The 72,089-nt window shown below is 37.9% G+C and overlaps 1 protein-coding gene and 1 long non-coding RNA gene across 2 annotated transcripts; both read right to left on the reverse strand.

Annotated features, from left to right (window-relative positions):
• Positions 1–10,002: 10,002 nt before the first annotated feature.
• LOC149193931 (uncharacterized) lies at positions 10,003–10,528 on the reverse strand. The gene is made up of 3 exons (XR_016255008.1): positions 10,482–10,528; positions 10,285–10,371; positions 10,003–10,119 (listed from the first exon to the last, which is right to left on the reverse strand). It is a non-coding gene; the product is annotated as an uncharacterized LOC149193931 (long non-coding RNA).
• A 16,588-nt stretch (positions 10,529–27,116) lies between these two features.
• LOC149193932 (uncharacterized) lies at positions 27,117–43,343 on the reverse strand. The gene is made up of 5 exons (XM_089407482.1): positions 43,171–43,343; positions 42,699–42,852; positions 31,667–33,289; positions 28,369–31,499; positions 27,117–28,011 (listed from the first exon to the last, which is right to left on the reverse strand). Exons 1-5 carry the CDS (start codon positions 43,341–43,343, stop codon positions 27,117–27,119), a joined length of 5,976 nt encoding a protein of 1,991 aa, XP_089263608.1.
• Between the last annotated feature and the right edge of the window lie 28,746 nt (positions 43,344–72,089).

Genomic DNA, 72,089 nt, shown 5'->3' on the forward strand with positions numbered 1-72,089 from the left:
TCGGAAAACATTGTTTTAAATACAAATTTAAATGATTAAAAATAAATAAAATGTTTTAAAAATTATTATTATAGAAATTATAACACATGAAAAACAAGTGTTACATAGTCGCTAGTGTAGCTAGTTCTGCCTTTTAGTTTAAATATAGCTAAATTGAAATAAAAAAACAATAAAGACAAATAATTTCTATTGTATTTTCTCTTTCTTTCATAAGTGGTGATAACACTTAGCTCATGCATATGGAAAAATACTTTTAATGCTAGTGGAAATACACATCCCATCATCAATCTCGAAATGAATGTAAAATTGAGATATAACTGGAGCTTCAACATAATGAATACTCTCTACAATTGCTATATATATGTAAGCCATGTACCAAGGGCTTGAATTGATATAATAATTTGAAAGTATATTTCATATTCTCTTTATTGTATCAATTAGTTAATCGATTTTAGATACCATTATCTTTTATAGAAGTGGTTATAGTTAGGGATCTTCCATTTATCATAAGGAACTTACTTGCTTTAAAGCATGCTATTATATAATCTCTTTATCTAGAACTTCTCATTTCACAAAACATTTTATTTTATTTTATACACACACACACACACACACACACACACATATATAGCATGCTTACCTCGTAAGATTAATCGATACATTTCCATGAACACTTTAAACGAACCTTCCCCTTATTGTTAAATATTAAAAAGTTAATTAACATTTTGTAAGTTCAAATTTATATTTATTTTTAATCTTATTTTAATTTATCTTTATTTTTTTAAATCATGTTTATCCTTATTTGATATTAAAACAATATGATAATGACAAATGAGATCTGAAAATAAAAAATAAAAATTAATAGGGTATTTCATTTTTTACAATTTTATTTTCATGTTTAAAAATTATCATAAATATTCCAACATTAATATAATTTTGTTAATTCTTCAAAATGTATTAAAAATATTTTACTTTTGTTGATTGTCTAAAAAGTATTCAAAAAATTCCATTAACATCATAGTTTTGTTGAGTTAAAAAATTAAGAATGTGAGTAGCATGACACATATTTTAAAATGTAGATTTAATTTTAATTCTAGGTTGGATATTATAAGAGAGAATATTTTTGATCTTCTATCTTTTTAGATTCATAAAAGTGACAAACATATTTATATGTTTTGGGAATTAATTCATATTTTAACATGTTTAATTTCTTTTTTTTTTCCCTCTTCACACTAATTAAGACAAGGAGATACTTTTGATTTTAGAAATTCTGATTAATCTCATCATTATAATATCTTAGTGTTAATTCATATTTTAACATGTTTAATTTCCTTTTTTTCCTCTTCACACTAATTAAGACAAGGAATGACTTTTGATTTTAGAAATTCGAGTTCATCTCATCATTATAATATCTTAGTTTTATTCTTCCTCATATTTCTTTATCACCGCAAAACTTTTCATTAAATATTATGTCATTTTAGCTTGAGCAAAATGACACTTTGAATAAAGTGAAAAATAATTTTAAGAAACCTCTTACTTTCATAATACTTATCCATATATATAATATACATAATCATATCCATAATTTTAATAACAAAAAAAAACTTGTTTAGTTTTATAATAAAATAAGATTTATTAAATATTAATATTTTAAATATTAATTTTTATATTAATTAAAAAGTAATTATTATATTTTTTCCAACCCATGGCTTAAATATAATTTACAAAAAATTAAATAAACTTTCTATAAAAATATTTTATTAATTAAAAATAAATAATTTACAAAATTTCTAAATAAACTTTTTATAAAAAAATTATAACTTTTATACCTTCACTTTATTATTTAAAAATAAATTTAAAGTAGGAACTATATCTCAACTAATAACAACATCTTTTAATTGTAATTCTTATATTTTAGTTTTTGGAAAGAATTAATATTTAACGTAATTAATCATTATTTATAAGTGAGTTAGGGCATAGTTTCAGTCTTATCAAATATTATGAATTCTAAATAATTGAATTTATTTGTAACGATGATGTAATGATGCTAAGATTAAGGTTATTTGGAACAAAATTTCCATTATAACCTTGGACATTGATATTGTTTGTTTTTATGGCCAAGATAAGAGATATTTTTGGAACAAAACTCGCATTATAACCTTGGGATATTGATACTATTTGTTTTAAGGAGAATCCTACCTCGATAACAAACCCACAACTAATGATCCTCTAAACTTTAGGTTTTGTTTTTTGTTTTTTCTTTTGGTTGAAGTAGTTCTATTAAATGCAAGGAGAAAATAACAATAACGCGGAGATAATTTTCATTATTTTATTAATGGTTTTTTTTTAGTACATTAAAGTTGTAACTAAAATTAGATGTTGGGGAAAACACAAAATTAAATTAGCTATCACCATTTAACATTAATAACCAAGTGTGATTGTTGTAAAATTTCCTCTCCATCTATCCATAATCTTCCCTTCACATGCATGGATGGTGTTGGTGATGAAAACCTTAAATTCCATGAAACATTTATCAATTGCAATCTTTCTTTTATTGTCCTTTACTTTAATAATGTATATAGTACGGATTAATAATAGAAATAACATATTTAACAAATAACATATATTTTAATTTAACTATATTTGAACTAAGTTAGCATTTTTAGAAGGCACCTTTACTTTTTGATGAAAAAAATATAAATTTTCCATAAAATTTTATACAGACAATAGATTAATATGAACAAATATGATATTAAAGCTTACAAAAAAATCATTCATAAATAGAGTTCGTATTATCTCTGGGTAGCTATAGATAATGCAATCATGAAATATCTCATTATTTTAATTGTACTTTTTATTAATAGAAAGTGATATGTTTTTATTGTTTTTTACTCTAATTTAACTATATTTAAACTAAGTAAAGATAGCTACTTTGCAGTCTTTGTTCAAATGTGAGAACTACTTCATACTTTTGGAAACTTAATAATTAAACTATGCCAAAGCTAGCTTATTTTGAATTATAAGTTTTAAAGTTTTAATGGTCGAATATTAAAAAAACCATTATGTTGTGTGATTGTGAAAATAAAGAATCAGTTACATATTATTATTTTGCGATTGGAATATTTGCAAATTAACAATGTTTAATATTCCGAAATGGTCCAATATAATTGGTTTGATGGGAATCAATGAAAGTTGATGATTACATTGCAGTGCACTGTTATTATTATAAATCATTTAGTTCAATTTTCGTGAGATTGGAAACTATTAAATACAATGTGGAAACTATTCAGAGTTGCACGTTCTCCATAGGAATTTTAAAGAGTTTCAACACTCACAACTCTTCTTGCTGTGACTATTGCATGGTTGTTATCAATATGGGTGCGCAAACCATCAATTTTTGTTCTTTCTAGCTCAGATATGATATTCCTTCCAACTCTGTAGATACCAAAATACCACCATCTACAAATTATGAGTATGTTTCTATAAGTTTCATTGATATCTTCATTATTCACTTCTTCCATCACAAAAGTGCAGAAGCAACTCTGCAAGCCAATCTGGAAATGATCTATATGAGCTTTGGCATGAGATATATGTTACGTTTCTATTTGGTAAGTAGGTTTCACTTCTCATAACTATTGGCATCTATTTAAAAATCCTACTTAGCCTTACCTGCTAAATGTGTTACTTGCTTCCTTTTCAATTGCTGTGTCTCTGTTTTGTCTCTATCACCTCTGCAATACCTGTCAAGTCTTTCACCCATGACCATTCTTTTGAAATTGCTTGGTAATCAAAATATTTGTCCCTGGCATTTTCTTCTGATGCGCTTTGTCATTTTCATTACCCAGCCACCTCTTCTCTTTAACTATTTAGGCACTGTGATTTTTATTTTTTATTTTTTTCTTGTTATCTATCATTTCTGGATATTCTCCTTACTAGCTTGTACACCTCATGACATTTCATAACTAAGTATTCCTTTAATTTCTTTAACAAAATTACCTACCATTCAAAGAAATAGTTATTGAGTTCATCGGTTGAGTTGTTGTTGATTTACTCTCCTATGTACTCTGTTGCCCCAACAATGTAAAATCAACACTGCTAGCACCATTATAATATCAATTCCACCATGCATATATATTGTTTCTCTATTATATACAAGAAAGCGAGTCGAAATATCTACACCTTTGTCACCATGTCCTCTTGAATAAGACGTTACAATATTTATGAAGCCTAGATTTTTATAATTGATCAAAAATTGTGTGTATATACATGACTAAATTTTATTTGTCTATCTAACGTATTTGAGAGAAAAAAAAGAGAATTCCAATACTTATTTAGAACTTAGAGTGATCACGTTTTGTGGAATGACGCAAGTCAAGACGAAAGCATTTATTCTATTTTGGATGGCAAAAGTTGACATTGGTTGTTCTGGCATAATGAGGATAGTGAAAATTAAATACCATATACTTCTCTGTTAATATTTTATCACCTTTGGTACCTATCATATATTTCATTCCTATCGCTCAGGTCTTCTATATAATGTTTTGTAACACCAGACTGTGCATAAAGTGTTGTAATAAGTGGCACGTTGGGTGTCTTTTATTAACATTTACAACCTCTCAGGACCCATTGATTGATAATCGTTCTGTTAGCATTCCTCTGCCTTCTAATGCAACCTATGAAATATTTGTATGAAATACTTCTGACTTGTAATGCATATCATAAATGATGCAACATATAGTTCTAACTTTTGTAACTGTGAAAATGACTTTGCTGAATTGGCTTCAATTAATCTACTCCGTGAATATCTTTGGCATATTCTATCATAATCTATTTCTGGTGGCATATACCATTAGTAACAAATCCTATGTAACGTTTGTTATCACAAAATCACACACTGAAGGCTGCCTATCAGTAAGATAATGTGTAACTATTTCAAACCTAGCTTTGGACTAAGGCTTAGCCTCCTTAGTCTGAGAGGGCTCTCTCACAGATTATGAATGTTGATTACTAACAAAGAAAGATGGCTAACTCTTTAACAAACACATGAAAATAAGATGGCTGGACAAATATCAGATTGATTCCCATTGGGCTTATGGAGTCTCACACATCTCAGCAAACCAAAATACCACTTTTCATGGAAGTCAGGGCTCTTTACATCTATTGTTCAAACATAACTAACATAAAACACAGTCTGCCATAACATACAGGAAGTCAGAGCATGTGGACATGAGTTCTGAGTGATTACGCAATAACAGAACTGTAAGAGAACACTAAAATAACAAGCCACCATACATTTGAACAATGAGATCTATTGAGAATCCTGAGGCAAAAACAACAGTCATTTGTATTCCTGAAACATGCTTTACATAAACCAAAATAGACTTGTTCTCTATCAAAGTATCCAACCTCTATTACATCCAAGTTTGATCCCTATATAGGAATACATGCTTAACCACCTCGAGCTTCCTCCTCCAGCATGAGGGGAGCATCGAAGGTTGCTAATAACTATCCTTATCTATTGTATAATTAATGCATTAACTACATAATTGCTGAACTGTAATTACAAATGGTCTTAATTTATTCAAAACTCAAAATCTGTCCCCCTCGTAGCATGATGCTTTTCTGACTCTTGACACATGTCCTCTTTCTGTTTTGGTTGAGGTATCTTGAAGGAGAATACACTGAACGAGCTGGCTTTGGATTCCAATTGCGTAGATGGCTCATTTAATTAACCAAGAGAAGTGCTCTGTTTTTACGGTCTCTGTCTCCCATTATTCTTCATCACTTTAAGAACATGTCCCCTGCTCTTTAATTCTTCCCAAACAACGCATATCACCATACTCTTCAATGAGCTGGAAGCCTTCTGAGCTGAACAGGTGTACAAACCAAATCACCGAAGACTATAACCAAAACCCTAACAATTCGGTCATAAAGTGCCTTTAACAAAGCTTTAGCTAAAAACAAAATATTTCACCTTTTCTCCAAAATGCACACCTGTCATTCTCTGAATAGCTAGGATAGCCTCATGTGGTCTCCCTTATGTTCCCTAAGCGTTTCCTTCAACAATTTGCTGATCTTACCATTAAGTCGTTGTTTTTCTTATAAAACAACACCTACAGCAGTTTCGTAGCGCGCTACGAAACTGCTGTTTTTGCCTGAAAAATAGGTCTTGGGACAGAGATCATAACTTCTTACAGAAAACCTATTTAAAAAAACTGAAGGAGGCTTTTGTAAACCAATCCATGCTGAACAAAAACCTCCTTTGGTTTTTTGAAACACTACACCAGCTGCCCAGAATCGATCCTTGAAGACGATGTATAAAACAGGAAATTAAAAACTGCATCTACAGCAGTTTCGTAGCGCAACGTTCAGTCACTCGTTTCTCCCAGCTCATAATCAATTTGAAAAAACTGAAAGAGGTTTTTCTAGTTCAGTATGTCAGGAATAAAAACCTCTTTCAATTTTCGAAAATATTCTTTCAGCTGCGCTAAATACCTTCTGGAAGTTGACTGCTTAAAACAGAGAAATATACCTGTAACAAACATCACCTACAGCAATTTTGACATCCCGTCCTTCCAGCCACCACACAGGCATCCATAAAATGATGAAGGTGTCTCTACAAAATGAATTTTAAAGAATTGATAGGAACATCCTGTACCATATCCTCAATAAATGTTGCTTTCATTCCAAGTCCTCTAGAATTGCTGGAAGTGAACCATTATCCATAATATCCTGAATGCTCTGTTCTGCTTCTTTGAAATGCTTCTCCTTTTAAGAGGTCAATCCAGTTTCTTGAGCGTGGCCATGGAGCACCAAAAAACTTCCAACCATCCATTCACCGATTTATCTCAAATACTTTGGAACATAGTCATTGCCTGGCTGTTTGGGTTGTTTGCATCAGGAAAAACATGATCATAAGATAAACCATTCAACATGTTATTTACAAAACCTTCTTCCTGAATGATTGGATTTCAAAACACCTATAAAGGAAGAACTAGCAATTGCATTTGACAATCCAGAATGCCACATGTTGTCACTAACTGATTTCCGATTAGGGCACTAACTGATTTCCTGTTAGGGGATGCTTGCAGAAGAAGAACAAGGGATGCAACCACCAGCACCCTTACTGGAGGAAAATGGCTATTGAGAAGCAATAAAAAGTGACAAGCAATTTCCTCCCTTGTCTTTTATGGCAAATCAAAATTATTACGTGAAGGAAGTGCCAGCAGCAAAAGCATTCCATGTGCCATCAGGTTATATCGCCAATTCACACTATGCACGTCACTGATGAAGAATCTTATTTGAGTGATCAAATTCATGCAATCAGGATTGCCAGATGCCTCCCCAGGAAATCGATATTTGATACTCGGTATTCCAGTATAATGTATGTTAAACACAAGAAAGAGCTCATTAATGGCTTCTTGAGCTCTCAATGATCCCTGATGGGAACTTCCAAGTATTGCTAAGACAAAAGATGAAAATGCATCCCAATCCTTCATTATGTGCCTCATTACCACAACAGTATCTATCAAACCTTCTCTGCCAAATGTCGATGTATTCTGGATTTTCATCAAAGATACTACCATGTATAGCTCCTTCTTGGATACCAGAACTTTGGCCAATATAGTGGGATTATAGGAAAAACCTTGAGAATGAAACACAACAGTATTATTTGTATATTGATGATAAGATCCAGCACTGTGACATGTTGAGTCAGATATTCCACAGAATCCATAGAAGACAGCTGTGAAATATTGGCTATGGATTTGAACAATTCCCCAATTTCGTAGCGCAGCCAGTGCAACATAGGAATTATGCGGACATTTGGCTTTGAGATTTTGTCAGTGATAACAACGTTCATGCCAAAGAGATGAAAATCCATTTCAACACCCACTGATCCACAATAAAATGGAGTTTCATGGGAGGCTTCCTCCAAAGGATAGAGATAAAATGTCTACTCCATTCAACACCACTGTGTCCATTCCTGCCATGATGTCTGAGTGGGAGCACCCTTGATACCAGTATACCTTATACACTACTATAATGTTCACAGTGTAGCCCATGGACTCATATATGAGGCATTTCCCTCTTTTCAAGTGCCAGAAATGGGCACCCATGCATCTCTCCATGGATTTTATTGTGGCCACCTGATTGCTTCTCATTTTAACTCTGAATCCAATGAAAGCAATATTTCCTATGTAGAGTATACTCATTTCTTCCAATTCTTCATCATTTAATACTCATGCTTTCATAACTGCAACCTGAATGAATTACCCATACCAAGTTACAGGATTCATAGAATCATGGGTTCAAACGTTTGATGAGTTCATGTGAACTATGAATGACTGGAGCTTTCTGACTGCTTCTTTGGATAAATTGCATCATAAAAAAGGAGAAGGGTTGAAACCCATTTTGTGCTAACTTTTCCAACCTTGTAATCAGATCTTAGTAAAGCCTTTGTCCATATTCAATAGGCAAAGTAAGAGGTCCATATGTAGTAGTAAGCTCCGAAATACCAAAAATAGATCTCTGAAAGGCTATATTTCTAGAGTAAGAACCTTCCTCTAGCCTTGACCTCATTGATTATCAAATCATCATGCCTATGAATCATGCTTCGTTATTATATGAATTATTTATGTGCATATTTGTTGAAATCTATAACATTCATAATTTTTCTTTAACAAATGGAAATTCTGGAAAAACTTATTCTAAAATACACCACTAAAAATTAACAGATATATAGTTGAAATCTACAAAATTATTAATTTCCTTTTTTAAAACTAAAATTATGAAGACCTATCACACCTATTAACATAACCAAAAACTATCTACGTGAGCAGAGGGATGATTGAAATGGGTGCTCAGAAATGCGGTCACATATGGAGATAATGACGTCTTGGAGCGGTTTACTGCATTAATAATTAATAACATTAGATTTTGTTAATTATGCTTTGATAAGGATGCCAGGAGACTGAGCACTGAATCGTTGAGGAATATATTATCCTGTTTTTATTCCTTTGTATATATTTGTGTGCATTATTTCGCCTTTAAAGTCACGGATTCACTGTTTCTTGGATTGATGCGATAGCAGCTAAGATAAAGTTGGACAGATAACGACAAACGTAGCTAGTGAAGGGCAGTACTTCAGAGGAATATCATGCAAATATATTTAAAATCTTTATGATGTTGGCATTTTAAAGACATACTTAGCACCTGGAAACAATTTTTGGAAAAAAAAATGATGTATTAAAAAGTCTAAAAAATACAGAGATTACATATATTGAAACTGTCCTTGTAGCCCCTTTATAGATAAAACAATGGCTAAAGTTATATTATTGTAGCCTAAGTCATTTAAACTTGCTGGAATGTTTAGCCTTCAAAGTAGCAAACCTAGTGGGTTTAGTGAGAGCAATGCTAGTTGAGCATATATGCTCTATGTATTGTTTGCGTGACTTGAACCCACGTGCTTTCAAGTCCTTTGGCGTGATTTTGGTCCTTTTAACCATAGCATCAACATTTATCTTTTTTGTTTTCTGTGGAAATTAAAACATTATCAATAAATATCAAAATCCACATAGATATAATGAAAATATGCTGACCATGTAACGAATATGAAAAGACATTTCATTGACTAGCTATCAATAAATATCAAAATCTATATAGATATAATGAGAATATGGTGAACATGTAAGGAATATGAAAAGAAAATGCATTAACTAGTCATAAAAAAATATGTCAATGTTATTATGAGCTAAGATATGTAGTATATAACTTACCTCTCCTAATTTATCTTGAAGTCTAGGTGAATGCCGCAATGGTTGAGGAGAATGTGATTTTTGTTGAGTATCATGTCCACCATCATACATGTGCAAAGGTGTTTTAGGAGATGCATATTCATTACTCTGAACATTAGATTATACATAGATATAAGTATGTGAATCAAAAAGAATTAAATGTAAAAATATGATAAAATTATAAGAGTATAAATAAATATAGTCCTACCTTGCATTGTGACATTGGACATGAAGATGGTTGTAGCATTTGAACCATTTCATTTCCATTCTTCTTAAGGCTTCTACAAGGGGTTTTCATTGATTGTGATGGTTCCAAAGGGAACACCTGCACCATAAATAAGAAATAACACACACGCACATAATAAAAAAAAATCAAAGATAAGGATATATAATACAGAACATCCATTTCTCATCCCATCATTATGGTAAAACATAACAATTTATATATTAATATTTTCGGTGGAATAAGTTATATGGATTAAAAACTTACTGGCCCAGTAACCCCTTGAAAACCTTGAAATCTAGGTGAGCGTCGCAATGGTTGGTGGCTTGAATTTGGGGAATTTTGTTGATTAGGCTATGCATATCAATAACAATGAGAAATTAGTATACAATTATAATAAATATAAATATTATTTAATGTTAAAATGTCTAAAAAATTAATATATGCAAAAAAATGGATTCAACTGTGTTGTCATTGTCCTGATTGGTTTCATCAAAGTTTAATATATGGCCGTGCCCATCTGATCCTTCTTCCCCCACATCATCGGGAACCTCAGTGCTTGCTTTCTCTTTTATAGCAATATCTATGCGCTTCATTGTCTGCATGCGTCTACGAGGTAGACTCTGATCCCAACGTTGAATTTTTTCACAAATCCTTTGCTTTGAAGTGTCATTAAGCTGATCAAATGTAGCAACTGACTGTGAAAACAAGTTTCAATGAATTTAGTCCACAACAATAAATTAATATTAATAGAAAACATATACAGATAAATACTAATAAATACTTACAGCTGAAAGAATTTCTTCATTGACAATATTAATAAAAAATCATATACAAATAAATACTAATAAATACTTACAGCTGAAAGAATTTCTTCATTGACAAATCTTTTATATGCTTGTTGTCGTGCACGACATAGCCTTGCATCTAAGTCATATTGTATTTTGGCATTTTGCCTTTTAATTGCACTTGTTGATTTGACCGCCCATGTAGCATTTGCATCTCTTGCTCGACCTCTTTGACGTGGAGGAATTGGTGGGAGATTGTGGGTGGTAGCGCGATGATGATTAAGGCCAGATAGCTTAGATCGACTCAAATTCCCCGCACAGCCACCAACAAGACAAGTGAACACTTGCTTGGTGCCTTTGATAGTTACCTCCCATTCATGTCTAATTTCCTCCATTTTCTTACTTCCTTATAAATGAATATGTAAACAACAATGTTGTTAAAAACATCATAAAAACACATTAAAATAAAAATCAATATTCATATCTATTTTTTTGTGGTCACTGTTGCACATCCGGCAAGGACAAAGTCTGTAAGTGCTTTCATCAACTGATTTTAGTCTGATTTTAGTTTAACGATTATGTTTTTTTCTTTGGAATTTCTTGAAAGAAAAAAATTGCAGGGATTTTAGTAAATCTAAATAAAAATTATGTGTACTGCAAATTTTTGACAGTGTTAAATTTATTTCTATTATAAAAATATAATTCAAACACTGTATTTACAAAAATAAAATTTTTGAACTTTTTACCCAAATCCAAACCACTTTTAATCATTTAAACAATTTCTCATTAAACAACGCAATACAAATAAATCAAACTATTTTTAACTTTCACCATTTTTATTTATCTAAAACTAAAATGCATCGATTTTTTTTTTTTTTTATTCTTAATGAATTTGTACCTTTTCTTAGTTTACACTAACCCGTAAACTAACCTCGACTTAGTTGTGGTGTGCATATCCTCAAAGAACTTGAAAATTTTAATGCTATCGAATCGCACTGATGTATTCTTTTAATGCAACGAGGTCCTTATTGTATAGTCTATTTGGGTCTAGACTTATTTATGAGTCTATCGAGTTATTAATTCTGAGTATAATGCTAAGCAGATAGAAATGCTTTTTTTTTGGGTGTGTTTTGTTCTTAGGTAAAGGTAAAATACTTTTGAGGGGTTAAATCTATTTTAAAATAAGGTTTGAAAGCATTTTAATAATATATTCAATATTAGTTTATTATGTCACTTGTGAGAATTGAATCTAATTAGGAAAGATAACAATCATTCCTCATGACCACCTAAAATATACCCAATTAATTTACTATGTATTTTTATTGAAAATTCATGAAAGATTCTAAACTTGCTCTGTTTTTGTGTATATTTGAATTCTTTCTGCACGCATCTGTTATCTCTTGATTTGTGATGTTCTTTTATAAACTAGCTAGGTCCATGAAATAGTTGTCATTAGGCACACTAAATCTCATTTTAGAGTAAGACTAGTAAACTAGGGCGTTCATAAAGGTTTGTTTTTGTATCCAGCTGTCAGCACTAGGGTATGGATCAACAAAATCCAGGAGAAAAGAAGAAGGCTTGCTAATTCATGAAGTATTTTTTTTGTTTTTGGGATTGGTGAAGGAAAAATTGGTAAATTACAGCATTCATAAATTTTTATCCATCCAATTGGCAGCACTAGTGTATGGATCAACAAAATCCAGGAGTTAAACTCGAAGGCTTGCTAATTTGTTCAAGAATGATTTTTCACTATTTTGAGACTGGTGATGATTGTGGGTTGTTGGAGCCTATAATTTAAAAGGGTAACATTCAGTTGCTGGTTCTACATTGCAAATGCTCATGTAAGAGACGACTGATGTTTATTGAAGGAATCCAATATCGGTCTACCTTTTCATGGAAATTTAATGGAATGTTTACCATCCTATGCTCTGTTTACTGTCTAGCTTTTGCATGCACGTAGGTAGCTTCAAGCAGTGCCTTCTGGTCAGCAGAAAGGTTTGAGCAATCAAGTTTCATGGCTTCCCAAGGGTTTGAATTCATGACTCAATGATATAGAAGACTGTTGGATTACATTGGGAGTAAAGATCAGTGGATCAACAGAGATAGTTACTTGAGATGGTTCTTCATTATATACCAACCTATTATAAGTATATATGATACTGTTTAGCTAGGATGGAAGTTGGAGCAGATTGAAGGGTTGCAGTGCTAATTAAGCATTTCCCGCCTCTGCGCTTCACATTAACGACACCACCTTTCCAACATCTTCTCTTGTTTGCTGCTTGAATGTCGTTGGTGAATGACTCGGTTGTCTCTACTCTTGCGTGGGAAGACAATATTGGTCAAACCTAAGTCACTCAGAATGGGTAACCAAGAAGACAAGAGAATCAACAAGTAATACACAATGGTAGATAAACCTAAATTGGTGAGAATGGGCAACCAAGAAGACAAGAGAATCAACCAGATACAATGTTGGTTAAATCTAAGTCAGTGAGAATGGGCAACCAAGAAGACGAGAATCAACAAGATAAATGGTGTTGGAGAATGTAATTTTTTTTTGGAAAAAAGAGATCAATTGCCCTTAAGAAAAGGCTGGCACATGAAAGTTCGCAGTCTTTCAAAATAACTTTACAATTAAGTTATGTCAAATAGTAGTTATGTTATTGAAAATTATATAGAGATCACAGAAGATATTTTCCATATTGAAAGTTTAAAGCAAATCCAACTGGTTTTTGTCAAAAGATATAACATGACTTATAGATGGATCAAGCACGGCAGACAAAGACCTATATGAATCAGACCGAGGATGAACTTGATCCAAATTGCATTTGTAAGTTTCAATGGTGACCGACGGAAAACAAATTTACACATCTTGCCACCTGTCCTGTAAGTTGGGTGTATGTTGCAGTCTCAAACCATGTTATGTCTTGAAAATTTTACAGAGAACACATAAGATATTATTCATATCCTAAATCAAACTTGTTTACCTGGCTTTCAGATCGATTTAAAAAGATATTACTTGACTTCTAGATAAGATCATTAACTTCCTTTTTAATGAAATTTGGAGGGAAATAGATGTTAAAATTCACCAAGAATTCGCAGGCTTCAGGGGCACTAACCTTGCCAACCGCAAATCTCGATAACCAATGGCCAGCTCCTCCAGGTATTGAACATCTCCTCTGTTCTGTTCGCCGAATGGTTTTGTAGATAATGTTCTGTTCGCCGCGGAGTAGGAATGGTTTTGCAGATGAGCTGGCCGGGACTTTGAAGGCCGGAGGAGGTTGGTCCCGTTCGTGCGTGAGGTAAATGAGCTCTCCTGTCGGGCATTAATATGATCTGAGTGGAGGCCACGCGCTCCCGTCCGGCATCAATACGTCATCAATACGATCTGAGGGGAGGCTGCGGGTGGCTGCGAGCAGGGTCGCCGGAGGTTTCGATGGGCAGCCGGAGAGGGATGCCGGAGACAGATGATGTATGGTCGGATGATGTATGGTCGATGGTGGTCATCGTGCTCTGTGGGGCTGTCAGAGGGGTACCTCCATAGCATTAACTTTGCTATGGAGGTGGAAATAGGAATTGCCGTTTAATCGGGCGCCGGATGATTTCTAGAGCATAGGTATCTGTGAACCCTTAAACGAGAATAGCGCTGCGCCGTATTTTGTATAGCTCGGAAAAACATTATCCACCTCGTTATGGGGTATTTAGTACATTTTGGAACAGTACACGTGTCATACGCTGCACCTCCATCAGTGGGTCTGAACATCACATGGTATGACAATGATTTACAACGTGAAGTCTTTATTGTTCATCCATGCATTCAACTATCACTGTTTGTAGTACTGATGGGAACACGAACCCACAGTCGCTTCCACTAAGCTGCATATCAATATTCACATTGGCTAATGTACACATATCCATATACTCTCTCTCACCTTCTATGCATACATACAACAAATCTTTGCATTTAATGCCTTATGGCAGGCTCGTTACCTCTTGCCCTCTCATACATTTCATCACTTTGGGTTCAATTCTCACTTCCACAAAAGTATCTCACTCGTATAGTAACATGGAAATGATATTCTTGTTTTACAAGAGGTTCTCTTCGATGGAAGAACCACTGAAGGGCACTTAGTCTTCTTTTTGGGCATAAGCCGGTTCTTGTGTCAAATAAATGAACCTTCGAATTTCTTTAAAAGGTATGGGTGTTCTTTTTTCCACCTTAATAAACATTTTATTTGGTATATTTTAGGTAACAAAAATGCATATTCATAGATAAAATACTTTCGAGTGGGCATCTTTCTCTTGTACAAAGGTGAGTTCGAATGTGAAATATTAAAGCTACGTTAAACATAAATAGATAGTCTTAGGTAACAATGAAGGTGGTAATATTTGGATGCACATAATGTATAGGATCGTATAAATAATATTAATAAGGGGGTTAGGAATTGAGAAATGTGGGTGTAAGTTAATAATGATCTTTTATGATAAGTTAGTAGTAATGTAAATTTAGAAAATTAATAATTTATTAATTTGGAAGGATGATTACGAGAATTTAAGCAATAAAATTGCAGATGGTGTAAGAAGATGAAATGTAGGAAAATGAATTATTTTTTTAAATATATGATTTTTATTTATAGAAATTATGTCTCTATGTGTGAATTTTGAGTTTTTTTAACATTGGTATGTTATCACTCAAAATATAATGCATATGTTTCCAGAAGTGAAACTTTTGAGTACCTAAATGATGAAATTTTGCTGTAAAAATTTGTAGAGTTGTAGAGAACAAATTGTTCTTGTGCACAACTATTTTTTCAAAATTTATAAGCTTAATTTTATCTCTTTTTAAAATTATGAAAATCGTTATATCCTTGCAATTACAAGACCTTCAGTTAGTGCAACCTAAAAGGGTCTTAACATTATCTCTCTCCCTCTCTCTCTCTCTCACACACACACACACACGCACACACACACATGCACTCACACACACACGCACACACACACACGCACACACATGCACACACGCACACACACACACACACGCACACACACACACACACACGCACACACACGCAGATACACACACGCGTGCACACACACGCACACACACGCACGCACACACACACACACACACACACACACACACACACACACACACACACACACACACACACACACACACACACACACACACTATTTTAAAGAATGTAGATCTCATGTCCTCTAGTGCACCATACTTTTGTTTTTCAAATGGTTAGGGCTAAAAAACGTTATAGTGAAAATAAACCAAGGATGCGTTTAAGATTTTGATATATGTCAAGAAAAAATGTATTTAAAAATAGTAAACATCATTAATTCCTTTAAATTATATATAGATTGTATATGTGTTTTTATTTTCATTAACAATGACTCTATCTCTATATGTGTGTGTGTGTGTTTTCTCAAAAAAATGATGTTTTTTCATGTATTTATAGCCCAACCCAAACCCCCAGGTTTGTGATTCTGAACTTATATTTGAAGCAACCAACTCTTCATGCACATAAGCTTCCTACAAAGAAAAAAGTTTCAATTCAAGAAACCACATGTGCATTCTTAGCGCTAAAAATGCATACATGTTTCTAGTAGTAGGCATGTGTGTGCATTCCTACCACTAGGAATGCTAACATATTCTTGCACCTAGGAAATTTAACACATGGAAAATCATTGAGGTGGGGTTGTGAGGGAGGGGAGAGAGGGAGGGATAGAGGGGCAGTGTGAGAGAGAGTTTGAAGGTGGTTATTTTGAAGGAGGGAGAGAGAGAGACAAACATGAAAGAGGGAGAGAGAGAGACAAACATGAAAGAGGGAGAGAGAATGTGTGTGTGTGTGTGTTTGAGTGAACAAGAGTGGGGGGAGATAGGGAAAGGGAGAGAGAGGAGGAAGGAGAGAGAGGAAGAGTGAGAGATAGCAAAATGATGGGGGTGTGGGAGTAGGGGGTGGCTCGAAAAGAGAATGAGATAGGGGGAGTGAGTGAGGGGGGAGAGAGAGGAGGGAGGAGAGAGATGAAGAGTGAGAGATAGCAAAATGATGGGGGTCGGGTGGGGGTGTGGGAGTAGGGGGTGGCTGGAAAAGAGAATGAGAGAGGGGGAGTGAGTGAGGGGGGGAGAGAGAGAGGTGAGAGAGAAAAGGATAAAGGGAGCGAGATAGAGACATAGATAATGGGTAGAGAGAGTGAGTTGGAGGGAGTTTGTTGTGAAGGAGGAGTTGATTGAGGGAGATAGAGACAGATTTGGAGGGGGGAGAGAATCAAAAAGAGAAGCAAAGAGGGAGGGAGATAGAGATAGGGATGGGAGTGGGAGGTAAAGGGAGAGAGAGAGAGAGAGAGAGAGAGAGAGGGGGGGGGGAGAAGAGATAGGTAGAGAGAGAGAGAGGTGTAGAGAATGAGAGAGAAAGGGAGAGAGGAGAGAGGTATACAGGAGAGAGAGAGGGGGGATGAAATGTAGATACAAAGAGGGCGAGAGGGAGGGAGATAGAGATAGATCTCGAGGGGGAAGATAGAGGAAATAAGAGAGATACTAAGAGAGGTATAGTGAGGGAGTGAGGAAGAGAGAGAGAGAGAGAGAGAGAGAGAGAGAGAGAGAGAGAGAGAGAGAGAGAGAGAGAGAGAGAGAGAGAGAGAGAGAGAGAGAGACATAGACAAAATAAGAGAGGTGAGGTGGGGGTGTAGAGAGAGGAAAAGGGAAAGAGGAGAGAGACAGAAGGAGAGTAGCGAAGTGGGCGTGGTAAGAGAGGAAAAGGAAGGGAGAGAGAGACAAATATATATTGAAAGAGAGAGAGGGGGTGAGATAAATAAACAAACAAGGAGAGAGGGAGAGGGATATAAATAGAGATGGAGAGGGGATTGAGAGGGATAGAGAGGGAAGAAGAGATGGAATAAGAGAGGGAGACATAGAGAAAATTGAGATGGGGAAGGGACAAAGAGGGAGAGAGAGGGAAGAAGAGAGGGATACATAGAGAAAATTATAGATAAGGATATAGAGAGATGGAGGAAGGAGAGAAAGAAGGATGGGAGGAAGATAGAGACAAATTTTCAAGGGCGAGATAGAGGGAAGGGGAGAGAGTAGGAAGATGAGAGAGATAGATAAGGAAGATGAGAGATATAGATAGAGAGAGGTGGAGAAAGTGAGAGAGAATGAGATGGGGAGGGAGATAAAGAAAAAGTTAGAGGGAGGAGAAAAAGGGTAAGAGTGGTGTGGGGGAGAGAGAGAGATGGGGAGGGGGGGAGAGTAACGAAGAGAGAGAGAACGAGAGAGGGGGAGAGTGAGGAAGAGAGAGAGAGAATGAGAGAGGGAGAGAGGGAAGAAGAGAGAGATAGAGTGTGAATAAGAGAAATATATGTATAGAGAGAGGTGGAGAGACACAAAGATAATGATTAGGGAGAGATAGAGAGAGAGTGTGAGGAAGTGAAGAAGAGAGAGGGAGTGAGGGAGAGAGGAGAAAGGGAGGAGAGATAGAAGGAGTGGGAGAGAGGGAGATGAGAGGAGAGAGAAAGAGGAAGTGTGAGGGTATAGAGATAAATAGATATGGAGAGAGAGAAAGGGGGCTGATACAAAGAAAAGAGGGAGTGAGGGAGGGAGAAAACAATAGAGCTGGAGGGGGGAGAGAGAGGCAAAGAGATATAGGGAGAGGTGGTGAGAGAGAGTGTGTGATGGGGGAGAGAGGGAGAGAGAGAGCGAGAAGGAGAGAGGGAGGGAGATAGAGATAGAGATGGATGGGGAAGAGAGAGGAAGAGAGTGAGGAAATAAGAGAGAGCGAGAAGGAGAGAGGGAGGGAGATAGAGATAGAGATGGATGGGGAAGAGAGAGGAAGAGAGTGAGGAAATAAGAGAGATCGAGATATAAACAAATATAGATAGGGAGATAGAGAGAAATAATTAGGAGGGAGAAAGAAAGAGAGAGGAGAGAGAGAATGAGGGGAGGAAGATATATATGGATTTGGATTTGGAGAGGGGAGATAGAGTGAGAGAGAGTGGGGAGAAAAGATATATAGAGAGGGTAGAAGAGATAGATAAAGTGAGAGAGAGAGGTGGAGATAGAGAGTGGGAGATAAGGAGACATGGAAATAGAGATATAGTTGGAGGGAGGAGAGAGAGGAAGAGAGAAGGGGTGAGAGAATGAGAGAGAGAAGCACTAAGGAAGAGAGGGAGATAAATATATAGCTGAAGGCAGGAGAGAGAGGGAGATAGAGGGGGTGAGAGAATAATAGAGAGAGATAGACGACATAGAGAGAGAGAGAGAGAGAGAGAGAGAGAATTGGAGGGGGGAAGGGAGGGAGAAAGGAGGAGGAGATATATAGAGAGAGGATGGAGGAGATTGGGTGGTGATAAAGAGGGAGCAATGATGGGAGAGAAGGCGGTAGAGAGAAGCTGGAACAATAATGTTACAAAAGTGAAAATGCATTTTAGAATGCCCGCACAATCCTGCCAACATCAACCAAATGTGAAAGGGTGAAATAGGAAGGTAACTGAAACATTAATGATTATGGGAATTAGTCTTAAGAATATGTGCATGTTCCTGATAATACATATGATATTTTTTAGGAACATATGAATATTTTTTCCAGTAATTTTCTAGCCAACACTAATGCTTTCCACTTGCTTGACATCTAAACAAAATCTAGAAAACAAGCAAAAAATAGTAGCACAAGAAAAACTTGGTATGGGTTTTTGTTTAATTAGAATGAGTTTTTGTCCACTTCTGTTATTTGGAATCAAGTTTTTATCTTATTGTGTAACTAGAAGACTAAATTTTTGTAATTGGAACACAATTTGAGTAATTTGAAGACAATTTTTGTCTTGCTCAGTAAGGGAATTTTTATCTTCTATAAAATTGGAAGATTTTTTTGTCCTTTTCTATAATATTAAAATAAATTATTTGAATTCTTGTGTATTTGGAGGACAATTTTGTAATTGGAAGACAATTTATATCTTCATTTGTGATTTGACAACAATTTTTGTCTCGTTGTAATTGCAATCCATTTAAACTTGGGAAACCATTATATACAAAAAATTAAATTCATGAAGGAAAAAAAACCCATAGGAAAGATAATGAAGAAAGAGAAAATGCTATGGTAGGTATGGAAAAATGTAGACTTTTAGGAAAGGAAAATCCAACTTTTATCACAATAGATGAACCTTCAATGAATATTCCATTAGAATTTTTTTTTTTTTTTTTTTTTTTTTTTTCTGGATGATCAGATGATGATGTGTTTTCTTGGAGATGATTAGAATATGGATGAAATTAGAGAGGTGTCTAGTGCACAAATTCTTAATGAAGGTGTTCATTTGGTGCATCCTCTTGTTTGACAATGTGAAATCTAAAAAACTACCCCTGAGCACATCCAATCCCATTCCAGTAATGTAACTCCAAAATAAAGAGGTCAAGAGTGCTAGAATGGAGGTCCATCGCCCCTACATAGATTGAACATAATGTGATGAAGAAATAAAAAAATTCCTTTAGGTGGATGAAAGTGGTTTACCATCACTTGAATGTAATCTACTTGACCTCTCTTGACCTCTTATTCATTATCAATCCTATAAAAATATCAAAAAATACTTTCAACCAAAGTCTATTGTAGCCAAATTTCAATTATTTTTATCTTTGTTAAAATCTAGGATTTTAACTATTGTTAGAAGAATTATAGGCATTAAAATGGTTAAAACAATATAAACAAGTAATCATATCATTAGAAACCTTACAGAGGTTTTTCAAAAAATTGTGAAGATAACTTGATCCCAAGATGATAATGAAATTGACCATGTCTTGTCACAATCAATTGTTAACAACCTCACAATAAAATGTCATTTTCTAAATCACACATCCCAACTAATTAAATGAAATTTCAAAACCCTTCAAAAGTATTCTATTATATGAGATAACACCGAGACAGGTGGCAAAATAGAATTATGGTTCTTCACTAGTAGGATACCTCATTTCAATATGAATTTAATTTGAGAAGTTAAGGGACTGGTGCAAATTTTTTGGCATGAGAACACTAGAACTTCTTCTAACCAAAAAGATGTAATAAAATCACAAAGGTGTTCTAAGCACCATGAACTCCACATTAAGCACTTTCTTTAAATGACATAGACATAATTGTATGGCATATTCAAGAATGCACATTTTGTACTTAACATGGGCCAAACATCATTTGATAAATGTAAGCCTTGGTATGTTAGAATAAACAAAACTCATAATGCATCTTGTTGCCAATACCACATTGAATTCTCTTACTATTATGACATATATCTATATATTTTTTCTATATTGCATAACACCCTTGTGAAAATGCTCATCTATATTGTTGTCATCATCATATAGAGACTTTATCCATACATCCTATAAGCAATATTAGTTGGTTGTACATTTTATCAAAATTCTTGCTTAGATGGGACCTTCCCCAGGTGTAGTGGAATGGAATTACTAAGAAAGTGCATTTATGTGAGTGATGTTCATGAATTGGAGAGGGAGGAGGTGAACTTGCAAAGCTTCAAATATGCTACACATGATGCTAAGGGAGGGATCAAATGAAAAAATATGCATTTGGTCACTTGCGAAGTTAGTTGGTAATTAGTACTTAAATAATATCTTTTCCTTCACATTGCAATTTGATGCTAGGATTTTAACATTGTAGCAATTTTTATTTATAACAATGTATTTACATATGTCTTAATTGATGTTCTAATATGTACAAGTATGTGAGTTTGTTAACGAATTCCTTGAAAATAACCAATAATATGTGCATCATGGCCTTTTGGCTCTATGGCAAGATAAGCATTTTCGATATCGTAGATAAATGTTTCCCTTTGGTACTATGTAATCCGTAGTGGATTTTGTAGATAACTACACCCTTCAACCACAAAATGAGATTCAAATCAATATTATCCCTCATAGTAGGTTAGCATAATGGTTCTTATCACATATAGGCATGTACCATAGTAGTGAACATAATAGGGTTATATTGAAGATGTTTCATTTCGACATAAATGATGATAGGTTCCGTGACTTAGCTTATGTACGACATTACTTTCAAATTTTCTACAATCACTTGAAGAAGAATAATATTAGGATGGATCAACAATGGATTTGGTTGGATGGTTGCAATAACCATTTCTAAATCACATGTGTATTCCAATGGTTGTGTATTTCACAAAAAAAATACAAGGTACCACATATTTGGAACTATTTTTAGACAAGGCATGGAAAGGGGAGCATTATGGAGTAGGCACATGCATCAAAACTACTTTGTGTAGGTGTCAACCAATTTAATTATGCCTTAAGTTTTGTTACATTAAACTATCAATCCGATTAAGTAAACTTGTGAAGTATATGATGCAATATATGCCAGGAGTTTAGCTTTCAATTCTAATGGAAATAAATTGTAATGAAAGAAATTTCTACTCTATCAAAGACAACAAAATGAAATATTATTCTAGAAAAGCATTAGAAACATAATCTAGGAAAGAAATAGAAATCTTAATCTAGGAAAAAGATGGAAATCTTAATCTAGGAAAGTAACAAAAATTTAATCTAGGAAAGCAATAAAAATATTAATATAAGAATACAATAGAAATCTTATTCTAGGAAAGTAATGGAAATTTAATCTACGAAAGCAGGTAAATCTAATCTACTCAATATGATCATTTTTCATATAAAGTAGAGTTGTTACTACAATCATTAATATCTAGTCACTTATAGAGTTTTAGTCACTTGTTGCATTGTTCACACTTTCAAGAAATTAAAATGACAAGAATTTAGAGGCATTGAAAAGTAAATAAATCGAACCTTAAGCTAAGTGTTCACTGCAATGTAAATTATTTCTTAACTAAAAATATTAGATAATTGTTAGAGAATTGTGATGAATCTAACAACTAGATTGATTTAGGTTGAGAATGATTGATTTCTTCTTCAATTTAATGGAGAATTCAAATTATTTCTTTTATTGTTACATTTGCTGGCCGCAACAGAAAATCAAAGAAAATCCATTTGAAATATCCAAGCATATCTCCAAATTTGAGCACCATTTTGAAGAACTTCTTGAAATTCACCTAAATGGGATCATTATGCGCAAAACCCATGTTTTAGTTTCTTGATATCAGTCTTAGTTTACCCATAAACTTTCATAAGTTGACTGGTTGAAAATTGCTGCTAATCTATACCACCATCCTTAATCAAGTGTTGAATGGATACACTTACAACACTAAGAAAAGTGCTACTACTGATATGCAAAATAAACTAATTTAAAATAAAAGTATACTAATATAAGCTACATAAATTATAAATTACATCTTATAATAAAACAAAAAATATAAACCTATAACTAAATAACACAAGAACTTATGAAATGTGTTTTATTCCATCATAGCTTGGATGTATGCTCCAATAGTTCCTCCCTTCGAATAGAGAAGGCACTTTTATTTATACAAAAACTAAGATAATTAATTAATAAATGTAGATCCACAAATCTTCCTTAGATCCACAAATTCCTCATGCAGTTACCACCATATGCTAATATCTAGCAAGTAATATCTCTACATATCCTCTCACAAATCTCTAAAATATTTGATAAGAAATAATATAAAAAATTTCATGATTATTCACCATCAAATGTACTTGAATTATTATCTCAAATCCTCCCCAGTCTTCAAGGGTTGAAGATGAAATTCGAATCTGAGGCTAAGTTGTCAAATATGACTTTGTTGGAGTCTTCAAATATGCCTATAAACATCACAAAGCTCATCCAAATTTTAGATATAAGTGAAAACATGTTATTTTTCTAATATTTAATCATAAATTTACTCAAAACACTAAAATACGTGCTTTGGAAACTAATAAGTCTAAATCCATATATAATCATAAAAATGGTCTTAATGTAATGTTACAAGATAATGGAATGTGGTTAAAAGTGAATGAAAAAAGTGTGAAAAATAGAGTAGGAAAGAAATAAATTTCACTACTATTTCCCTCATTCAAGATGCAAAATCCATTATTGAATGATGTTCTTCAATTATGGGGGAAAGAATGTAAGAATACCAATCAACCAAGAAATCACATGTACATAGATTTTTTTGGGAGGTGGTCAATGTAGATTAATCACATTTATATGAATGAAAAATAATGGAGGGAAGTCATGAATTTCATTTAGTTCAAACACCAAACATACTATACTTGAAATGTGGACAAGAAAACTCTCTTGCTTCTGTTGCATGTGGTAGTAGCGGATGAGACATTTGTGAATCCACAGGCTTAGTTGATAGTTGGGACTATGTATCACTCTCCATTAGTCAACATATAACTTTAGAATTATCATAGTTGGAGGAGGAACAATCAAGTATTTCAATAGATTCTCATCACAACTTATATAACCTACTTTAGTGATTATTTTATTATTTTTTATTAACTAGCATAATGATAGTATCCTTTCTTTATTTAGTGGACTCAAATGTTGGAAATCCATTTTTTTCATCGCACATATATGCAATGGTTGCCCCAAAAGGTAATGAATGGGCCAATGATTATTGGTGTTAACATTGTATAGAAGGAAATCCAGCCCTTAATGTCTCATTAATGGACTTCAAAGGCATTGCCTTTTTGATTGGTTTGATGTTTATCAAAGGATAATATATAACACATAGTGTTCAAAGAACATGGAACAAAAAATGGTTTGTATTTGAATATTATAAACGACGTCATTTTTCATGACACCATACAAACTTAGTTGTTGGTACAAACATCCAACTACAAACAATGCCGACCAAGAGCTCATCAAAGGTATGCTATTTCCTACTTGACCATGAACATAAGAAGTTAATGCATACCATTAGTATTTGAATTGATCACGATGGTTTACTTGAATGACCTTAGATAAGTAATCAAGCATGTGGGATGCCTTTTTTTTGTATTATTTGATATTTCGTATGTTTTTTTATTTAATTTACTTATAAACAACTCTTATTCGTTATTAATTAATGATCCAAACTCCATTTTACCTTGTTTTTCCCAAGTTAACCAATGAATCATAGACACATGAATGCTCATTTATAATAACAACAATTATTTTAGAGACCAACCCAATGATTCTTGGAAAAACGTGCCTTGGATGTCTCTAATAAGTGTATGTATCTAATTCTCTCTATCTTCTTCACTTGCATGCCTAGATTGTGAGAAGAGGAAAAAACCCTAACATTTTCTTGGACTCCTCATACTTTATTTTTTCCTCACGTATCTCTATTTTTCTCCTTAATTCCTACAATTCTATATATATGTTCATTCATGCACTTCTACATGCTACCTTTCTAGTCATGAACCATTCCACAAGGAATTTTGACATTAAATCTTCTAATACGACATTACTTGAATACTATAATCCTTGTTGCACATCCATTTTTCTATTATGTGCTCTTTAAAACACTTAAACATCTTATGCACACCCTTTTCTAGATGGCTACAATGTATTCTTCATTTATTATCAACTTTTCCTTATACAAATGATTAAAATTATACATAAATTTTTATTTGCATATGCCTTCTCATATGAACATTTGTTTCTCTTAGCTTAGTGAAACCATGGTTTTCCACACTTACCCTTTGCCATAAACCAAGATTTCCACACTTAGCTATAGCCTTAGCCATCAACTAGATTTTCCACAGTTAGCATTACCTACCAACTCTACAACATGGTCTCTCTTTTTAATTTTTTAAGTTAATGTTATTCTTCCTTCTTATTCTTAGCCTTAGCCACGTAGTTTAGTACAAGTTGGCACAAGTGAGACTTTCCAAGTTATTTATAGGGAATCCACCAAAATAATAAACCTTATCCATAAACAAGGGTTTTCAAATTCCGCAAAACTAGATTTTTCAAATTATACATTACTAGTGTTCTAAATTTTCACAAAAGAAGGGTTTTCAAATTCCACTGCAATATACATCAATGGAAATTTCCAATTGGTGATTCTAGGATATACATGTCTATCACAAATCCTAGCATCATATTATTAAATTTTAGGCTCATTGAACTCTAGGTTTCGTTCACTTCTTAGGACAAAATGAGGTTTTCCACACTTTTTTTTTTCTCAGCAACACTAACTACTTTATATTAATATGTACAGGTAAATCTTACATTCAAGAGGACTGGCTGCCCAGGGCCAACTGTGGCTCCTTGGGCAGCTCTAACAGACTCAAAATTCTCTTGCACAGGGTTATATTTCCAGTCTTGACCAGTACACCTGACACAGTAATGATCCCATATGATGCTAGAAAAGCCCACGCAGGGGCATCCTTCAAAAGACACATGACCCAGAAGTCTATATAAGCCGCGTACATGACCCAGAACAGAAAGACTACATTAGCCGTGAACATGACCCTTAACAGAAAAAAGAAACAAGCAACGACATAAGACATAAGACAGAAGACATAAGACATAAGACAAGAGGTGTGAACCAGATACCGACCGCGACCCCATACCCGTCCTGAAAATGCGAGGGAGTGCCGCTGGGGGTTACTCCTCTGGTTCTTCTTCCAGGATTCTGCACCAGCCTTGTCCCTCTGGGATTCCATCCCACATTGCCATGGGATTTTGCGCGGGGGCTGGCAATTCTGGTTCGCGAGTTCGGGTAGGAGCTTGCTGAGGCCCCTGCGCTGAATTGCCCTCCGCATTCGATGGCTCCCCCATTGGGCGCTTCCCTCTGTCAACCTCTTGACTTTCCTCAGCAGGGAACCGTTGCAATCCTTCCTCACTCTCCTCAGGAATTTTGGTAAATAGTACTGAGATGTGGGCATTAATGCCGGCGTTGTCCCTGGAGCTGCCCAAGGTGAAGATAACTGAGCCGAACGCAGGGAGCCTAGGCGCACCATCACTGGAGCCGCCGGCCTCCATAAACTGACTAGCTTGAACAGGGGAAGCTCCCACTCTTCGATGACAATAACAGCAGCAGCAGTGATGGTGAACATCCGCTGCAGGTGAACGGGAGGAATTACCACGCCCTGAGCTCCTTCCTCTTCTGCAAGGCATCCTCTCTCGCACCATGCTGTCCGCGGCGTCCTTAACTTTCTCCAGAGCAGATGAGGGCCTGCTTTCTCCGCGTTCCTTCCCAAGTAATTGTCCCTTCCAAATTGGCTCGAGACAGAGCTCAATTGAACACAGGCAAGAACCGGGAATAACCAGCAAGGGGCAAGCCTCGCCCAAGCTCTCAACAACAATATCGCAGCTTTGCTCAGGGATCTGGGCAGTTTCCACATCGCACTGAGCTCCGCACGCCAACATCCCCACCTTCTTAAACCCATCAACATTCCTTTGAAACTCGCCCGCATTGAATGCGTTCTGCGGACTCTCCATCGCTCCCAGCGCCTTCATTAAGGCTGCTACTATGCGTTTCCCGGCTTGGAGTGTTGGCGGCGAGAGGCATTAAAGACCTCCAGTCTTCACGTGGCAGCCCGTGCTGGGCATGTGGCTCTCCCTGAGCTGGCGAGATGACACCCGCATCCGGGGCGACAGCCTCTTCTTGGATCAAGCTTTCACATTCCTGGAGCTGTTGCCTGTTGGGAATGATGTTTGTGCTTCCAAAAACCAGGGGTAGATCAGTCTCTACTCCAATGTTGGCCAGGAGGTCCGCGATTTTGTTGCCTTCCCTTTTAGTGTGTATGAATGAGATGGCTCTAGTATTACTGAGCTTTTGTGCTATGTCATTTAACCTTGCTTCTAGCCTCCAACTGGGTGCTACTTTCCTTGCTTGCGAGCCATTCTGAATACGGGTGGCCATGTTGATAAGTATCTGGGAGTCACCTTCTACGATCAGGGGTTGGAGGTTGAGATTCCAGGCCTGCTGAAGGCCCTGCCAAAGCCCTTCCAACTCTGCTGAGTTATTGGTATCCCACCCTATGTTCCCAAAGTAGATTTGCATAGGAGTGCCTTCATGATTCCTGAATATGCCTCCGAATCCAGCAGCTCCTGGATTGCCTTTGGAAGCCCCATCGAAATTCAGCTTGTATGAGTTTTTGGGGGGTGCTTTCCAATGGCAGATGTTCTTGCTGTTGCTGTTAGGAGTACTGATCTTCAGAGAGTCTTGAGGTATCTGCAACTGCCAATTTCCTAGAATGTTATGCTCATTGTCCATGGATGGGAGATCTTCTTTAGTCCATACCTGGAGCGCCATCGTCTCTTGAATGTTCCTCTGAATCCTGCTCCAGATTACATCTATAGGAGATCTTTTGTTTTTGAAGATGCGTTGATTTCTTTCCTTCCAAATATTCCAAAGGACGATCCCCGGAATGATGCTCCACAATTGGTTGAGAATCTTGCTTTTGTAGGGATGCTTTGGCCATTGTCTTATGGAGTTGATGATGTCTTCCTCCTCTTTACATCTTCTTTGACATCTGAAACTGACCTTGTCCCAGAGTAGCTTGGCTAGGAGACAGGTGTCCAAGAGATGTTGGAGAGTTTCCTCACTTTGAAAGCAGTTATGACAGATCGAGGGGCCATGGAAATTCCGCTTCCTAAGCTTATCCCAAGTGAGAATCTTTTTATGTCCTGTCAACCAGAGAAAGTAGGAGATTTTTGGCCAGGGTCCGAGCTCCCATATTTTACTCCATATAGGGTCTGGAGGAGCGGAAAAGTTGCATAGTAGCTTGTAGGCTTCTGAGGTGGTGTAGGATCCCTTGGGCAGGTATCCCCATCTGAGAATATCCTCTCCGTTGTCCTGTCTAATACTTCTTTTCCGTAGCTCGGTCCTCAGCTCCGCTTCCATCCTGGCATCTGTACTGTTGAGAATTTGGTTGCTTGGTTTCCATTTTCTGAAGCCATGTTCTATTGCCGGCAACCAGAAATGGTGAACTTTTTCCTGCTGCTGCTCCTGCCTATCTGGAATCAGAGAAGGGTGAAGAATATTTATGAGTTTAGGCATTTGATTCCAGGCATCCGTCCAAAATCTTGCAGTGCATCCATTCCTGATTTCCCAGAAGCTGTGCTGTTGTATTATCTGATGGTGCTGCTTGGCTGCATTCCATATTATAGATCCTTTTTCAGTGGGAGTGAATCTTATGAGATCTTCTTGAGGTCTATTTCCTGCATATTTGGCTGTCCATATTTTCCCCCATGGCTTATCTGGATTGGTAATCCACTGCCACCAGATCTTGGCATTCATGATGGAGTTGCTGTGCTCCGGGTCCCTTAACCCAATGCCACCCTTGTCTTTGGGCATGCAAACATTGGACCATTTCACCAAGGCCCATTTGCGGTTGGTGGCAGAGCTGCTCCACAAAAAATTTCGCTGAAGGTTTCTAATACTTTTTAAAACCCATTTTGGAGCAGCTAATATAGAGAACAAGTACAGAGGCATTGCCTGCAAAACCGATTTGATGAGGACAATTCGACTTGCTAGATTTAGAGATCTATATGTCCAGAGGTTGAGACGGTTTTCAAGTTTCTCCAGAAGGATGCGCCATGCAGGATGCTTGATAGCTGAAGCCGTGAGAGGGGCGCCCAGGTACTTGGAAGGAAGGGACGCCGAGGGGAAGCCCAGGATACGAGAGACAACAGTTTTGACAGAGGGCGGAGTATGGAAAAAGAAAATCTGTGATTTAGAGCAGTTGATATGCGTGCCAGAGGCATTGGAAAAATCCTGGAGGAGGGATTTCAGACGACGGGCTTCTTGAGCAGAGGGGTAGCCGAAAAGCATAGTGTCATCAACAAATTGCTGATGGGAGATGGCAGGGGAGTTATGCACCGAGATGCCTTTGATCTGATGAGAATGGAGGGCTTGTTTAATGTGCCTCCCTAGCCCTTCAGCCATAAGGACGAAAAGAAAGGGGGAGAGGGGATCCCCTTGCCGGATACCCCTGGAGGGATTAAAGGGACGGGAGGGAATGCCATTAACAAGGATTGAGAAATGGGTGGAAGTAATCAGGCTCATGATCCAACGAATCCATGAAGAACAGAAACCAAAAGCTTTTAACATATGATGAATGTAATTCCAGCTTAGTTTGTCAAATGCCTTAGAGAGATCTAATTTGAGAAGCATACCTGCTTGCTTTGAGTTCTTGAGAGAATGAATGATTTCGTGAGAGAGTAGGATGCCATCCATTATGTGCCGACCTTCCACGTACCCTGACTGCTCCTTTGAGATGAGTGCAGGAAGGAGAGGTTTGAGACGATTTGCTATGACTTTTGAAATCACTTTATAGATGACATTGCATAATGCAATAGGCCTGAACTTATCAGGGGTGATGGAATCCTCCTCTTTGGGGATGAGAGTGATGAAGGTGGAGTTGAGAGAGGGAAAAAGCCAACGCGTTGCTATGGATTCTTCAACAATCTGCGAGACTTCCTCCTTTAACATGTCCCAGAAAGCGTGAAAGAAAGTGGTTGTAAATCCGTCTGGTCCCGGGGCTTTGCCTTCTTTGAGCTGTGTCATAGCTTCATCCACTTCCTGGGTACTAATAGGGCGCATTAGGAGTTCATTTTGTTCCTCTGTAATGATCTTTGGAATGTTGCTGGTGATTTTGCTAATGGCTTGTCGCCTATCTTCTCTCTGCTCTTGATGGACCTGTTGGAAGTGATTGAGGAGTTCTTCTTCAATTTCCTCATGAGTTTCTACCTTTTCCCCTGATTGGTTTTGGATGAAGGGTATATTGTTATGAATTCTTCGTTGAACTGTAGTTCTATGGAAGAATTTGATGTTACGCTCACCCTCTTTCAGCCATCTGACCCTTGACTTTTGCTTCCAATAGATTTCTTCCTGCTGCCTTCTATCCTCCAGTTGATTATGGATGAGACGTTCCTGCTCCAGCGTGGCTTCCGTGTGCCCCTCCGTAATGATCTTCTGGTGAAGAGTCTCCAGGTCCTGAGTAAGCTTTTGCTTCTCCTCGAAGATATTTCCAAATGTTTCCCTGTTCCATCTTTTCAGATGGCTCTTAAGAAATCTTAATTTTTGCTGGAATTGATACATTTTCGCTCCTTCTGGGGGGATGAACGAGGCCCAGGTTGTCTTGACAAACTCCTTGAAAGTGGGATGCGTGAGCCAAAATCCTTCAAATCGGAAGGGTCTTTTGGTTAAGTTGCCTGGTCTTTGCCATTGAAGAGCTATTGGCCAGTGGTCCGATCCAGTATGAGCAAGAATGGCTGCTGAGATGTCTCCTCCTAAGTGGACCGCATTGTCTGAGAGGAGGAAGCGATCCAGTTTGGAGGCGATTTGGTACTTGCCTGCCCTGCGATTGTTCCATGTAAAGGTGCCATTGCAGAACGACATGTCTATAAGAGATGTCGATTGGATGAAATCCTTGAAGCGATTGACTTCAGGCTCCATTCTCCTCCTTCCTCCTAGCTTCTCTTCAGTTTTGGTTATCATGTTGAAGTCTCCTGCAACGATCCAGAGTGGGAACCTTCTGCTGTTGCTTAGAGCTTCAATCGTGTCAAGGAGCGCCACCTTACTTCCTGTGTCTTGTGGGAAGTAAACATTTGATAGGTTGCCACGAATATTGGTCCCTAGAATGTGGAAGGTCGCCTGTATCAGATGGTGCGCTGCATGAAAGTCTGTTAGGAAGACCGCTTGGGTATTCCATGCTATAGCCAGCCCTCCCGAGGCTCCAGAGGCATCTACCGCTACTGAACGACATCCGGGCCAGGCTTTCGAAAGAATGCTGCCTAGCGTAGAACTGTTACACTTAGTCTCCTGGAGAAAGCACATTTGTGGCTTTTCCTTTTTTATCATGTTTTTTAACATCCTGAGTTTTCCGGGGCTGTTTAGCCCTCTTATATTCCAAGATACCAGCTTCATGTTTAACCGTTGACAGAGGGCTTGTAGTACTTTGTCAACTTAGCATATCTGCCTGAGTCTACCAGGATTTTCCCAATCTCTATCGTTCTTTGCAGATCTGTCTTTCTTCCTCTTTTTTTCGAATCCTTTGGGCGCAAAGTTCCATCCCATTGGCTGCCTGGTTGTATCCCAAGTTGGTTCTGATGGTAGGCTCGGGAAATGACCACCTCGAGTTTATTGAGTTGGAGCTCTGGGATTGTATCGTAAGCTTTCTTTTTGCAAGCCAACTCCAATTCTAAGAGATCTAAGCCATGCAGATCTATACTCTCTGGCTCTTCATCCATTATTTTCACTTGATCATTGTCTTCGATGCTGTTCTCTGGATTCTGGGGAAGGTCAGCTTTACCATCTACTTCCATTTCTTTGAGATTCTCAGCAGTTTTGCTCTGATCCCTTTGAAGGATAGAAGGGCTGATGACAGGGGCGGCAGATTTGGGAGGGGGATTTGAAGAAGGGGGCGGAGAAGAGGAAGAGGGGTGATCAGGGATGGCGTCGTTAATGGAAGGGGGATCCTCCGAGGATTGGCCAAGAATATCGAAGCTGTTCTTGGTTACTGGACCATGAGATTTGTTGGGCTGGGATCTGAACCCATTATGGGGCTTTTTGTGAGAGCGCTTCCTGCTTGGGACTTTAGTGAAGCCATCCTGGGCAGGGGAATCAGAGGAGTCAGGTAAACTGTTTTGGATATTTTGAGGGCAATCCCTAAAGAGATGACCTAGGGTATGACATTTTCTACAACGAAAAGGAACATGTTCATAGTCGAGAGGCTGAATCCATTCTTCATCACGGTGGGCAAGAGTTACTGACTCTGGAAGAGCTTCATTGAGGCGAATGAATACACATATTCGAGCATAGGAGATGTACTTACGAGATAAGGTTTCTTCTGCCGCTCTGATGTATTCTCCCACCCCATTACCGATCCTTTTGAGTAGATCCTCCTCCCAGTACTCATCCGGGAGAGAATACAACCTGATCCATACTGGTGCCCATGTTAAATCCTCCTTGTCCGGGTTAAACTTGGGGATCCAATCTCGCAGGTATAATCCAGCCGAATTAAAAAAGTAGGGCCCTCCTACTAGTATTCTGTATTTGTCCTCCAAACAGTAGAAGATTGCTGTGAAGAAGCCTTTCGGCCCTAGCTGCAGCGTGACATCCCCTTTTGGTTTCCATTTTGCCGCTATCCATCCATATAGAGCTCTCTCAGTTGGCCAGAACCCTATGAACTTCCCAATGAGGGCGTGATCTCGCATGAACTCTATTCTTTTATCAATCTTATCTCCAGGCAGCTCGATTCTTGGCCTTTCCTTAGCTACTGGTCTGCATGTGGTTGAGGTAATCTTCGGACCTTCTCCAGGCTTTTCAGTCTCTTCTTGTGGATCGCTATCTCCTTCTTTACGTTTTCCATCTCCTTTGGTGTTGTTTTGGGGTTTTTTCCCCTGTTCAGGATCTCTCTGTCCACTGAACCAAAAATGACTTGTTGCGCAGGATCTTGCTGCGACGGGGAGGGCTCTGACGCCCCCCCCAGGGGCTGGGCCATTGCGAAGCCCTAATGCGCTGCAGATCTGGGGCGCTGCAGCTACCTGCTCGCTCTCTGAGAAGAATTTGCTTGGTGGGCTGTCGGCGTCGTTGAAGGATCGCTCAGAACCCTAGCAGAGCTCTCTCCTAGTGCAGTTATGATTATTATTATTATTATTAACTACACATTTTATAAAATCAGGTTTTCCACACTTAACCTTATCCATCAATTAGGATTTTCACACACAACCTTTGCCACCAACTAGGTTTTCTACTTAAATATACATTGATGAACATTTCCAACTTGGGATGCTAGGTCATTATGGTGTGTCTACTTACATTGTCTACTTATGTACTCAAGTTTGAATTCACCATGTTGGAGTTTTGTCACGCAACTCTTGGCATCATATATTCTATTATCTCCACCTTCTCATCTTTATGCTTATGCTACATTTTTTCATGAAGAGAGGAATAAACCTCTTGTCAACAATAGGGTTTGGTTAAGAGAAGGTAGAAGTTCCTTAAATATCTTTCCATGTATTGCAACTATTGTGTGCAAAGGTTGGTTTAAATTATGTGTGTTTCTTATGGTGTGCCAATTATGTTTGGCAATAAATAACATTAATTAATTGTAAATTATGGTGCATCACTTATGTGCATTGATTTATATTTCTTGATGGTGCATTACTTATGTGCAACACCTAATATGGACTATCATGGCTTGTGTGCATTTCTTGAGTGCATTGCTGCTCAACTACGTGACTTATGGTAGGTATCATATGACATTAATTATGTGTCACACTTGCATGCATCACTTGTGCACATTGATTATGGGGAATCACTTATTTATGTCATTTACATGTGTTGCTTAAGTATGTCCCTTATGGATGTATCTTATGGTGTGTTGGCTATTAATTATTCACAATGGTCTAGGACACAATTTCATCCATACAAGATTTCAATATAAGTCTCAAAATAAACAATAGTCAACCAGTGGATTTCAGGTTTTAATATAGACTGCAACAAATGGTCAAGGTAAGACCAATGAAGAATCCATATCTATAACAATGACAAGAGTCAATAAATATATATATGTATGTGTTTATATTTTATTTATTAGATATGTGAGACTAATTATGCACATGTATTTGTAGAGATAATGTAAATATCCAAGTTCCTTAAAAATGATAAAAAGACACAGATAAACATAGAAAGAACAAATAGGCATAATACATATATGCATATATATCTTGCAATAAAGGCATAGAAACAAATAAACAATTAAACATACATATATGTATACATATGTAGGAAAGAACGAGTGAGTAAGATGTAATAAACGAACCTGGATGTATTTGTTTTTTTTTGTGAGATGTCTTTGTACTTTTGATCCATTGTAAAAAGCAATATAATTGTGCAAGGCATACAAGTCCAAGTCAAAACAACATAATTGCTATGTAAAAAGAAGCAAATTCATGTGTGAAAAAAACTAGATGTTTTCTACTAAAACTTATTCATATGTGTTGGAAGAAGTAAATGTTTTCTTCTTGCTGAAGCCTATGTGTTGTTGGTGACATTGTTGAAAAGCTACAATGCAATAATTGACAACTTCTTTAGAAACAAAGTAAAAGTATGATTGGTAGTAATACTCACTATTGGTGTCGTCTGTATAAAAAGGACATGACTAAGTAGGTGTAACAATTCACTAGCAAACCCATTAGGCTAGTTTCATCTGTACTATGTTTCTTTTGCATTTTTATCTTCAATTATGAGACAAATAGTATCATGGTCTGTCCAATATGTATCTAACCTAATTTTTTTATAGCTACAAGTTATATTTGACCATATGTGATCGATTATTGATATTTGTGGATTGCTATTTGTGTCCAAAAGAAAATGAAGGTTGTAATTGTACATATATTATCTTAGTTTGATTGTTTCGTTGTTGCTTTCAAGCATATTGATATTGAAATCTACGACAATCACTATTGTTTGATTTAAATGTATATGTTATGCTCTTAACCTGCAAGACGATACAAGAATACCAAATATGCGCAAAAATATACCGAGAACATAGAACAGTGAGAAATAACAGCAGGTATTTTATTATTCAGAAAGCAATGTTCACTTGCCTCTTCGAGGGGTCAACCTCCAATAGAGCAGAGCTCGATTACAAACTAAGACACGATGCTCCTCGCAGGGAGTCTCTATCCTTTATATATGACTCATACATGCAATACCATGGAGCAATACCATGGTTCTTATTAATACCATCTATCTAATACCATGGCCCATTTGCAACTAACTGTGGTCTTGTCATTAAATGCGGGTTAACCACTTACAATTATTAATATGGGATTTATTGACTCTTTACTTAACTATAACTATGACTCGATCCTACTACATAAATAAGGGGGTTAGGGTGGGACCCTAACAGTATATTGCATAATTCTTTTGCAAGAAGGTGCAATGTATCACTCAATGTTGCATATGGTGCGACGTAGACATTGAGGACTACAATATGCATGTCATGAACAATCATATTTGCTATTGTAGCTTCTACATTTTTCTCTTCAAAGTGCATATGTTCCAAAACCTTTATTTGTTTTTTCACACAGATGAGTAAACCATGTTTACTATAATTTGATATACAATTGAACGATTCAAGTCTTTGTAGTAGGATTGGTTGTTTCAAATATTTTCTTGTGAACATAGGATGTCAGATTGCATTAGATCATAGTCACTTAGCAAATCATCAATATGTATTTGTAAATTGCGGGTGTTTAGAGAAAGAAATGAAGTATATGAATTTGTTTCAATGAACAACTAATTGTAGTCTAGTTCCCACTTTGCATTTTTTTGTAGATGTTCCATTTTAAGAGAAATTTTGTGTTTAATTTTGAAGTTTTCTTTCTTAAGTGGACTAAGCAAATACAATGATTTTATGTTTCTTACACGAGACAAAGTTATATATACTAATCCATGTTGTCATATCCCTGAAGGATCAAATGCATTGTTGTCTAATTTTAAGCTTTGTGACCTATGTATTGTATGTCCACATGCTAGTTGGACTAGGAATTGTTTTCTGATTTTCAAATGCCTCGTTTGCTAATACAGAAACTGGCTTTGTTATCCGCAATATGGGAGTCAAATATTTACAAATTTGTTGGCTATATAGAAAAGAAAATTTTAGTGCTTGTCGTTGTCCAACACTTGCATCATGGAATTTGATCCATATTACATCAAAATTATCTAATTTTGTATATGCTTTAATCATACCATCTGCACCATTGAAAAGACTGTCTTGTGAGTCATAGTTTCTAACATATATTTCAACTAGCATGTTCAATTTTAGGATGATTTGTGAAGGTAATGTTGTTATATGTGCATGAGAAGGTATGTTTCCATGGTTTTCTTCTTCATATTCAATTGCATCAATTACAATTTCAAACAATAGACAACATTTCCTTGTTGTGCAATGCGACATCCCTATTCCTAGAAAATAGATAAGGGAAAGTAGGATCTTTAGGAGCATTTCGAATTATCAAATCATCTTCTATTTGATTATTTGTATGCATCATATTCAAAACGACAATGAATTTTTCATTTGTTTGATGCATTGGAATGTGCAATTCATAGTACTTTACATGTCCTTGGCAAAACTCATATGTTATTGGTTGCTTTCTTATTGTAGGTTGTTCAAATATTAGTGAATCCTATATAGGTTGTGCTTGGTATAGGTCACCAAAAAATATGATGTCAATGTTTCCAAATTATTTTGTTTGAATATGCTTAATATTCCTTAGTCAATCATCGATGCAATATAGAAAACGACTGCCAATCAAAGACACTTCATCAATGAGAACTACTCTCAATTCTTGGTAAAGTTTTGTTAAGTTGTGTAAGACTTCACTGCTAAGTGGAATAAAACTAGATTTGCTGAAAGGAAATAGTAATGGAGAATGAATTGTCACTCCCCTTGCATTATATGCAGCTTTACCTGTATATGATAATATCAATCCCTTTGGTTTCAAAGGGTCTGTATTGTAATGTTCATTGTAAATTCGCACGAGCATTTGGAATATGGATTTTATTGTAAATGTTTTTCCAGTGCCAGTGATGGCACCTAGCCCACACTCCAACGTATAACTTGACACAGTGTTTGTCCGGCGCTATTGATGAACTCGGATTTGGTTGATGATTTGGCTTTTAATTATTGTTATGATCAGTGGATATTTTTGGTAGTGGTTGAAATCATTTATTAGGGATTGTAAATGCGAAATTGACCTGTACTCTTGCCTCGGTCCTCGTTTCCCGCTTGGTCATTACGCAAAACCCTTTGGCATTTTGGTCATTTCAACATTTTCATTCTGTTGTGAGAGCTCCACGAGGGTTTCTATGGTGATACTCTGTTTTGGTTCTGTCTGCGAATGAATGTGGTTCCACGGGCTCACCTGTGTTGTTGGCAACTCTATTCCTTGCTGTATGGTCCTGTTATGCGTTTTGGAGGTTGGTATGTTCGTTTTCCTTGGCACAACTGGTTATTTCTTTTGTTCGAACATAGAATTGATTACTGGTTGGATCTGTCTGGTTTCCAACCATTCCTTCTTGTTGTTGGTTATTTTGCTACTGTTCTGCTGCTAAAATCATTTTGCTACTGTTCCTGTGTGCTCAGGTTACAGGCACAATGGCTCGCTTGGCTTCTCTTTCAGGTAATTCATCTTTCCTTGATTTATTTCTTCCTTCTCCTGGTTTAAAAGCTAACAATGTCTGCTCCTTTTTTCTTAGGCCATTCCTATGTTCTGTGTCTCTGTGGCATGCAATTTCTTGGTCAACACACTCCCAGGTAAGATTATGGTCTTCCCTTGCTTGTATTATAACTCTGCTCGTTTCACTGTTATGCGTGATTTGATTAAAAGAGGCATGTTCTGGCTACACAGGTCAAAGTTCAACCTCAGGCGTGGATGGCTTCAAAGCTTCAATTTTCAAACCCTTCGGTGCCTTCTGGTAGGCTCTGTCATCACAGACTTGTTAGACTGTAGCTAGGGTTTATAGTTTTCTGGGGCCGCAACTTGACATTCGTTTGCTGTCTCTTGTTTGAGTCGTTACACGACTTGGGCACACCTCTGTTTACAATTCCAGTTTGTAATTCATACTGGTTGAACTCTTCGGTTAGGCACGAGGGTTACACGATGACAGACCCTTGACTAGGGTCTGCCCTGTCTTGCGGACGATGTTTACTCTATTTTCTTTGACAATGTAATGCTGGACTCTTATGTAATAACAGTTATATATTTTCTTTGTCTCTGTTTCGTTTTGAAAGGAAAAGAAATGGTGTATAACATATTGTAATGAATTACCTCTGTTTGGTTTGTCTAATCGATACTTAGACTCTGATTTCTTCGTTCAATTGTTTTGCTGTGTTGACATTCTCCTAGCCATGTGCTTGTTTACTTGTTCATCCGTTTTGGTACTGGAAACTTGTATGCATTCGACAGTACTTTGTTCATTAAGAGAGGAAAAACACAAAACTGTATGTCTGCACTTTGTTTGTCATTGTTGAAGCATTTAATAATTGAGAAATGAAATTACACAGTATGAAGATGATAGTACAGATGGAAGAATGTTAAATTTGTTCTCTGTCTTCTTTTATTTCTTGTATCCGAAAGTGTTGAACCTTGTCAATGATTTTCGATGTTACATTTATGTTCTCTGTCTACAGTTAATTGAACTGTGTAGTTACTTTTTCAGTTGTAGACCTTATAGTTACATAACTATTTAGGTATTCGGTTCTGCCTATATGGCAAGATTTTACATTAGACACATTTGTCTTTTTCCTTTTAAAATGACAGGACAATTATTAATCTATTGTTAATTAAAGACAACAAATAAATGACCCTAACCGACCAAACTACCCTTGACTAATACTGAAATAAAAATAAAAACAAAATCCTACATCCTACTTTGACAAACTGAACATAAAGAAAACCAATATGCTAATTCAACTTTCCACCCTGGCAGAGACCAACACCCGGTCATGGTGCCTTAGCTGGATGCTCCTGCATCAGGCTCCCGGGGCAAAAAGAAATCATGACTCCGGTCCATGAGCTTCTCAACTGAAGAACCCATCTGCTCAATCTGCCTGGCATCAAGCCACGAACTGTCCTCAATAGGACGGTTCTTCCACTTAACAAGGTATTGCAGATACTCCTTCTGCCGAGTTTGTTTGGCCACCTGAGTGTCGAGGATGCTCTCGATCTCGGGAGGCTGAACATAAGGCATCTGTCTCATCCAAGTTTCTCCTCCATCCTGAGTATTCCATGTAGGCCATGTGGTTCTGTCTTCTTCTTCTGGGTCAGTAGTGTAAGGAAACAGGTCTGCTACATTAAATATGGGTGAAATGCCTATCCCTGGTGGCAACTGTATCTCATAGGCATTCGCTGAAAATTTCCAGAGGACTTTGCAGGGACCTATCTTCTTATACTTCAACTTATTGTATGCACCTCTAGGGAAGCGTTCCTTATGCAAATGTGCGAGGACTTCATCTCCTACATTGAACTGTACTTCCCTTCTCTTCAAATCTGCATGCTATTTATACTTTTGGCTACTGTCCTGCAATTTAATTTTCACCTGCTCATGCAAATCTCTCATCGCGTTAGAGAAATCTTCTCCATATGCGCTTCACCTTTCTTACAATCTGAGATCTCGCAACTCGTGCACTCCGCGAGGATGCGTGCCATACAGGATCTGAAATGGACTGTAACCTGTGCTGCGATTAGGCGAGTCGTTATAAGTGAACTCTGCCTGGGCAAGCACTCGATCCCACATCTACGAATTATCTCTAATCAAGCTTCGTAGCAGGTTTCCTAGACCCCTGTTTACCACCTCTGTTTGTCCGTCGGTTTGTGGGTGATAAGCAGAACTGTAACTCAACTGTGTGTCCGCCTTCTTCCATAGGGTGCGCCAAAAGTGCCCTGTAAACTTCACATCCCGGTCAGAAAGAATAGACTTAGGCAAACCATGTAGCGTAACAATCTCAGTGAAAAACAAGTGGGCCACGTGAGTGGCATCATTGGTTTTCCTCCAAGGGATAAAATGTGCCATCTTCGAGAATCTATCCACTACTACCATCACCGAGTCATAACCTCTCTGTGTCCTAGGTAAACCCAAGACAAAGTCCAAGTTGACTGAGTCCCATGGTCTACTTGGAACAGGCAATGGTGTATACAGTCCCGTGTTTTGACTGTGACCCTTCGCCAACTGGCACACTTTACATTTGGTCACAAATCGTTGTACATCCCTTCGCATCTTTGGCCAAAAATAGAAATGACTGAGCTGCTCGAGTGTCTTGTCTATGTCGAAATTTCTGGCTAGATCTCCACTGTGCTTCTCCCGAATAATTTTCTCTCTCATCGAGCAGTCAAGAATGCATAGCTGTCCTCCTCTAAACAACAGTTTCTCTTGCAAGTTGTAGTCCAACCATGGACTGTTATCTCTCACCAAGGGATTCTGACATGCCTCATAGGCCTCCTTAAAATATGTGTTAGTCTGGTATAAATCTTTTAAGTGCTCAAAACTCGGCACTTACACAGTACTCTCCTGAAAAAGTAAAGCTCTCCTACTCAATGCATCTACCACCTTGTTGGCCTGCCCGCTGATGTGTTTCAACACAAAGGTGAAACTCTGCAAATATTCCACCCACTTGGCATGTTTGTGATTTAGCTTGTGCTGTTTCATCACATACTGTAGTGCATAATTATCTGAAAACAACACAAATTCATTTCCCGGCAAATAGTGTCTCCAGTGCTTTAATTCCTGTACAACAACATAGAACTCCTTGTCATAGGATGAATATTTCTGTCTGCTTTCATTTAGCTTCTCATTGAAAAATGCAACAGGTTTATCCTCCTAGCTGAGTACAACTCCAATAGCCGTACAGCTAGCATCACAACGAACCTGAAAGAGCTTTTTAAAATTTGGCAATCTCAGGATCGGTCTCTCTGTGATCTTCTTCTTTAGTAGCTGAAAACTCCTTTCCGCTGCATCAGTCCATTGAAAAGGCTGACTGGCCTTTTTAATAGTGTCCAACATAGGTGCACAAATTTCACTAAAATTTCTTATGAATTTTCGGTAAAAACTCGCCAGCCCATGAAAACTACGTACCTCAAATAAGCTTTTCGGGGATGGCCAATTGACTATCGCTGCAATCTTTTCCGGATCCATCTTCAACTCGTTTTTTGCTATTACGAAGCCCAAATAAATCAACTCTTTTTGCAGAAAAGTACACGTTTTCAGATTTATTAGCAACTTGTTCTGCTGCAATTTTTCTAGCACTTTCCGAACATGTCGAAGGTGCTCCTCCCTTGTCTTGCTGAAAATTAGTATGTCATCCAGGTATACTATCACAAATTTTCCAATGTATTCTTTCAGCATTTCATTCATTAACCGCATAAATGTACTAGGCACATTGCTCAGTCCGAATGGCATAACCAGCCACTCATACAGTCCCTCATTCGTCTTAAAGGTTGTCTTCCACTCATCTCCCTCTCGAATTCGGATCTGGTGATACCCACTCTTAAAGTTTATCTTAGAAAAATATGCTGCCCTGCTTAGACAATCCATCATGTCGTCCATCTGTGGCAGTGGAAACCTGTACTAGATGGTGATTTTGTTGATGGCCCTCAAGTCTGTGCACATCCACCATTCTCCTCCTTTCTTGGGAGCGAGAACCATTGGAACTGTGCAAGGGCTCAAACTCTCCCTTATCAATCCTTTGTCTAGCAGTTCCTGCACCTGCTTCCTAATCTCTTCATTGTCCTTGGGGCTCATCCAATATGCTGCCTTATTCGGCAAACTTGCTCCGGGTATGAAGTCAATATGGTGACTTATGCTTCTTTTGGGGGGAAGTTTATCTGGCAAGTCATCCACCACTATGTTTGTAAATTCCTGCAACATTTGCTGAATTTCTAGGGGTAAATATGATGCCTCTATATGCAACAGTACCGTTTTTGCTCTTCTTACAACTACATAACTCACCTCGCTATCCTCAACTTGTTTCAAAAACTGTTTTCCGCTGACCAACAATGCTCTTGGCTCACTTGTTCTTGCTGTCCCTTCCTCCTTGATGGGCACAAGCGTGTGCTTGATTCCATCCTTGACAAACTTATAGCAGTTCATCATTCCATCATGTACCACCTTTCTGTCATACTGCCATGGCCTGCCTAGCAGTATGTGATATACATCCATCGACATGATGTCACAAATGACCTTGTCCTTATATCTGCCTATTTGAAACTCCACCTCGCATTGTTCATCCACCAGCAACTAATAGCCTTTTTGCAGCCATGAAACTTTGTAAGGGGTGGGATGTTTCAATCGATTCAATTCCAACTTGTCCACCATCTATTTGGCCACTAATTTATCTGTACTACCACTGTTAATAATTCACTTACAACACTTATTGTGTGGCTTAAAAACTGTTCGAAAAAAAGCCTTCCGTTGCATTTGTTCGGTGGTTTCCTTGGCTGGTTTTAACAATACCTTGTTCAACACCAGGGCTTCCCCTGTTTTTGGAGCATTCTCTGCTTCTTGGGGAGGTGCCTCTGCTTCTTCTGGTTGTGCAACATACGCACCCCTCTGTCCAAATTGGTTTGCCTCAGGACACTCAAATGATCTGTGTCCCCACTTATGACACCTGTAACATTGATAACCAACTCCTCTACCTCAACCATTTCCCTTGCCTAGCTGATATGGCCTACCACCTTTCGCATTATCACTTTTATCTGCTAATTCAGAAGCTCTAGAACTGTTGCCTTCCTCATTACTACTAACAGTCCGCCCTTTGCCATATGACTGGCCTCTTCCTCTGCCGGTTCCTCGTCCTCTCCGGTGATTTTTCTTTCTAGTAATTTTCTCTTCAGCTTTCATAACACTTTGATATCCTTCTTCAATGTTCTTTGGAGACAGAATACTAATTTCATATAAAATTTCTAGCCTTAAACCATTTACATACCTAGCTGTCTTTTCTATGGTATCATCTGTATATTCGGCCCTTAGGTTCACTCGATAAAACTCCTCAGTGTACTCCCTTACTGTCATTCCTTTTTGTTTCAGATTTTGCACTTTTCTGTGTAGCGAAATCTGATAGTCTTTCGGCAGAAATCTGCCCTTCAACTTGGCCACCATACTTGACCAGGTTTTGGTTGGCAACTTGTTCAATCTCCTTCTCTCTGTTTGGACACTATCCCACCACAAGGCTGCGTGTCCCTTCAACTTTGTCGCAGCGAACTTATCTCTGAGGTCTTCGCTGACCTCCTCACACTCGAAATACTTATCTAGCTCGTTGATCTAGTCTAATAGAACCTCTATGGAAAAGCTGCCGTTTTAATTTGGGAGTTCTGGTTTGGGTTTACTGCTTGCCACTAAGACCGATCTCAACAGTCTCATTTCTGGGCCCTCTCCATCTGATGCATCTGTTGTCCCTTCAGCTTCCTCTTCATTGTCATCGCCTACCTCTGGATCCCTTCTTCTCCCTGCTTCGACTGCCTCTAAATGGGCAGTAAGAATCCTGATCTCCTCTCTCAGTCCTTCCTCTGCTATCCTTCGAACACCTCTGCCACGACCTCGCCTTCCTACCTCCATTTCTCTAATTGACCTTAAAAAAAAAAAAACAAATTCTGCTTTGATACCACTATGATGGTATCCAGCCCACACTCCAACGTATAACTTGACACAATGTTTGTTCGGCGCTATTGATGAACTCAGATTTGGTTGATGATTTGGCTTTTAATTATTGTTATGATCAATGGATATTTTTGGTAGTGGTTGCAATCATTTATTAAGGATTGTAAATGTGAAACTGACTTGTACTCCTGCCTCGGTCCTCGTTTCCCACTTGATCATTACGCAAAACCCTTTGGCATTTTGGTCATTTCAACATTTTCGTTCTGCTGTGAGAGCTCCACGAGGGTTTCTATGGTGATACTCTGTTTTGGTTCTGTTTGTGAATGAATGTGGTTCCACGGGCTCACCTGTGCTGTTGGCAACTCTATTCCTTGCTGTATGGTCCTGTTATGCATTCTGGAGGTTGGTATGTTTGTTTTCCTTGGCACAACTGGTTATTTCTTGTGTTCGAACATAAAATCGATTGCTGGTTGGCTCTGTCTAGTTTCCAACTGTTCCTTCTTGCTGTTGGTTATTTTGCTACTGTTCTGCTGCTAAAATCGTTTTGTTACTATTCCCGTGTGCTCAGGTTACAGGCACAATGGCTCACTTGGCTTGTCTTTCAGGTAATTCATCTTTCTTTGATTTATTTCTACCTTCTCCTGGTTTAAAAGCTAACAATGTCCACTCCTTTTGTCTCAGGCCATTCCTGTGTTCTGTGTCTCTGTGGCATGCGATTTCTTGGTCAGCACACTCCCAAGTAAGATTATGTTCTTCCCTTGCTTGTATTATAACTTTGCTCATTTCACTGTTATGCGTGATTTGATTAACAACGACCTGTTCTGGCTGCACAGGTCAAAGTTCGACCTCGGGCGTGGATGGCTTCAATGCTTCAGTTTGCAAACCCTTTGGTGCCTTTCTGGTAGGCTCTGTCACCACAGACTTGTTAGACTATAGCTAGTGTTTATAGTTTTCTGGGGCCGTGCCTTGGCGTTCATTTGATGTCTCTTGTTTGATTCGTTACACGACCCGGGCACACCTCTGTTTACAATTCCAGTTTGTAATTCGTACTGGTTGAACTCTTCGGTTAGGCACAAGGGTTACACGATGACAAACCCTTGACTAGGGTTTGCCCTATCTCACGGTCGTTGTTTACTCTATTTTCTTTGACAATGTAATGCTGGACTCTTATGTAATAACAATTATATATTTTCTTTGTCTCTGTTTCATTTGGAAAGGAAAAGAAATGGTGTATAACATATTGTAATGAATTACCTCTGTTTGGTTTGTCCAATCGATACTCGGACTTTGATTTCTTCGTTCAATTGTTTTGCTGTGTTGACATTCTCCTGGACACGAGCTTGTTTACTTGTTCATCTGTTCTGGTCCTGGAAACTTGTATGCATTCGACAGTGCTTTGTTCATTAAGAGAGGAAAAACACAAAACTGTATGTCTGCACTTTGTTTGTCAATGCTGAAGCATTTAATAATTGAGACATGAAACTACACAGTATGAATATGATAGTACAGATGGATGAATGTTAAATTTGTTCTCTGTCTTCTTTTATTTTCTTATATCTGAAAGTGCTGAACCTTGTCAATGATTTTCGATGTTACATTTATGTTCTCGGTCTACAGTTAATCGAGCTGTGTAGTTACTTTTTCAGTTGTAGACCTTATAGTTACATAACTATTTAGGTATTCGGTTCTGCCTATATGCAAGATTTTACATTAGACACATCTGTTTTTTTCCTTTTAAAATGACAGGGCAATTATTAATCTTCTGTTAATTAAAGACAATAAATAAATGACCCTAACCGACCAAACTACCCTTGACTAATACTGAAATTAAAAATAAAAACAAAATCCTACATCCTACTTTGACAAACTGAACATAAAGAAAACCAATATGCTAATTCAACTTTCCACCCTGGCAGAGATGAACACCCAGTCACGTTCCTTAGCTGGATGCTCCTGCATCAGCCGGCTCCTCCAATCAAGAATAAGTAGAGTGCTTTGTCTATTTTCTTTCATTTTTTCATTGTAATGTCCTTGAGAATTGCTTGTTGTTCTCTATTAAGCATTCTCCAAATTTTGTAGTATTCTTCATTGCTAAGCATAAATGGATGTTCTGTCAACTGAAAACCAGTGTTAAAATGTCTTTTTTTGTCACGGCATTGTAAAAACTAGAAATCTCTACTCAAGTCATACTTTTCATTAATATCAATGGATATTCAAGGTTTTTTTATTATATCAGTAGAAGTTGTAGGACTTTTGTCAATTTCTTGATTTGCTTCTTCCAAATCACCCCATTTCTTGTTGATATTGTATGTGAACTTAGCTTTGTTGTTCTTTATTGTGTGCTTATGTAACATGTATGCACTTTTCCATGTTGGCAAGTCTTGCTTTAGTGCATTTTCACTGTTTTGAAATGGGACATATAACAAAAGTTTTTCTTTGTAATAGTTTTCATAGTCAATATGTTTTTTGTATTTGATGAATCATATTACTCTTTTTTTTTTCCTTTTTGATATTGGTGTGCTATCTTTCTTATCCTTCGATATGAATTCAGCTAAGAATACATGCTTAATAGCATGAGGCCTATTGATGTAGTAGTCAATGATCGAATTGCACATAACATCTTTAGAGTTTTCAGGGATTTGTTTTAGAAGAATGGATGGTTTAACTATAAATGTGCGCTCATCTATCGGTGTTGTGTTTATAAAGTTGTATTCTCTTGAACTGTGATTCAACGGTAGCAACGGTTTATGTGGAAAACATGCTGAGATGAAATTTGCTGAAGATTAAGCAAGGAATTCCCTAGTGATTGTATCATTTGAATGGCGTCGATTTTTCTCTTTTCATCTTCTTGTCATATCTTCTTGAATGCATTTGTCATAGGTTTTTCAACTTTGGTCATATATGAACTGCAATATGATGTTGCAGCATATGCATTGAGAACATATTGAGAATCTATATTTGCATTCCATAGATGTAGTATATTGATTGCAAAGCTACTATTCTGTACTTGTGTTGGTTTTCGTTGCAATAACGCCATTGGTTGTGTCAATGTACTTTGTATTACTTTGATGTAATCAATTTTTGTTAAATGAAACTCATCCAAGAACTGTTCATAAGTAGTTGATTTCTCATAGTGTTTTTGTTCTAAGGTACTTTGCAACAACATTGTTTTTTCATTTATTGACTCATCTAGTGAAATAATGGGTTCAAGAATTGTTGTTCTTTTCATTGGGGGCATTGGGAATTTGTATCTACAATGTGATGTTTTTCTTTTTTTACAACTTCTGGTATGATGGTGTTCATGTATCTTTGCAAGCTCTGGATGAAGGTGATCTGTGTTACAAGTTATATATTTGTCCAAGAAGTTTTCAATTTCTGAGTTACTATTTATTCCATATATTGGAGCATTTTCTATCCATAGAAGAGCATGTTCATGTGCGCTCCCTCTATTTTGGAACTCAGTTACAAAGTAGTAATCTAGTATTTTTCCAAAAAACGTATTATCTTGACAGATCAATTATTTCATGTTGGGTTGTGTTATATTCTTTCCATGACTAGCCCACGTAGTTAACCGGGGGTTAGAGGGGGGGAGGTCACAGGGGGTTTTAGGGGCACCCGTAACCCCACTTTATGGGGTCTAGGGCAGCACCTCGAAAATTTTTGGTTTTGGACCCTATGTTAGGTTGGGTGGACCCACCTATGATTTTGTGCATGATTTTCACACATGTTTTTGGACACGATGGTTTTCGGTCCATGGTTTTGGATGTGATGGTTTTTCGGTCCATGGTATTGGATGCTTCGGCATGTATAAATATGTATTGTAACATTGAAAGGAACATAATGAAAAATCAAGCTGGTAGTCCCGGTTTTGGGATCCAGGGGAAAATCACTGTGTATATGTGTTTTATGTGTTATGCACTCGCATTGTTTATTTTCTGTGTTTTAGAATTTGTATGCAGGTAATTTCTGTACGGGGTCAAAACCTACATTTGGTATCAGAGCTGTTTTGGCTTCAAGGAGGCGCCTTTGTTGCTGAGGGGTTTCGCTCGGGCCTGTGGTAGACCCTGTTCAGTGGGAGATCTACGAGATCGATTCTAGTGGTGAAAGAAGATGGCGAGCAATGGAAAGATAGAGATCGAGAAATTTAATGGTCAGAGTTTTGAGTTGTGGAAAATCAAGATGGAGGATCTGTTGGTGGATAAAGATCAGTGGATTGCGGTAGATCTAGGTACTAAACCAACGGGCGTTCGATGAAGAATGGAAGAAGTTGGATCGGAAGGCAAAGAGCACAATACGATTGTGTGTCTCAGATTCACTATTGCTAAATGTATCAGGGGAAGCTATGGCGAAGGCTTTGTGGGACAAGTTAGGGACTTCGTACCAATCTAAGTCTCTGATGAATAAACTATTCGTGCAAAAAAATCTCTATAACGCGAGGATGAAAGATGGAGACTCAGTGACAGAGCATCTGAACGCATTTAATACTGTGGTAAGTCAGTTAGAATCTGTTGATATTAAAATTTCAGATGAAGATAAGTGCATCAGTTTGTTGTGTTCTCTACCAGATTCATGGGATAATCTGGTTATTGTAATAGGTAGCAATGCAACTGCCTTGAAGTTTGATGAAATAGTCTCATCCTTGCTGATGGAGGAGATGAGATGGAAAAATATGGAGAGCCAGAATGGTGATGCCTTGTCTGTACAAGGATGATCCCAGAACATAAATAAAAATAAGTCAACGAGTGGGAGATCTAAATCTCCAGGAAAACCTGTAAAGGTGGTGTGCTGGAAATGTGGAAAGGAAGGGCACTACAAAAGGGACTGTAAATCTAAAGCTCCTGACAAAGGAAAGGGATCTGATGAGGCATGGTTGATTGACTCAGGTGTATCCTTTCACTTCACTCCTCATAGAGAGTGGTTCTGCGAGTATGAGAAATATGATGGTGGTGATGTCTTCTTGGGGGATGACAAAAAGGCTAGATTCGTTGGTTGTGGAAAATTAAAGTTAAAGTTGCAAGGTGGAAGGGTTAGAACGCTTCCAGGTGTTCTACATATTCCTGCATTAGCCAGAAATATGATTTCTGTTAGCAAGCTGGATGATGCAGGTGTAAAAACAGTGTTTGAGAAGGATACCTACAAGATGGTTCGGGGAGCACTGGTATTGATGCGGGGAGTTTAGATTGGAACTCTGTACAAGCTGCAAGGTAGCACTGTTATTGATGGGTGCAATAGTTCTATGGTTCCTGAAAGTGGAGTAGAAAATCTAGTGGTCTCTGGAGAGAAGACCATGTTGTGGCATCAAAGGCTTGGACATATTGGAGAGAAGGGCCTTCAAATACTTCATGGTAAAGGTATGGTCGAAGGTATGAGTGATAGCTCTTTGGATTTTGATTTTTGTCAAAATTGTGTATATGGGAAGCAGAATCGGGCGAAACAGATATTAGGGCTTGTGCACAGTGATGTGTTTGGACCTGTGAAGGTTACATCACTGGGTAAGTCTATGTACTATGTATCATTTATAGATGACTTCTCAAGAAATACATGGATATATTTCCTTAAGAAGAAATCTAAAGTCTTTGATAGGTTTAAAGAATTTAAGGCTCTAGTGGAAAACCAGACAGAGAAGAAGATAAAGGTGTTGAGGACAGATAATGGTGGAGAGTTTTGCAAGAAGGAATTTGAAGAATTCTGTAAGAAGTGTGGTATATCACGGCAGAAGACTACTCCATATAGACCTCAACAAAATGGAGTTGCAGAAAGAATGAACAAGACGTTGATGGAAAGGGCAAGAAGCATGCTCAGTGGTGCTGGGTGAGGATAGGAATTCTGGGCAGAGGCAGTGGATATTGCATGTTACCTGGTCAACAGGTCACCTTCATCAGTGTTAGAGGATAAGACTCCACAAGAGGTATGGACTGGTAAGAAACCCTCTCTTTCACATCTAAGGGTATTTGGATGTGATGCATATGTACATGTTCCAAAGGAGAAAAGAACCAAGTTGGATAGTAAATCTGAAAGTGCGTCTTTATTGGGTATAAGGATGGTTTAAAGGGTTATAAACTTTGGAACCCAGTAACAAGGAAGGTTGTGTACAACCGAGATGTGGTGTTCAGAGAGGTGAAAGATGTTATTAAACATGAAGTCCAACCTGTTAGCCTCCTACTGCAGCAGGTATTCATCTTTCATGATCGACATTTTTACATGCCAAATATGTCATACTTTGCATGCTGCAACACTCCATATTTGCTACAGAGGCCAGAGACCCATGAGAGCGTGCTAGTCTAAGTGCCACTGCTATGTTCCATTTTGATGAGTTGATCCATTTTTGATGAGTTTTTTAGTTAAGGGAGGGCCAAACAGTTTAATCTTGGCCTCCCTAGGTTTAAATTTCCTGTTGTAGAATATAGAGAATCAATATCTGTCCAAACAGCTTAATCTTGACAGATTTATAGATAGGTAGTGAAACAAGGGTGCTCAACTGCTTAATCTAAGCCCCTGGATGAAATTAGTGTAGATTTAGATAGGAGGACAACAAGAAGAAAAGAATGAAAAGCTGGGTATGCTAGTTCAAGTGCACCCAAACCAAAAGAAGAGAAAATGCTAGGTGAGTAGGCTGGGTAAGTAGTTTTGTGGTTGCAAAATCAAGCTGTGTGATCCATTTCATGCTTTCAAGTGTTATATCTATTCAGATCACAAATGCAATGCAATTTTCCCTTGGAGGACTTCAAGCGAGGCATGACTAACTCCCCCTTCTTCTTATTCCCCAAATCATTCACTAACTTCCCCAAAGAGGTCAAGATCTACTTGATATTTCTGAAAGTTTCACCATTTGCCGTATCGCAACCTAAGTAAAGATCTGCTTTGCTTAAAGGATGCTTACATTTCTTATACAAATCATTTTCCCCTTAACAGCCTAATATTTACATACTTAGCGCTCTCTCATCACATTCCATATTAACTACTAAATTTATTATGTAACTCCCTATCTATTTCCCCTCTCCCGACTAACATTATGTTAAAAACTCCCCTATATACTTATCCCTTCCTCTGGTTGAAATATAACCACAGTATCGCTTGGGAATTACTAAGTTTACTTGAAACTTAGTAAGAACCCTCTTTTCGCTCAAAAAACCATCTTCCTAAGGTGTCTGGACTCCTTCCAAAACACAAAAACCCCCTTCAAATGCCATCGGACTCATTCCGATGCATCAAGAACCCTTACAAAGCTTTAAAAAAAGGCCTTTCCGATCACATTAACCCTCCTCCGATGAGTCTTCCTCTCCTCCGACGCGATATCGCTGTCGGAGGTCGCCGCATTCATTCATCGCCCCGCCCCTTTATACCTTCCCGATATCACTTCGCCAATGCGATTTCGCGATCGGCAGTCGCAAGTTTTTGTAACTACATACAGTTGCCCCCCCCTCTCATCCACTGATGCGATATTGTTATCGCATCCGAAAGCATATCGCATCGTGATCCATTCATTTTCGCAATATTTTCCATTATCACACAACTGCATGCCATATTGCCTTTCCGAAATCGGTGATCGCTCCCATCGCATCATATATATAAAAACCATTGCCCTCTATCCTTGCCTGCCGATCTCCGAGTTAATCCCCGTCGTATTGCCACGTTACCTTGCCACATCACCCTGCCACGTCACTACCATACTGGGACCCACTGCTGACATCATACTGACGTCATCGCTAAAGGAAGGCGCGAAGGGCGCAAATCGCAGCAATGAGAGCCCGGAATGAAAAATTGAGGCAGTTTTCGATGCGCGATTAGCGCTTAGTGCTAAGAAAAAATGACCAAAATGGAAAGCCTCATATCGGTCGGCTTCCAAGAGGCCCGAAAATTCACAGTTTTAACAGGATTTCTTCATTTATGATTCCTATTCAAATCAGCCAGCGCTAGTAGCATTCCAGAAGCCACAGAAATCATTTGCAGCAGCCATTCTTGCCTTGAAAGGGCAGAAAAGAGGCGATTTGACAGTTTCAAACACGCCGAGGGAGAGAAAATGGCCCGATTCAAGTGTCAAAGAGTATCAGAGGAAAGATGAAGCCTTGATTAAATCAAAGAGTATCAGTGAAGTGGCAAAGAGTATCAGATCGAAGCGGGCGAACATTAAAAGCCCCCAAGCAAAGTCAAAGAAAGCGGTACAGCCATTTAAAGGCTCTCAGATCACAGTTAATACACATCAAAACCACTCAAGAGTAGGGGATCAAAGCCCAAAGCACAGTTATGGCTGAATGAACCGCACAGAGCCATAAGGACAGATTTCAAATCATATTTTTGAGGCAGCTGCCCAGCGCGGCACTTAGATATCTTCTTGCATTAATTCCACGACAAGATTAGATTAAAAAACTCATTTCCCTCAGATCTGTTTAAGATCTGCTATAATGAATATTGTTAGATATTTTCCCTATATAAACGACCCGAATTCATTGTTTAAGGGGTTGGTTGTTTGAGTTGCTCCACGAGAGACTCGCTCTGTATATCTGATATGTTTTCTTTAATCAAAGACTGCTGAAAAGCTTGGAGGATGGACTGTCTGATGTGTTTATTACTATTCTGAATAATGAATATGGAATTCTTGTGCTGCAACATGACTCAATAAGTGTTTTCTCCCTCTGTTTTCCATTTGATATATGCTCATATCATACATATATCGTCATCTAAATAGCAGATAAAAAGATTAGTTTAGAATTTGCTTGACTGCACTTTATGCTCAATTTCTGCTGTTTCTTTATGTTTTCCGCTGAATTGGTAATGAATATGAATTCCCTTTGGCTCATATTTCTCCAAATTCATCCATGTTTGACAGTTATCTAGGAATTCTTTATTGCTCCTAGATAGAGCTCATTTGCCTTCCCTCTGTTAAGCTGAAAGAGAGATTCTTGACTGCCTCTCATTCCTTAGCCTTCAATCCATCTCCATTTACCTTGAAAGTTGTTTCATGTGTAGTTATCTTGCTCCATATTTCTCTTGTGACCAAGAAAACGCGTCAGCAGTCCTAATCCTTGACTCCATGCCCAATGGTTTGAAACTCTCACACTATACTTACCTCTCTACTTGGAAACTTCATCCATCCCACCAAAATCAAACAAAACCCCTTGAACTCAATAACTAGCCTAAAATCCCCATCAACAAAGCTAAATCATAAAGAGAGAGCCCTCTCTGACTGCTGGTAGGCTAGGACCTGCAGTCCAAAGATTGGTTTGTGGTTACCTCGGCCGTATCCTTTAAGGAGCTTTAAGGACAACCTGAGTGATAACACAACCAAAGGAACCTGAGAAGATAGAGTTTGAGATAAAGGAGGAAGAATCAGACTCTACAGCAGAGGAGGAATCAGAAGATGAAGAGCCACAAACTCTGGCTATGAGAAGATCAGTTCGAGAAAGAAGGCAGCTAGAAAGGTATAGTCCATCTACTTTCTGTTCAAATTTTGCTTTGTCTGTTACTGATGATGATCCCAGAACTGTGAAGGAAGCGGTAGATTCAGAGGATGGAAAACTCTGGAAAGAGGCCATGGTTGATGAAATGGCATCTTTGCAAAAAAATGAGGCTTGGGATCGAGTGGAGTTGCCGGCTGGAAGGAAACCCATTGGCAGCAAATGGGTGTTCAAAAAGAAGACAAATGCAGAAGGAAAAGTGGAGAAATACAAAGCTCGGTTGGTAGCAAAAGGTTATTCCCAGGTGCCGGGAATTGATTTTGGTGATATTTTTTCTCCTGTTGCCAAGGTAAATTCTATTAGAGTACTTTTATCTGTTGTTGCTGCTTTTGATTTTGAGGTAGAACAGATGGATGTGAAGACAAAATTTCTTCACGGGGATCTGGAAGAGGAGATCTACATGAAGCAACCTGAAGGCTTTGCAGTGAAGGGTAAGAAAGAACTGGTATGCAAGTTAAAGAAGTCTCTGTATAGGGTTAAAATAGTCACCAAGGATGTGGTATGAGAAATTTGATACATTTATACTGGGACTTGGCTTCACAAGAAGAAAAGCAGATCACTGTGTGTATTTTAAATTAATTGGTGACCGTGTTATTTATTTGGTCTTGTATGTGGATGATATGTTGCTGGTTGGAAATGACAAAGAAATTATCCAGGATTTGAAGACACAATTGTCCTCAAAATTCGACATGAAAGATCTTGGTGCTGCAAACTATATTTTGGGCATGGAAATTAAAAGAGATCAGACAAAGAGGAAGCTCTGGTTAAACCAGAGGAAGTATGGTGAGACAAAATTACAGAGGTTTAATATGCAGGATAGTAAACCGGTGAAGGTTCCTATTCCTGTAGGTGTGAGGTTATCTGTTGAACAGTGTCCTAAGACACAAGAAGAGGAAGAGGACATATCCCGTGTTCCATATGCAAGTGCAGTCGGTAGCCTGATGTATGCAATGGTCTGTACTAGACCAGACATTGCACATGTAGTGGGAGTATTGAGCAAGTTTATGTCAAAACCAGAGAAGGAGCACTGGACAACAGTGAAGCGGGTTTTCAGGTATTTGCGTGGCACTAGTGATTATGGTTTGTGCTACCAAGGAAGACCAGGTGTTAGCCTCCTGTTGCAACAGGTTTCATATTTCATGATTGATAGTGGAAGTGCCAAAAATGTTCATCTTTTCTTGCTGCAAAAGTTCCATTTTTGAAAGATTTCTCACTTAAAGGAAAGCCAAACAGCCTAAGCTTGGTTTCCCTAGGTTTAAATTTCTTGCTTTAGAATATAGAGAGTTTATCTGTCCAAATAGTTTAAGCTTGGCAGATTAGTAGCTTGGTAGAGAATGAAAGAGCCCAACTGTTTAATCTGGGTCCTTGGAAGCAATAAGGGTAGTCTTTAGATAGGAGGGCAGTTAAAAAGAAAAAAAAGCAATCAGGGTTTGCAAGTCTAAGTGCACCCTTCATGAAGTAACAAAAAATGCTAGGTGCATTAGGCTGGGTAGGCAGCCTGGGGTTGCAGAAGCAAGATTATCTTCAGTCTTGCCCTTGACAAAGAAGGTTCATCTCATCAGTGGCAGAGGTATCAAAGCAGTGTTTTACTGGCAGAGTTCTGAAAAGCATGTCTAATTTCCCTTCACTCCCCCTCAAAGTTTCTTACTAACACCCCTAAAGGACCTTGGGATCTGCCCAACAAGTCCTAGTCTTACCTCATTTTTGTAAAACATTTAAGTCAAGGTTTTGGCTTTCTTCATGAAAAGAAGCCACATTTCTTGTGTAAAAATCATGTTTTCATCTTCTACACAATCTCTATGTCTATCTTCACTTCATAGACTTATCATTGTTCTCTTTCCTTTTCCACTCCACCATTGTCATATTAACTCCTAATTCTACTATGTAGCTCCCTAATTTCTTCCCTATCCCTATTCACTACTAAAACTATATAAAATCCCCTCGGCACTATAGCCATATGTCCTAAGTCTGGGAAATGCTAAGTTCAGTTGGGGCTTGGCATTAACCCTTCCACCTCCTAACCCGGGGTTAATATGACATTTGGTTAAATCAACAACCACCATTTCCCCCCCACACATAAATTCTTCCGCGCATACATTCCATTTGGAATTAATTTGATATTCGATCAAATTAATAACCACCCGCGCCCATTTGCAAACCCATTAAACCCATATAACCCAAAGTTTAAACCCCCGCAGCGCTGTATAAAGATTTAACATTCGGGCGGGCCCAGTGCGTTAACATCCTGTCAAATCGCTGTTCCGTCCACCGTCGGATCGGGCCCTCCTCATCCGACGGCTCTCGGCGATTTCGGAGGCCCCCCGCTGCTCGGCCGTTAGCTTCTGATGGCGAAGCGGTTTCTATGCCTTACAAAGGACACCCGTCCACTTTCTATTGCATCGGAAGGGCTCTGACGGATACCACTCTCGTACAGAAAGCGGTCCGATGAAACCGCTTTCCGCCTTCTGTACGCGTGCCCCATGTCACCTATCCTGTTCTACGTGTCTGCCTCTTCGCCACGCCATGTCATCGGCCCAGTCGACTGCCACGTCACCCTCCATACCCAGCCCGCCAATGACGTCATGCTGACATCATAGCAAAAAAGCGCCAAAAGTGCTAAATTTTCATAAAAAACATGCAAATCGACCGTTTTCTGTCATTTTCATTGGTCAGTTGGTGAAACTCTCTGCATGCTGTCTAACGTTGTTTGTCCGCCCAAGTGCAAATTCGGTCATCCAGGCTGCTGCCGCCTGCAAATTCGCCGCCATTGTTCTCCATTGCACCTGCTCATCCGCTGTCGGCGCCTTAAATCCAGGTATTTACCCGAAGAAACGCCCGTAACCCTGTTTTTTATGCTTTCTCTGCAAAAATTTGCCAATACACCAAAAATTCACCTGGAACACATTGACACCTGCGACCTTTTCCTCCCTGCCTCACTATATAACTTAATTTGTGGCCAAGACCCGACATCTCTGTCCCCTCTGATAAAACTGCCATTTCTAGCTTCAAAATCCAGCTTCAATTTGCCCGCAGAACCGCTGAAGACAGTCTGCTAAAGCCCTCTATTTGTCTCCCCTTCAGTATACTTATTGCAGAACCTTGCACAGGTTTCATTTCACTAAGTTATGCTCATCAAAACATCTCTGCACAAAACTTAAAACTCTGAGTTCCTGGCCCAGAAAACCATTATCAGAATTCCGTTTTTTGCTGAAGTACTGGCCTAATCCAGCTGTAATCATTGTCGAAACATGGAGACCCCAGTTGCCCTCAATATTGCACCACTGAATGCTCCACATAGGGACTTGGAATGGCTGCCCCTTGCTGACAGGGATTATCAAATGAAGGAAACAGTTGAAATAGGCAACAAATATCACATTGAGACCTTTTGTGAGATAAGGAGAAGACACAGAAGCAATACCGATGTCATGGGTATCTGGGAGTCCAACTTGCCAATCTATTATCTTCCACAAGTGAATGTATTCCCACACTTGATCCATCAATGTTGTGAGCATTATGAGCCCACTCAAAGGGCAGTTTTGGCTCCATCTGGGGCTGTTTTGTTTCACATCACCCCTCAATCCATAAATGAGATGCTAAACTTTGAGCCAACAAAGCCTCTGGTGCCTCTCTCTATGAATTTCCTACTCAACCAAGGTACCAAACTGCCCAGCTCAGAGATCACGAGAATTGGCCAGTTATTCATGGACCCAAATTATCAGCCCCGGCAACCTCCTCCTTATCTACATGTCTGGTTCAATGAAACAGGGAGACTGCTAGTAGACATGATATCCTGCATCTTAGGATTCAATACCAGTGAGTTTGTTGATGAGATAATCTTGGTAATGCTATCCATGTTTACTCCAGGGCAGCCCCCCGCTGTCCAGTATGATTATGCTACCTTCATAGCTGACAAAATTCATGAGCAATTCATGAACCTGGAGAGAGAAAGGGTGTTCAAATATACCTCCTACATATATCACTTGTTGTTGTACTATCAGCCTGATAGTTTCCTAGTCTTCCTCAGAAAATTGGATGCTAAGGGGAAGCGAAGATCTGTAATATTCTGGTCATCAGTCTGCCACCATGTCTATTACTCTCCATATACCTACTGCGAGTTCATTGACCTATTTATATACCCAGCTTCCTCCTTACTGGTGAGCACTCCTCTCCCTAGACTCACTGATGAAATGCAAAAGATCCTGCAACTTTCCAAGACCTACAGTATTGGAGACTGGTATTTTTATCAAAACCACACAGTAATCAGGATTTATGGGTGTGAGTTGGCCCCTTACAGACTGCCCAAATATGTCCCCATGAGACTATTTGCCTTGGAATACTTCCGGCAATTCGGTAATGCAGACATGCTTAATTCTGTGGTAAAAGCAAAAAGGCACAGCTGAAAATCAGACATCAATTGGGCCCATTTATTTTCAATAAAAGAGAAGAAGCCTGGAAGGAGGCAGACAAGATGTTGAAAGACTTTCTGTTATTCAAAACAAGTTTTTATTGGGCACCATATGACCCCAATCACTTCATAAGCCTTAGAAGAGTCAAGTACAGGCTTGCAGCATATGAACACTGTGATATCCCCCAAATTGAACAATTTTCCAACCAACAAGAATGGGTAGAGGGCACACTAGTTGAAGAACTGTCTGAGGAAGAGATAGCAGAAAAAGCAATCAAAAACCTTGAAAAAGCGGTTGACTTGGAATCTTTTGGACAGGTGTTTTTTACAGCTCCTCAGCACCTTGGAGTAGGCACCTCATCTGCCACGGCCCCCCAGCAACCAGCCCAAGAAACTGTCCCACCAGCAGCAACAGACAAAGGTAAAGAGGTGCAACATTCAGAAGAGCAAGTACACAATTTGGGACAGCAAGAAAAAATGGCGGATCAACCGGTTTCTACTGATGAACAAAGTCAAGGGCAAGACTTTTCTACACAAACAAAGGTAACAGAAATTCCGGTGTTGCAGACACCTCTCAATGAAGAAAGATCAAAGAAAAGGGACAGACAGGAAGAAACACCTCCAGGCACATCCACAGAGCAGCAAGGAGAGAAGAGACAAAGGTTAAATCCTTTTTCAGAAGAAGAAATGCCAGAGGCGCCCACAGAACAGCAGGTTCCTCCTAGCATGGAGACATTGGCCAGCTCATTTCAGCAGGAGCATGAGAGACAACGTGGCGTGGAGGTAACATCCACAATGCAACATGGCAGATAGCCCTCTGATATTAAAAAAGCATTTACTGATATCAAGGCTAGGAATGAGCCAGTGAGAATCCAACTGTGTAATCAGTTAATAAGGATGGCTCCCACTAATCAGCAAAGACTAATGGCAGCCTATGACATCCAAGAAGGGAAGATGACCCTTGGTCACTTCAGGCCTACAACTCAGCAACCCCAATCAGCTGCTGATTACATTAGAACCAATCTGGAAGTGTTTGCCAAGGATATACATCCGATGGACCAGATTGAATTGCACAAGCAGACAGGGGAAATGCTATATTCTACTCTAGCAGATAAGACATTGTTAGCCCATAAATTGCAAAACTCTTTGCACAACACTGCTGCCCAACTTGAGTTGGAGAAGGCTTCGTCACAGGCCAAGGACAATAGAATCAAGTCCTTGGAGGAGATTATCATAGAGATGGGACATGATCCCTCTAATCCCAAAGGCGTGCAAGCTCTATTAAAAAAGAGGGATGAAGACATAGCCGCCCTTAGGAAACAAATCAAGCTGTCATCTACGTTGCATCCTCAGACTACAGAGGTAGCACAACAAAAAGAAGAAAAGGATGTAGTAGCTTTACTCATGACCTTGCATAAAAGGTTGGTAGAAACAGAGAGTGCCTTGGAGGCAGCAGTACAGGGAAAACAGGGAGAGTTGGCCTCTCAGCCAATTCAAACAGCTCAGATTCTTACAGCTGCTCCTCCCACGGCCAGCACCACAGTCCCTCCCACTACTCCAGCAGCAGAAGCAGGTACCTCAAGTTCAGCTCCAGTTTCAGCCACTACTTCAGCACCTACAGAAAAAGACACCGGCTTGAAAATGGACAATATGATGAAGGAAATAGAAGCTCTGGAATTGCAAATGACAGAAATGAGGCAAACCAAGGAAAAGCTGGCTACGATTGAGACAAGATATGACAAAACAAAGCAGGAAGTAGCTGAGAAGACAAGAGAAGTCAAAGCCTTGGAAAAAAGAATAAAGGAGCTAGAGAAAGAGCTCACTTTTGATGGGACTCTAGCAGATATTAAGAAAATTTTGTGGGCCAGAATTGGCCAATCCATTACAGACCAATGGCAATCCATTGAAACCATTCACGAGCAAATGGAGTTGATAAATTTGGCTCAGTTTGAAAACCAAAAGGCTAGAGCATCTTTGAGAAGTATGCCCGAGGAAGAAAATAGAATGATCCAATTCTTGAATACTCGTACCAAAGGGCAGCTGGCAGCATTAGGAATCAGTAACAGGACTGAGACTATCTTGCTAATAAAAAAGGTGTTAACCCTTAGGAACTTTGTGCAGGCATTGGACAGAAAATGCCAAGAGATGCAAGCAGAGGTGGATGAGTTCAAGACAAAGATCATGGCATTACATAACAGAGGGCTGCCAAGTTTATTAACCAGTGCCGGAAGACTGTTGTCACATGACCTTTATGCTAACAGAGTCAATAATTTCGCTGCCAACCAAATCACAGCTTCCTCCAGCATTTCAGAAGGAACAAGGCCTCCGTCAGGACAAAGTGTCTTTGATAAATTAGAAAATCTATTCTACATTGCACATGAGATAAATCACCTCTTCGAATTCCAACCCACCTTCCATATGTACACAGAAGCTGAGGAAACACTGATAAAGATACGAAGGCATCAGCTACCAACGGAGGACTGGTGGAAAGGGATAAAAGAGTTATTGCTCAGGTGATTTTGATTATTAATTATTTTTTATCGAATTACAGTTCAGCATATACAGATGGCACGATACACCTGTCAAAGGTAAATCAGCACAAGGCAAAATGGAAATGATAATTACAGCTCATCAAATGCTAAGAAGCCAAGCACACAGAATGAAGACCCAGACAGCAGCAGGTAGAGTACCAACATCAGGGCAACACACGCTGAATAAATGTGTAGCAAGCAGCCGACTCATTCAGCCCAGGAAGTCAAGGTTTCCTGACGAAATAGACAGCTAGCAAGCCAATATTAACTGCAGTGTTTAATATTTCATTTACTCCCTGACAGGAGTCGGTGATGTAATTTATTGCTTAAAGAGTCATCACCTAGATATTTTGCATCCTCTTTTTGTATATATACGACCTCCTGTATTGTTAAAGAGGTTGGTCGGCTTATGTATTCCTGGAGAGACTCGCACTGTATATCTGATACTTTTCTATAATCAAAGACTGCTTATAAGTTTGGAGAACGGACTGTTGATGTGTTATTAATGGTTTCTGAAGAATTGAATGTGGAATTCTTGTGCTGCGATATGAATCAATAAGTGTTCCTTACCTCTGTTATTTCATTTTCATATATGCTCAAGTCACAGAACAAAGGATTGGTTTAGAATTTGCTTAGCTGCACTCTATGCCCAGGTTCTGTGGTTTCTTAATGTTTTCCTCTTGATCTAGACATAAATATGAATTCTGTTATGGCTCATGTTTGATCTATTTCACATAAGAATGACTGTTATCTAAGAATTCTTAGCTGCTCTTAGGCAGAGCTCATTCATCTTCTTTCTGCTAACCTGTTTGAGAGATTCCTTGTTGCCTCTCATTCCTTAGCCCTCTTTCCATCCTTTTAAGCTTAAATGTTGTTTCATGAGCAACTACCTTGCTCCTCATTTGTCTTGTGACCAAGAAAGCGCACCAGCAGTCTTACCCATGACTCCATGCCCAATGGTTTGAAACTTACCAGACTATTTTCGCCTCTCTACTTGAAGCATCATCCTTCCCACCAAAACACAAACAAAACCCCTGAACTCAATAGCTAGCCTAAAATCATCATCAACGAAGCTAAATCAGAAAGAGAGAGCCCTCTCTGATTGCAGGTGGGCTAGAACCTGCAGTCCTAAGATTGGTTTGTGGTTAGCTCGGCCGTATCCTTTCAAGAGCTTAAGGACAACCTGAGTGATAACACCAGGATTGGACAAAGTGTTGGATATTCATGGCTTTGTTGATGAAGACTGGGCTGGAGATCTAGATCAGAGAAGATCTACAAGTGGGTGTGTGTTTAACCTATTTGGAGGTGCAATCAGTTGGATGAGTAAGAAACAATCTGTAGTGGCACTATCACTTATGGAGGCAGAATACATGGAAGCCACTCATGCAAGCAAGGAAGAAGTTTGGTTGTAGAGATTGTGTTCAAGTATGGGGTTAGTACAGGGAGCTATAATGATAGACTGTGACAGCCAAAGTGCAATTTTCTTGGCAAAGAACCCCGCATATCATTCAAAGACAAAGCACATTGATGTTCAGTATCACTTTGTGAGGGATATGATAGAAGACAAAAAGGTGTTGCTGGTAAAGGTGGACAATTTTAAGAATACTGCAGATGCATTGACAAAATCTGTGAGCTCTGAGAAGTTCTCTTGGTGTAGAGAAACAATGGGCGTTGCAGGGCTAGATAAATGACTAAGTTCTCTCGTGGCCCCCTGTGGAAAGAAAACAACAAGTGGGAGAATGTTGGGTTGTGTTATATTCTTTCCATGACTAGCCCACATAGTTAACCGGGGGTTAGAGGGGTCGGGGGTGGGCGGTCACAGGGGGTTTGAGGAGCACCCGTAATCCCATTTTATGGGGTCCGGGGCAGCGCCTCGGAAAATTTTGGTTTTGGACCCTATGTTAGGTTGGGCGGACCCACCTATGGTTTTGTGCATGATTTTCGCACATGTTTTTTGGACGCGATGGTTTTCGGTCCATGGTTTTGGATGCGATGGTTTTTTGGTCCATGGTATTTGATGCTTCAGCATGTATAAATATGTATTGTAACATTGAAAGGAACATAATGAAAAATAAAGCTGGTAGTCCCGGTTTTGGGATCCAGGGGAAAATATCTGTGTATATGTGTTTTATGTGTTATGCTCTCGCATTGTTTATTTTTTGTGTTTTAGAATTCGTATGCAGGTAATTTCTGTACGGGGTTAAAACCTAGATTTCATGGCATCTGTCTTATGTCTATAGTAATGTGTACATGTTACTAGGTCCTTTCTTACAAGATAATCAATGTCGTATTCTTCAATTGTTTCAATGTGCTTCCTTTTACTTCTTTTTCTATGTAATTTAGTAAGAGTTTCTACTAGTGAAGTCCAACAATGTTTTGCACTTGTAAATGTAACAAAGAAATTTGGAGGGCCTAATTGTCGTATCATTGCAAATATATGTTTTTGCATTTGTTGTAGGTAGTCAGGAGAAATTCTTATGTGCTTGAAATCTATGTATCCAATGTGACTTTTTAGTAATTGTTCTAAATTGGGCTTGTACTTAACATCTTTTGCTAATAACTTTCTTCCTTGTAGTTTTCCTTTCCTTATTCGGATTGAAATGCATGAGATGACTTTTTCAATGATTATTCACATTGTTTTGAAGAACAAATTTGTGACGTGATAGGAAAAGTCACCACTATAATGCATTAGTTCCCACTTCACTATTTCTTGGTAATGAAATATTTGTACTATATCATTGTCATGTGGATCTCCAAAGAATAGTGTTGGGAAACTCATCTCTTCAACATATTTTTCTTTGAATATTCCAAGTGGTCGTTTCCCTTCAGCTGGTGCTATTTCAATGATCTTGTCTTGCAAATCATGAATACGTTGTGAGCCTATGAATCCATGTACCAAGGTCTTAGTTGGTCTTTCACTTGTTGAATTGTTGTCTGTTTCACTTTTACCATCACTGTCTTCATCCCCATATGTATTATCTTTATTGTTCAATTCAAGCATATGATTCCAATTGTTATTCAAGGAAATGCTTTCATCTTTATATAAGTATCGAGAACATAGTTCTTTTAGTGATTTCACGACAATATGCATACAAAACTTCCTTGTTTGATTTGAATTCTTGTATTTTAATCATCTTTTTAATGCAATAGCAATTGTCATTGTATTGTTCATGAATTGTGGCAATGCTTTTTGGACAATGTCTGTGTGTATAGGCACATTGATTATTGAACTAGTTAGGCCCATTTGTGATCGCTTGTAGCCCCATTGCCTTATTTGTGCAAAATCAATTCTTAATGCTACAAGCCTCTCTTCAAGTTCCAAAAGTGTTGTTACAGTTCGCAATGGCTTATTACATCTTATTTTTTTGGGTGTTGCAAAGCGAGGTAACTTCGCATTGTCAAGTGCTCTTTTGAAAAATCTACAAATAATCATGAGAGGTAACATGTTTCCTTTTCCAGATATGTTTATGTACATTTGTTCTAATTCAAGTCTAATGCTTAACATGTTCTTTCCAAATTGCAACTTCTTACATATTGGACATTTGGTTTTAGGCGTGTCTTCAATTTTTTTTTGTAAATATCAATGGGAGCACTCTTCCGTGAGCAACAATTTCTATTCCTTATTTTATTTCTATTGTTTTCAATACTCTTTGCGTTATATGTAAATATATTTGTTTCAATTTGTGGAAGTTTGTGCTATTTTTGGTGTTTTGATGCATTTCTACTATTTTATGGTGTAGATTGTATTGATTCATATTTTGATTTGATAACAATGGTTCATAAGGAATGTGTGATGTACTTGTTTGGAATGATAGTATGTTATATGTTCAATAGCAATTTGTTTTTGAAGAGTAGTAATTGAAAATGCTTTTAGTGGTGAATGACCATATTTGTATGTCTACATTGAATATAATTGATGTCCATTGGAAGCAAAAATGATGTTCCTTCAGCTCTTCCTTTTTCATATGGCATTTCCATATTAATAAGGTATTCTTGCTATCCTGCAACCGTTGATTGATTTTGTATAGTTTCATTTGTTAAGTGTTTTTCTGGGCAACGTAATGCATCTTCGTTCCTACCCATTAGTGCGTTGTAGAAATATTGGACAATATAGAGCCTCAAAGATTGTTCATCAAATTCATGTGCTATTAAATGAAAAATTTCAGTGAAAATGTTGTTGGGACATTTGGACATAGTTGTTCTTGCTTTATCCAATCCATGAATTTGCATTTCATGAACAAGAGATTCGTAATGATTTTCAAGATCTTTGCAAAGAGGTGACAAGTAATAATTGGAGACAAAGTTGCATCTAGGAAATCTTTTGTGTAATAGAGGCTCAAAATGTCCATTAACAGGATATGTATCATGAAACAAAATATTAAGTGGAATTGTATCTAGATCATGATTGAAGAAAAAATACCTTGTTTTCATGGTTAGTGACCAAACTCCAATTGGTATTGTCAACCATTTCGATAGCCATATTATGCAAAAAGTGTCTCCCCATAGGCCTATTTCAAATTGAAAATAACTATTTGAAGCAGAGAATCATGTTTTATGAAGATATGTGTCAACATCTTGAATCCCATGAAGCTGATATAACATATCATAATCTAGTTCAAGTTGGTATGATTATTTTTCTCTATGCCATTGCGATGTAGACAAATGATAAAATGGTCTATTATTCCATTTCATAGTTCAATGGACGAGTAACGAAAGTGAAAAAGCATGTCAAATGCATTGAACAAACAATCTCTAGGAGTATATGCAAATTGTTGTAGTCTGCAGAGACTATATTTGGTTAAGATGTCATCAATATTAGCATCTATGCAACATTTGTTTGTTGAATGATACTTTTCAACGTCCAATATTTCAACCATTTTTGTTTGTAATTATTCTTGAGATTCATATTATTATTTGTTTACTGAGTGCTATGTACATCAGATTGGTTTTTCTCAAAGATGAGAGAGTGTTCAACTTTTTTTTGTTTTATCAAATATATGTCTTTTATAATGTTTACTAGCATACAAGACTAATTCCAGTTTGATGTTGTTTATTGGTTTGGAATAGTAAAAAAATGGACACAACCTTGCAATTGACTAACTCCTATTTTGCATTTCTTTGTATTTTAAAAGTGTCACTGCAAAACAAATGACATGCGACATTGAAAATTATTTGTGAAGATATGAATTAACATAGAAAGTATGTACTAGCTACAAATAATTGACATTTCTATACAATACAAAGCATGAAAGAAACATTGTTTGTGTTTTGATTAGTAAAATGTACCACATGTTAATTTTTGGCATTAAATATGTATTATTTTTGCTACATATATGATTTTAGAATTCCTTTATGTAAATTGCACCTTTACAATTTACAATATAACAAAATTAATGACATTACTTCTAAACAATGCACTTGTAATTAGTTTAGCTTAACTTGTGACAATGCATTTATAAATGCCTTAGCATAGGAACCCTCGAATGTGTATCTAGATTCACATATCAAATCTTACACATACATTATTGAGACAGTATACATATGAACAAACTATATTTTTCAATATAAATATTAGACATATAAGTAGCCATAATTTATTATTTGGAATCCGAAATGTTGATATACATCTAAATAATTTAGCCAATCCAACTTAGTAGAACACGAAATTTGTCTCAATTATAAGTTGTGACACTAAATACAAACATATTGAATCGACTGAAGAGAAAGTCGTGCCAACAATAGAAAAATGCATAACACAATAACCGTAAAGGTAGATGTTTTTTTTGTAAGAAGAGAAACATGATATCACAGATAAATTAATATATTGAATTTTATACCTGCAATACTTTATAGCACATGCTTTTTCAATGAAAATATGGAAAATTTCACATGAAAGTAAGTAGATAACGTCGCTAATGCATGGATAAGCCTCATATAAGATAATAGTTATGGGTAGTCAAAAAGTAAGATGATAATGTCATGATGTCATTAGCATAATAACAATGATGAGGCAACAACATGCTTCACTCAAAGAGCATTGATTTAGGGATAATATCTTTGGAATAAATGCAAAGTAAAATGTTATTGATTTACAATTATTAATGGTAGTAGGCCATCGAATCTATTTCCCTTCACAAGTTTGTTATGGAAGGACAATTCACATGTTAAGATGAAAAACCATCACACTATCAAGAGTAATGGAAACAAAAAGTCTTAAGTAATTGAACATATATTCTTGTAAATAAAATCAAATACAATGGAGATTTCTTCACTTTATTACCTAAGCATTAATAGTGATATGGAAATTTAACTTCTTTCTCATCTCCTTAGAAATTTTTACTATCAAAATCAGTGTTTCATATCCCTAGAAATCCTTAGTTGAAATAAGAGAATTGATTCATTCTTTTATAACGAAAAATCCCCATATTTTCATGTGCAAGACAACAATGGATTTAAGCCACTCATGGAATGAAGTATTCTCGAATAACATAAGGGTCAACCTGACTATAACAAAGCATTAAATCCCTAGAAATCGTTAGTCAAAATAGGAGAATTGATTCATTTTTTTATAATGAAAAATCTCCATATTTTCATGTGCAAGATAACAATGGCTTTAAGCCACTCATGGAGTGAAGTATTCCTGAATAACATAAGGGTCAACCTTACTATAACAAAGCATCCACCCCCTATGCAAGGGTGAACTTTACTGTAACAAATTATGTATCCCTAGAGAATTATGTTTAGCAACTTCTATAAGCCTAAAAGTTTATTGCTATCAATGACTATGCCAAGAAACGACAATTTACTATTGCGTCTATAGGTCAATCTAATATCTACTGATTTCAGAATGAGAAAATAGTTTTAAGTTATTGTTTATGAAAGATGGAAGGTTTAAAAAATGGTGATTATTGTTAGTTAAGAAGTCTTTGAGAATAGTAAATATGGGATGATATTATTGGACAAATACATATAAAAAATACAATAAAAAATAGAACATGCAATGTAAAGAGTGGGAAGTCACCAAATCTATTTCCCTTGGAACATGATGCACAAGGAATATAGAATGCAAAGATTAGGACGTCACCAAAGCTATTTCCCTTCTCAAGTTTTTTTATTATAGGACAATTGGCATGTTAAGAAGAAAAACCATCACCCTATCAAGAGTAATGGAAACAACAAGTCTTAAGTAATTGAACATAGATTCTTGTAAATAAAATGAAATACAATGGAGAATTCTTCACTTTCTTACCTAAGCATTAATAGTGATATGGAAATTTAACTTCTTTTTCATTTCCTTAGAAATCTTTACTATCAAAATCAATTTTTAATATTCCTAGAAACCCTTACTTAAAACAGGACAATTGATTTGTTTTTATTTAAGGAAAAATCTCCATATTTTCATGTGTAAGATAGCAATGGATTTAAGCCACTCATCAAATGAAGTATTCACCAATAACATGATGGGATACCTTATTATAACAAAACATTCACCCCTTATGCAATGATCAAGTTTACTGTACCAAAGTATGTAACCTCAAAGCATTATGTTTAACAACTTATATAAGTCTAAAATTTTATTGCCATCAATGACTATGGCCAAAGACAACAAAGTACTATGACTAAAACAGGTCAATCTAATATCTACTGATTTTAGCATTATAATTTGTAAAATTTATCCCTTAGATTAGATTTCGTGATAAGACAAATTTTTCATTTAAACCACAAAAATAAATGTGTTCTATGCTGACCTTTGACACTCACTCAGTGTTCTTTACATATCAACAAATATATTATACACAACAACAACATTTGCACCAATTGAAGCTACACCTACTAAGGTTTTAAAGAATATCACTCCAGAAGAAGCATGGAGCTCAATTAAACCAGATGTGAGTCACTTTCGTGTTTTTGGAAGTGAAGCATGGGCCCATATTCCAGATGAGAAACATAAAGATTTAGAACCTAAGAGTGAAAAATGTATTTTTGTTGGATATTCTGAAGATGTCAAAGGATATAGACTTATTCCACTTAAGTCCAAAAATGTTATCATTAGAAGAGATGTAAAGTTTGCTGAAAATATATCGGCCTGCGAGCCTAGTTCGACAGATGTGCCACCTCTCCCTATCTCTTCTACTTTTGAAAACATTTCTTCTTCAGATGATGAAAGCGAGGATGAAAATCCTCCCCCACCTTCTCAGGATCCTCCTTCAGCTCCTCAGCTTCTAAAATGGGTTCGTGCTACTTGGGATGCAGCAGGTGATCTTGCCGGTGATCCTACAGATCAACAACGTACACGTTCTCAGTTCGAGAGAGCCTCTTCTTTACTGGCTCAAGATTCAGTGAATTATGATCCTGACACCTTTGCAAAAGCTTCAGGCCATCCAGATTGGGAAGCAGCTATGAATGAAGAATATCATTCATTATTGGCAAATGATACATGGGATCTTGTTCCTCTACCAAAGGGACGAAAACTTGTTAGATGCAAATGGGTTTACAGAACCAAGTATGGACCAGATGGGAAAGTTGATAAACATAAAGCTCGTCTTGTTGCTAAGGGTTTTTCACAAGTTGAAGGCATTGACTACACTGAAACCTTCTCCCCTATTGCCAAAATGAACTCTATCCGCCTTGTTCTTTCCCTTGCTGCTTCTTTCAAATGGGAAGTCCATCAGATGGATGTTAAATCTGCCTTCTTGCATGAAGAAATCTATATGGAACAACCTATTGGCTTTATACAAACAGACTCCAGCCTTGTATGTCGGCTTAAGAAATCCCTTTATGGTCTCAAGAAAGCTCCTCGAGCTTGGTATGCCAAAATGGATAACTTTCTTTTAGAAAATGGCTTTTCTAGGTGTCATTCTGACAATATTGTCTACACCAAGAAAGTGGGCAAGTCTCTTATCATTCTTGTTCTTTATGTTGATGATCTTATCTTGACTGGTAGTGATCCCAACCTTATAAATCATGTGAAGACTAGCCTTAAAAGGAAGTTTGAAATGGTAGACTTAGGACACTTACATTATTTTCTTGGTCTTCAAGTCTTGCAATCCAAGGAACGTATTTCCCTTTCCCAGTCCAAGTATGCCTGTGATATTCTACGACATTTTCACATGGAAGACTGTAAGCCAGCCCCTTCTCCCTTTCAGTCTGGAATCACTTGTACTTCTCCTGAAGTTGATGCTACCTTATACCGTCAACTTGTAGGAAAACTTTTGTATCTAACCCATACTCGTCCTGACCTTTCCTTTGCTGTTGGCCTTGTTGCTCGGTTTATGCAAAACCCATGTGAAAGTCATTGGAAAGCAGCTAAAAGAATACTTCGTTATGTTTGAGGTACAGTTCAGTTTGGGATTCATTACAGTGCCGAAGCATCTCCCCTATTGGTTGGTTTCACTGATTCCGATTGGGTTGGTGACCCTGATGATCGGAAGTCTACTACAGGTTATGTGTTCACTCTTGGTTCAGGACCTATTACATGGCTTGCAAGAAACAAGGTGCCATTTCTCTTTCTTCAGCGGAAGCAGAGTATCGTGGTGCCGTAGAAGCCAGTAAGGAAGCCTTGTGGCTTCGTCAGATCCTGTCAGAGTTTGGCTTTCAGCAGCAACATCCGACTACACTTTGGTGTGATAATCAAAGTGCCATTCAACTATGCAAGGATCCAGTCCAACATCAGCGCAACAAACACATTGAACTGCACATGCACTTCATCAGAAAGCTCATTCACGACCATGTTCTTGAAGTGCAATATTGTTCAACAGATGATCAAGTTGCAGACATCTTTATAAAGGCTCTCACAGAGGCGAAGTTTACTAAAATTCGATTTATGGTTGGAGTTCAGGAAGTTGTCACTAAGGGGGGATAGGCTCTAGTGCCTCCTTCCTTCTCCTATTGTGTCATATTTGTAAATCCTTCAATCCTATCCCAAGTTGTTCTTAAGGGGGGATGTTAGGATATTCCGACACATAGGAAATAGTTAAGTACAACTTGGTCTAGTATAGAGTTAGGTAAAGTGTGTTTCTTTACCATGTACATTTTGTAACTTACAATCCGACGGTTCATTCTCTCCTCGGTATTATCGACACTTGATCTGTGGCTTAACACCCGATTGGTCCATGATCTCTATTTAAAGAGCATGGAGGGTCATTTGTAGGTTAACCGTCCATGAGAGAAGCTTATGTAAATTTTCATTCTTTTATTAATAAATTGCCTAAAGTGGCCGCGTTGGCTCAAGCTGTGGACTGTTTCCCTCTTTGAGGGTTTTAACCACGTCAAATGTACTGGTGTATTGATCTGTGATCTGTTTGTGAGCGGTGTCCTCTGGTGTTCTATTTGAGGAACTTACCCTGTAAATTCCTACACCAACCCCACGACCTCTCTGTATTGGAATTCTATTATTTTATTTTTGGAGAGTTCATTATGTTTTTATCGGCATTTGGTTGGAGGTATTTTAATTTTGGACAGATCGATGGTTGGTGATGTTAAATGGGTTCGCCCTTTGGGCAGGTTAAAATCTTAATGACCCCCATGTTTGATGGTGGTTTGTTGTTTGTTGAGCCATGGGCAGGATCCCGGGTCAGAGCCGCTATCCCTGACCCCCTTTAAATATATTTTTATATATATCATCTTGGGGTGGTGAGGTTAGTGGCCTGCCACCCTATTTTTAATTATTTTGTTTTATTTTAAAAACAAACCAAAAAAAATCATCTAATGGATTTTAGGGGTCACTCGCAAAATTTAGCAGGTGACAATTTGACAGTTTCATCCATCGGGAAATGCCAAAATGTCACTCAGTTAGTTTCCACCAAATTTAGCAGATTCTACCAGATTTTTTTGAGTTTCCAAATTTATTTGTGCTCCAAATTTAGCTAGCGACAAAAAACGTGGAACTTTTGGTCTAGGTGGATATTGATGGCCACCCGCCTATTCCACTTGGACCCCCACCATTGTTTCTTTCAATTTTTCAGTTTCCTTAATTGTAGCACAGTTTACTATTTTTGGCAGTTTTTCAGGTCCTGAACTTCCGGAGCTGTTTTGAGGCCCTAAAAGATGTTTTTTTGGAAAATCACCAGTGGAAAATATATGTATTCAAATTGATATTCCTTGTCAATAGTTATAGTCCTCAGATATATATTTCTAGTGAGGTATCGTGTGCATGAAATAAAGATCGTATGCCAAAGTTACGACCCCAGAAAGTTGATGTACCAATTTACCACAACAGGGCCCATAGTTTGGCATTTAATCTCCTAGGGTTAGGTTTTTGGATGTTTGGGGTTTTCCATTGTTTCTCAATAATAAATAGGCCTTAAAGCCTCATTGTAACATAGTTTATAGGCTTGTGGCTGCCACATCTCTTCTCATAGATAAGCTACCATCGCCCGAGCTAGTTTATTTCCATTTTGTATGTAAGCATATTTCAGTTCTTTGATATTGATGAAACGAAGCTCTATGTTTATGGTTATATCTGTAATTTATTGTGTTCTCGTTTAAATTCAGATCAATGGTATCAAATTGGTCTTCTCTTTTTCGATCCATGTTTGCATGTCCCCAATGAGGTCGGGGTTAAGGAGTTAGAGCTCCATCTAGTTGAAGCTTTGCAAGATCAACCTCGCAAACCCCAAAGGCTACCTATGGGGGAAGAAAAGAAAGACAAGGGAGTAGGAGATCCTATCAAATTATTACTGGAGGAGGCCCTCGAGAAACAAAGGAATGTGATGATGGATAAATTTTCCCAGATCCTTCAATGGTTGCCCATCGGCAGCACATCCACATCCAACAGCCACTCTGGAGGCGCCACTAAGCTAGAAGTAAACTTTGACATTCCCATATTTGAGGGCCAACTAGATGCAGACATCGTATA

Source organism: Pinus tabuliformis, chromosome 2_2, assembly GCF_031772625.1.
Source record: "Pinus tabuliformis cultivar Carrire ecotype Pingquan chromosome 2_2, CPIR1, whole genome shotgun sequence".
NCBI lineage: Eukaryota > Viridiplantae > Streptophyta > Pinopsida > Pinales > Pinaceae > Pinus > Pinus tabuliformis.

Bases quoted from the DNA above. Each gene is read 5' to 3' on its own strand.
- LOC149193932 (XM_089407482.1), bottom strand. From the start codon at position 43,343: ATGGTGGCCAAGTTGAAGGGCAGATTTCTGCCGAAAGACTATCAGATT. The intron at 31,500-31,666 runs GTAGACTCAGGC...TGCTTTCTCCAG, and splicing joins TAGAGATTGGGAAAATCCTG to GAGACTAAGTGTAACAGTTC. The intron at 28,012-28,368 runs GTTGACAGGACA...AATCTGGAGCAG, and splicing joins AAAATCTCCTACTTTCTCTG to GATTCAGAGGAACATTCAAG.